Consider the following 71,589-nt stretch of genomic DNA (forward strand, 5'->3'; position numbering starts at 1 on the left):
AAAGACAATGCAGGTTCCAAATGCAGCAACAAATTGACACACGCACATTCACTACCTGGAGGAATCTCCAAGGGAGGTAACACTCCAGGAGAAATAGCCTCCCAGAAGTGTCAAACGAAATGTGCTCACAGCCAGCCCAGAAGTTTGCAGTTAAAAACATCCAAGAAAACTTCCAACTGCATTATTTTAATGAGAGGCTCCGGGGAAGGGGTTTCTGACAGCAAGATGATTTTCCCTCAAGACGCGATACAATATTAGTTCATCAAAGTCGTAAGAAAGACCAGCTCAGATTGGGAAAGACTTGTTTTCAAATCTAAATGCAATCAAATCATTCACAATAGTAAACTGGAGTCTCAACCTTGCCCTCTTCACCAACAAAGAAAATGCACCACACTATAGCTTGAACAGTTTCCAATCTCTGGTCTCAGTATAAACTGTTCTTCTTGGCTTCATGCCAGAAAAAGGGGGCTAAACCAATCCAAGTGAAAAATCAAGGTGTTAGGTATCTGTTATCATATTCTGTTTTCGGATTTTTCCATGGTTTTGTCCAGGCCAGACAAGTCTCTGTTCCAAGTTCATTTGCACAGATTGAGAGCCCCTCGATGGCTTTGAACAACAAGTCAAGTCTTTTCATCGGTAATAGTTATTTAACAAGCATTTCAGGCCAGTGAGACTGAGCAAAGTCCCGTTCTAGGTAGAGTAGAGCTATCAGAGGTGGGCCCATTGTCTTTAAAGGCATTCTTTCTGGGGAAACCTACTTAAAGCACCTGGAAGGAGTGTACAGGACACTCTGGACAAGAACCCCGAGAAGATTCCCCAGTTTCCCAAGGGCTATACATCCTTGGTGCACTTTATGTCATTCAATCCTATTGATAACCTGGTGTGAGTGGGAGGGTGATGATTGCTGTCGTTTTAGGGGTGAAGAAGGTGAAGTTCAGAGGGAGGTGAGGCACCCTCAGCCACAGAGCCGGTGAGTGGCAGAGCCCCCAGGTGTGTCTGGGGTTTTGACTCGGGAGCCTTCACGGACACCGCAGATGTTTGCAGCGACACAAGCCATCCCTGGGCATCAACAGCTCTCAGTCCTCAGAATGAAACGGGTGCCTTGCGATCGCAGGCTCCAACCCTTTCCACTTAGAGGCAGGAGAACAGAGCAACAAACGGTGACCTTCCTACCCCAAGGCTGAAAATAGCAAGCAACTGAGCTTAGCTCCAAGGCGAAGGCTTCTGTCTGTAGAGTAATTACACCTATTAGCCAGGGCTGCCTCCCAGTCAACGTGGAACCTGATTTTGTAGGATGGGGGGCACTACTCTGATGCCCAGAAAAATGATGGAAGAGGGCACAGGGCACAAAATTCCACCCCTATCCGCTACGGGTCTGTGAAGGAATGGACTAGATTCTCCCCACCGCAGCCCTTCCAAAAGCCTGCTGAAAATCTCAGGCCTGTTAGGAGGCAGAAGAAAGTCAAATTTGCATGGCCTCTTCAGAGCACATCCCGGAGCAAATCATGCGTTTTTATCACCGGGGCCTGTGCTCTGCGTGTTCCCCAAACGTGCATTGGTCCAGCAGATCTGTCTGCTTCGACCATAAAAAGGCTCTGTTACTTCTCCTTGTCAAAGGTTTCAGGATGAATATCTTGTAGCATGATCTGTCGATATCAAAAGAGATCAGGTAGCCCTGGTCAGTGGCCTATGAAGAGATTTCCTTTACAAGCAGGGAAAACTAATAAAGCATTGTGGACGGCGTGCGTGTTCTGTGGCTCTCGAATTCCTAGGCTCTGTCTGAGAGAGGCTTCAAATCTCACATCCATTTGTTTCCAAGGTCCCTGTTTTCAGGGTTTTGTTAAGCCCCCCTTGGAGGAACAAAAGTCCACAACGTCTTGCTAAGCTCAGGCTTGTGATTTTTGTTCTCCCCGCGAATGTGTTTTTAAAGATTCTTTGCCCTGGTAACACAGGGGAAAAGAGAGAGGCAAGATCACGTCCATGAGAAATCAGATTGTTTAACAGACTTCAACTGTACCCGTCACGTGGGAGGCACTCTTCTGCGTTCTGTACGTTTGTGAGTTTCCGTCATCCCCCTAAAACCCAGGAAAGTGGGTGGCACCGTCATTGTCGCAGGGGGCAAGCAGCACAACCCAGAGCTCGTGGGTGTGGGAGTTCGCGGCAAACTGAGGAGTCTCGCTTCAGATCCACACTCTTCACTGCTCCACTCTGGTATTTCTCCTTGACAGAGTGCGAAAGAAGTTGTTGGAGGTGGGGGGTGGGGTGTGCATTTGCCAACAACCAGAGGGAGATGGAGGAGGAAGAACACTGACCAGACCAAGGAAACCGGAGGCCTGACTCCTGGACTCTGAGCAGCCACAACGGTGCCTGGGGCTGGTCTGCCTCGAAGCTTTCCTGTCTCATTGCACCTTCCTGACCATCCCACCCGAAGCTGCACCCCGCCCGTCTCCTGCTGTGGATTCCAGAATCCCCACACCACCTTCCTGAATGCTATTTGATGCATGTGCTTATTGTGTTTAACTTATTGTTGTCACTCTTTCCTAGACTATAAGGTGCACAAAGCAGGGGGTTGGGGGAGTTTTGTCTGTTTTGTTCACTGATGTCTCCCCAGTGTCTGGACCAGTACTGGACGCATGGTAAGTGCTAAATAGATATTCTTGTGAGAAGAGAGAGTGAAAGAGAGACAGGGAGGGAGGGAGGAAGAAAGAGAGAAGAACACTGTGGGCACACGGGATGCTCTTCCTTTCTTGTCTGGTGTCCCACCTTTGAAATGGGAGATTGAGCTAGATGGCTTTCCAGCTTCTCCCTCTGATTCTGAAGATAGCCCAAATTAAGATTCTCAAAAGATAGGCACCACAGAGATTAATGAAAGTCAAACTCAAAAGACCCAGCTCCTGAAAAGAAAGATGAAGCGGTCAGCACTCCTGAAAGACTGTGAGACTCACATGTGAAAAACCGGGCGATCTTACAGTGCTACAGAGAAGCGGGAGGCACTGTAGTCATCACCACCGTAGTACAGGTGGCCTGTGGTCGCAGACACGCCTGCGAGGCACCTCACCTTTGTGGCAGACCAGCAAACCAGCTTCCTCCAGAAGAGTTCCAAACTCGGGAACCTGAAGGCACAGAGCCTGATGCAGCCGGGAGACCCTACATAGGTTTGCTCGGCAGCCCCCTACTCTGCACCAGTCCCTCCTGTCTCCCCTCCCTGCCTTGTACTCGAGGGGCCGAACTCCATTCCAGACTGTGGGCTTCCTGAAGACAGGCCTACCTGGGCCGCCCTGAGCATCCTAGCTTCACTTCAGGCAGTCGGGCCCGGAAGCTCACTGATGCCTAACACATGTGCGTCCCGGTTTGTATTAGCCTGAGAGCTTGGAACTGAGGTTGGCAAGAGATACACCTGTAATGAAAACCTGCCCCACAGGCTCCTCACCTGGCTCCTTCCTCCACTGCTACTCAGCCACTAGCCATTCTTTTGGCATCTGCCAAGGCCCTGCCATCTGTCAGTCACCAAGCTGGGGCCAAAGGTCAGGAGCAAATGGGCCACTGTACCTGCCTTAGGGGAGTCCATGGTATAGGCTGGTGATTAGGACACCTCTTCTACCCCCAGAGGCAATGCAAGATCACTCGGGCTGGGAAGGACCCACGTGGGGGTATGAGGAGGACTTCCCTGGTGAGATGACGTGGGGTTTACCACTGCAGGTTAGGAAGGACTTTGATACACAGAAACTGGACAGTGCAAGAGGAGGGAATAGGGTGAGACAAGTCACCGGTGAGAAAGCTCAAGGTGGGCAGTGGGGGAAGGGGCTGGTGAGTCATGGTGAGTGTCTGTGCCAGGCTGAGGGATGGGACTTGATCCCCTCAGTGGTAGGGAACTGTTGAAAGTTTTCACGCCCGGGCAGTGATTTAGGATTATTATGGAAGCATGCTGCACGTGGAAGGGCAAGCCAGGAGGCGGTGGCTGCTGTGGGAGAGGTTGGAAAACCAACACTGTGGGGAGAACAGGGGCTGCTCAGGAGACCCAACTCCAGTCCCAGGCTCAGCCATTGACTTGACAGAGGACCTCACAACCCCACTCTGAAATGAAGTCATCCGGGGGGTGATCTCTGCACTCCCCCCAAGTCCTATGACTTATTGCAGGGGTGGTTTCTCATGTTGTTGAAATGAGTGGTTCAACTCTACGGCGACTACAGCAATTACTGCACAGGCAACTGCAGAGTCAAACTGGGTGACGCTGTCCCTCCACGGGGCCAGGGAGGGCAAGTGGCATTTAGTGTCAACATTCAAATCTATATTCACGATCCACCTAATGCGAAATGCTCCTCTTTAGTGTAACATGATAAAGAACATTTAAAAAGGTGCTTAAACTGAAAATCAAATACAAGAGGTCAGAGACATTTAGAAGGAAAGAGAGCATGGGCACCAGATACGCAGAACTAGAGTGTGGAATTCGATTCTGAGCTTCCCAGCAGCCAGAGCAAATATGGAGGGTGGTAGAAATTAGTTTAGGGCCTCATTACTTTCCTCCTTCACAGCTACATTTCCAGCTCATTGAACTGAAATGCCCAGGTAGGCCCTTTAATGGGACCACAAATAGAGAAGCTGGGCCCCAAGAATCTAGGGTGCCCAATTACTTTGAGGTCACTGAACTTTCTTTTGGCTCAGGGTGGTGTAAAGAAGGTGCAGAGGCCAGGCGATAAATGGTCAGGAAGTCCTGGGAATGACCACTCGAAATGGGCTTTCAAAGCAGGTTCGCTATTTTTCTAGCATGGGGATGGTCTGACCCTTGGGAATGTCCAGGGAATGGCAACGGCAATAGGCAATACCATCCTCAGAGCTCTCGGGTATGTGGCTGAAAACCGACTCCAGAGGAGCTCAAGTTCTAGTCTCCCACGGGGCTTTATAAAATGGTCCAGGCAGACAGGGAGCCGCAAGGCCCCAGGTCTCCCATCTCTGCCCTCATAAGCTGTGACCAGATGAGCAAAGTATTCTCATCCCTAGACCTGCTTTCTTCTCGGTACACCAGAAGGCCTTTTCTAGTATGAAGCTAAAAATCTGAGCTGGATGAAATCTTACAAAAATAATCCAGTACACGTCACCTGCAAAAGAAATAGATTTTTATGGGCTTTCAGCTCTGAGCAGAATGCCTCACTAGCCAGTGTCCCCTCCGATCTGGGAAACTAAACTTTCTTCCTAGCAGAATGTGCCCACCCCGCTCCCCTTCGGCCCTGGCTGTCCTCCAGAGCCTGCAGAGGTGAATTCTGCTTCCACAGAGCAGCCCAAAGACCAGCCTGCGAAATGACAGGAGCTGAAGAGGGACAGAGCTGCACTATACCCCAGCGACTCTTCTGAAGGGGCATGTCACACAGCTGTCACTTCAGGAGTTACTTCTGTGAATCAGATTGAGTTCCTGGAGGGAAGAGACCGGCCTCCTGTTTCTTCTGTCACAAAGCCCAGCCAGCACAGAACCTTCCAAGTCCCGGTGAACTTGGAGGAACGCTTTTCTCCTTGAGACAAATTGCACAGAAACATAAAGCCATCTGCCAATGGGACAAGCATTGCTGATACCAAACACAGGCGGATTGCACAACCTTGCCTTGACTACCCACTCTGAAGGACTGATGTCTGACATCCTAGTTTAATTCCATTCCATGTCCAGCCTGGGGAAGTGCTTTGTAAACTGTTGAGTACTATTGCTACCATGCTGTCACTAGTCACTTCCCTGTCCTGTGGAATGCGGAAGATGTCATAACCTCCCTAAACTCAGTTCCCTCCACCCCAAGGGGGGACAACAGCCCCTCACCCCCAGCCAGGATGGTAGTGATATACAAGGGCTGTCTGCGGAGACCAAATTCCCTCTCTGTATAATGTTATGGTCACAGTTTACAGGACTGACTCTAACGAGGGCCATCAAAGAAAAAAAAAAAGAAGTCATATCATTTAATTGCTATTTATTTTCATAAACATGAGGTATTTCAAAGTGCTATAAGATGCAGCACTAAATATATACATTTTGAAAGAAATTAAACACAGAACTTTGCATTTACCCAGTTCTATGCACCCAACATGAACAAATACATTAACAGGAAGAAACAGGCTAGGAAAAAGGCATATATATATATAGTAAATTTCTTTACAAAAGTTTTCTTAATTCAAAAAGTGATAAAGTAATATCTACTCAAAACTTTCACAACTCATTTTCATACGAAAATATAAGTATCAAATTTAGTTATGTATCAGCATCATACTAAAGTATACAGGCAGTGTAAGAATTAGTACAGTACATAACAGAGATTAACAATATATTTGTATACAAAACATGCTCCTCAAACATTGAGGTATTACAGTACTTAGGCATGAACTTCCAGTCTAACATTGGCCACCAAAGCCACCTCTCATTACCCAGGACGCATAGAAAAGGCGGGTGTGTCAGTGGTATTTACAGAAATGTTCCCCAGGGGCATTGAATGGCAAACCCCTTCCGTGGCATCTGCTGGAACTTAAGCACCATTTTAAAAAGGAATGACTTTCTGTCGTTTGGAAACTTGGAACAAACAAGGTGACTTCAACAGCCCCAAAGGCTCCCAGCTGTCACAAACTTCGACCACTGCCTTGGAGGTGACTTGGAGGAGACTCCAGGGGCCACACAGCATCCCATCTCGCAGGCCCTCTGCAGAGGTCCTGGCAGAAGCCCACACGTCCTGCTCCCCACCCAGATCCAAACTCGACGGGGGACCGATGTGAAAGGAAACCAACATTCTTAACGTCAACCCAATGTTTGTTTTTTTTAAAAAAAAAATCAAAATGTGCAAAGTGGCAGTGACTGTCCAGTTCTGAGAAAGGCTTAGCAAGTCCGAGCGTGTTCCATTTTCCTCAGCAGCTGCTGCTGTCTCGCCTGCAACTTCTCCTTCTCCAGCAAAAGCTGGTGCTCCTCGGCCTGCAGGGAGTGGACGTACTCGGTGGCCTTTTTCAAAATGACCACCTTGGCGGCCTTCTCGTTCTTCACCAGCTCTGGCACGTGGTCCCTGAGGGTGAGGAAGCTGGACCGCAGGTCGTTGCGGCGCTGGCGCTCCAGGATGTTGTGGTTCCGGCGGCGCTCGCTGTCCTCGGAGTCGGAGTTGCGGGGGCTCAGGCTCTTCGCCTTTGGGGGCATGACACTCTTGAGAGGGCGTGGGGACGCTTCACTCTTAATCTTCTTCTGGGGCGGCGCATCCTCACTCTCCATGTAGGGAGACGGGGCCGCGTAGTTGTGCTGCTGGTGGATGGGGACACAGCGCTTGAGGATCAGGTCGCCGGCCTGGGCTCTCCCCAGGCCCAGGGCTGCGCTCTTGGGGCGCACGGTGATGGTGAAGGTGGTGACAGCCTTGCTGTTGGAGGAGGACCGCCGCTTCTCCACGGTCACCACGTCGATCTCCTCCTCTTCGTCTTCCTCTTCGTCATCTTCATCATCTTCAAGAACAAAAATGGGGGTTAGTCTCCCATGCCGGCACATGAAAACCATCTCTCTATTTACACAACCTCTTATAGGCAGGCCCTGGCACAGTTCACTGTTATGGCTCCCTCCACCCGAGAACAGAAGTGCAGTTTAGACTTCTTTAAAATTAAACATGTCTGTGAACACTTTCTCCTTCCCCCAAACCCCTGGCACTTTCAGCCAGTGGCAGATGTACAAGGAACCTGGACTGTGGTGTCAAGCAGAATCCTGGCTGCATCACACAAGTCGTGTGACCCTGGGCAAGTCACTAAACCTTTCTAAGCCTTAGTGTCCTCAGCTATTAAATGGGACTAAGATACCCCAGGGTTCCTGAGCTGGACAGGTAATATGTAGAGCACAGAGCCTGCCAGACAGACGCTCAGGAAGTGGCAGTTTTAACACCATCACCAGCCACCCCCCCCCCCCACAAGCATAGACTGATTTATTAAACATTTCCATCTCTGCTCCTAGGAATTGAGGCTCCTCGTGTTACAGTCTTCACTTAGCAATTCTACACACAGGTGCATTTGACTTTGGGTCCTTAAGCAAACTTAAGGAACGACGATTTAATTAGGCAGGTTTCCATCCAGCAAAGATCAAATCTTAACTCTCCAGTCATGATCCACAGGCGCTTGAAACCCAAATATGGGAGTCCCCCTTTCTCAAGGTCGCCGACAATAACAGCAACAACAGAAACGTGTGGCGTCCTGTGCATGTTCTCCCCTCGCCTCATCTACTCCTTGCTGGGATAGAAAATTATGGTTTAAAACGCAAGCATGAAAAAAATCAACACACATCTCTCCTGCTTGATCTGAAGGGGACCGGAAAGCTGAACAATTGTAGGATTTGTTCTAAAGCCGAAATGTGAGGCTGTTCCAGCCTGTGGGTCCCTTTAAGCCCATGTTTTGGTTTTCTGCCAAGAAGACAGCTGTTGGAAGGAAGTGCTTCCTCACCAAGAGCTGTCAAGGCATCGACATTAAAGGGACAGACCCGCCAGAAACTGGAGGCTTATCACCAAGTTTCCTTCCAGGAGCCTCAGAGGAATCCGTCCTCAGCCCCAAAGGAAATTTAGGCTTTTAATCCGCCTGCGTTCTGAAAACACTGGGGTTCAAGATTCCAGGGAACACGAGCTCCTACCTCCAAGGACCAAGGCTGTTTCAGTATTTGGGTAGAGTCTTCGTTTTAACCCCTACCCTTCAAGACGAGGCACACAATAGACATTATCGATGCGTGCTTCTGCGGTGTATGCATTTCTGGAGGGCAGGGTAAGTGCCTGCCCTCCTCACCTTGAAGGACACTGGGTCACAAAACACCACTCAGATCTGAAATTGGCCCTGGAATTCTGGCTAAAGACAAAACTGGACCCAGCTGCACTGCACGCTGTAAAGAGGCGGCCCCTTGGGAATGGACACAACTTCTGGGGACTAGCCGCCAGCTGCTGAGTGGAGACAGGGGTGGCCCCACCACCCGGGAGCCATTGAGATCCTTGACCTGCCTGGAATATCGCCGCCTGCTGGTGACATACCAGGAACAAATAACCCACCACCCACGGAGGGAGGGGGAGAGGAACACCCAGGTTGGAAAAATAAAAATCGCCACCAACCATCTGTGCAATTTCCCTCTAACTTCTTGTGCCCTACGCAGGATCGCGCCCAGTGGCCGCGCCCTCTCAGGGTGTCTCCCTACCCATGACCTGGGCCACTGTCCCTCTCTAACTGGGGGCTAACAGGTTTCTCTGCCCAGGTGAAGTAGTCAGCGGGCCCCTAGACTCCCACCCGGCTTTAGCCCCTAAACTTATCCTAATTTTGTGCCTCGGAATGGCCCCAGAGATGAGGATAACCCGGCCGATGAGGCTGGAAGTAACTTCCGAAGAAGGTGACACATGGGATAGCGCCCCCTTGGCAGCTTCCACTCACCCGCTCTCTTCACCTTGGAGACTAATTTGGGGGGAAAAAACACCTCAGCCTCCGGCCCTACTTCCCCCAAGTGGTTCCCTACAAAGCCGAAACCCACGGACAGTAACAAAGGGAGAGCAGCCCCGCACAGGGTCCAGGAAGGAGGCGGACCCCAGCTTGGTCTTTACCTGAGTCGCTCAAAGTGTCCTCGCCGGAGGTGCTGAGAGCCTTGTGGTCACCACCGCTGGGCAGGCGTCCCCCGGCGCGTGAAAGGGAGGCCACCAGGGCGCCAGCTGGACCTGTGGCACTCGCCAGCGAGGCGACCACAGTGCCCACCACTGGAGCACCGGCCTGGGCGGTGGGCAGGAGAGCAGGCTCGCGCTTGTTCACCGGGAAGGGAAAGACCACCGCGGGATCCACGCACTCGGAGGCCGGGTGGGCGAGCTCGGACGGCAGTACGGCCCCGGCGCGGCCGGTCCCCGCAGCGTGCCCGTGGCCCGCAGGGCTGGCGGCGCCTGCTCTGGTGGCCAGGGAGGCGGGCCCGGCTGGCGGACGGCCGTGATGTAGCTTCTCGCTCACGGCGCGCTCCAGCTTCTCCCGGGCAGAAAAGCCGCTCCACATGCAATCCTGGAGGATGACCGGGTTGGGGGTGAGACTGCCCAGGCCTCCCAGGCCGAACGCGTCCTCTTCGGCCGGGTTGCCCCACAGGTCGGCCTCGGGCAGCAGCATCTCGGTGGCCCAGTTCGGGGGCTCCGGGCTGTGCTCCGGGAAGGCACGGCTGGGCGACAGTGGGGGCGTAGGCAGCAGCTCGAACTTCTTCCAGATGTCCTCCCCGGGGGGCGTCGAGTCAGGGCCACTGAAGTAGAAATCATCTTCGTCCGGGTAGAAGCAAGGCTGCAGCGAGTCAAACTCGAGATCTGGGTTCTTGCAGATCATCCCCGGCATGTTCGACGCGGTGCCGCTCAGCATTGGCTCGCCTCGCTGCCGGCGAAGAGAAGCTGCTTTCCGTTCCTCTGTTTTTAGTTCGGGGTGCTTCCTTCCCGTGGGGGCGCGGAAGGCGGGGACCCGCACCGACCTCCGACACTGCAAGCGACAGGCACACCAGGAGGGTTGGCAAGCGGAGCAGAACTGGGGGTCAGGCGGTGGCGGCCCTCGAACTCCGTCCCTTGGTCTCCGCTGCGAGCCCTCCAGTTCTCCCTGCGCTCCCGAAGGTGGAGGAAGTTATGCCTCTGCTCTCTCTCTCCCTCCCTCCTTTTGTGTACAAGCCTGTCTACGACAGAGGGTGGGAGGGGGCATGCAGATGCGGGGGGTGGCGGCAGTGGCTCCGCAACTTTGGAAACTGCCATTTCATTCACACAACGAACTGCCTGGGGGAGGGGGCTGTGGCAGGCGAGGCAGCCGGATTCTAGCTCACCAGCTCGCGGGCAAGCCCGGTGGCACCAATGTCCGCCAGCTGCTAAAAGGGAGCGGGGGCCCCAACCCAGCTGCCGGGCGCTGGATCTTCCCCGATCTTCCCTACCCCCGCGGTAAAACGGCAACCTTGGGCGAGCGAGTGATAGAGGGGGCTTTACGAAACTTTGCAAACGGAAAGATCCTTTCTCTAGACCCAGGTCAACAACAGGCACCCAAATCTACCCCCCCCACCCCCCAGTGTGAGCAGACGCCCCTCAACACTCACCCGCTGGACGGAGTCCTACCACTGCCTTATTTTGTGCCTTCCTAACCCTATCGCCTCCTTCCAAACCACCAACAACGTCCTCTCCCAGGGCGAAAACACAACCTGAACCCCGGCTCCCGGGAATGGTGCAGGGGCCAACGTGGGGAAGGTCGCCGGAAAGCAGCGTCTCCTCCGAGATGGAGCAGCCGTGACCCAGATTACCACCTCGGCTGCCTCGCCTAGCCTAGCCCTCTTCTTCCCCTGGGGGCACCCTTTGAAGAACCCCAGGTTCGGGGTGGGAACGCACCGGGTCCCCGTCGGCTCCGACCCAGACAACTGTTCTAAAGAAGGGCGAATTTATTTCCGATGAAGCCATTAAGGCAAGGGCACTAAAAGGATTAGGGCGGGTCTCTTCCAGATGGGGTGCCTTGGGGGTTGGGATTGGCTTTTCAGAGGAAAGCCAGAAGAGGTTTTGTTTCGGAAACGGCCACAGTCCCCCGAGTATGCGGGAGCGCCTGGAGCGCGAGCCGCGATCCGGTCCCAGGCTGGTCTTCCCACCGCCGCGCTCGCGCTTCCCCGGCGCCAAGAGGTTTGCACCCCTCAACCGGCCCCCCGCCCGCTCCTTACCTCCCGCAGATTACTGGGGATCTAGAGACGAATGTGTGCGGGGTCCCCGGGTGGCCTGGGGCGGGGTGGTCCTCGGGTGGCTGCAGTCTATGCGCGCTTGCGCCTGGCTAGCGGTAGCTCGGCTCCAACCCAGTTCCCAGGAGTCCCCCGCATTCACCCAGTACGTCCAGACAGATGACTGTCACTGGCTGCGCTTTGAAGCTCGGGAGATATTATTAACTGAAAAATCTGACACACCCGGGGGGCGGGGAGAGAAGGGGGCTGCGGCACAGACAAGGGGGAGGGAGAAAGGCAGAGGAAAGGGGCTTTACCCCGCCCTCTTGATTTCCATAAAAATCAGGGGAGGCGCCAAGGCTTTCGCGCCAAAAGCCGCTTGCTTTTCTTCTTTGCAGAGAGGGGGGCTGCAAAGCTGGGAAGCCGGGGGCGTGCTCCCCCACCCTCTCAGACCCCCGGGCTTGCACCCGCTGCACTCTGCATACCAGCTGCGTGCGGAGCGGTGCGATGTAGCACGCGCCCCACGGGCCTGGCAATTGCTTGGTGTCAAAAACAAAAAATGTCCAAGGGACTCCGGGGGAGTATGTTGGGTGTAGTTATGGGGGGCGGGTGTGGGGCGGGGAACAGAGGCTTCTAACGCAGCCCCCACCTTGCCTGCGTCTGTGTGCGGCCAGGCGTGAGACCCTCGTCCTGCAAGGCCCTGCGGAGGGGCTGCCCGTGTACGATTCCCAAGGGAGGTTCACGCAGGGTGCAACATGAAAGAGTACGCGCGCACTTAGGAACGAGACCGCAGGGTGTTTCTAGTTGTACATTGAACGGAGAGGGGCGCCCCCCTTGTTTGAAAATAAATAATTGCGGGCGACGAGGGTGGTGCCGCCGCGGTTTCTTCGGCCGAAGGCGACACCTTGCGGACACCGAGCAGAAAAGCAGAGCTGCCGGGCCTCGTGCTGGGGACGGAAGCGGGGCCCCGGTGGCCTTGTCAACCGGCCCTCCCCACCGTGCAGGAGGTGGGGGCCCGGCTTCCGAAGTAAATGGGCGCGAGACCCTCCCACGGCCCCAGTTCTCACGTTAACCTTTCAAAACCAGCATTGGGCCGAATTACGGGAGGCGGATCAGGTTCACACGAGAGTTAACGGCCCACGCCTCTCGAAGACCAAACCTCAGAAAACCTCGGAAACCTGAACTCCAAACTGTCCTCCTGCTAGCACTACCGAGCTTCTTCGTGCCTTAGTTTCCTCAGTTGCAAAATGGAATTAGTAATGGTGGTTACCCCCATAGGCTGTTTCGAGAAATAAGTTTGAAAGCGCTTAGAACAGTGCCCAACACGCAAGTGCGAATGTCGGTTATTATCGTTATCAGAACACGATGGATTCTTCCGGGGAAGTTAACACCCCCATCCGGCAGCATCCACCCTCAGCCCTTCCTCCACCCCTATCACAGCCCCGCTTCACCGCCCTCAGCTTTCTCACCGGTGTGTTTGGGGGAAGGGGTGGGGAGGTCAGAGATGATCGCCCTTACCCCCAATCTCCCTAGGAACAACGCGGTCTCCTGGACAGCCCCCTGACAGCCAAATACACAGCAAGGTGGCATTTTGCTTCGAAAAACCATTCTCGGATGGTTTGGGATAAGAGAAACCTGGTCGCTGGCTTGGGCTGGGGTCGCTTCTTTATAACCCTTTTTCCAAAGTGGAAATTCCACTCAACCCTGCCATTTGCTTCCACATTCAAACTACTTACAGCTGAGGTTGCAGAGGGTGGGGGGTTGGGGGGGGGCGGGGGCAGCCTGTAAAATGCTCACGGATTAGCATTTGTGAAGGCTTTTCCAGCCCTTACCCAGGATGCCTACACAATTCTGGGGAGAGAAAGAGATTCCCCAAGTTCTAGGAAGTGGCCCATGAATGAGGATGCGCTGCCCTTCTGAGCACCTTTATCATTATTATTACTCCCCTCACATATGCAAAACACTTCACTTTTGCAAACGCCCTTAACACCCCACGTCTGCTCTTCCCTAACCCCCTAATCTAAATCCAGCCTTCCTGCTGTATTCTCTCCAAACATCCTCTACCTCCATTTGTAGTGATATATTCCTGGGAGTGTTTGTTTAATGCCGGCTTCCCGCCTGAGCCCGTGAGGAAACAGGCTCCGTCTCCCTTCCTCGACCCGGGAGCCCCTGCCGAAGAGGACTGGCTTTGCTCAGAGTGGCACCCCGGAACAAAGCGGGGTCCCTGTGCACAGCAAGTACTGAGCTCTATTGTTCAAGGCAGAAATCCCCCAAGGAGTCCTTCTAAGGAGGCAAGCTCTTCATTCCCAGAGAGTTTCTGCTCTTCAGCAAAGGAGGAGTGAATGTCAGGGCGGGACCTCCTTCAGGCCCTCAGCAGGCCTGCCCTACTTTTTTTTTTTTTTTTTTAACCAAAATGGCAGGATTTTAAAATAGGCAAGGATGACCCCCTTGCCATGTTTGAAAGTCCAACCCTTGTCCTCTGTCGCCAGATCTGTGCCCTTCATGGACTCCAGTTGTCCTTTGTCAAGGGGCAGAACGTAGCAGAAAAAGAAAGGACAGGAAGACAAGAGACCTGGTGACTCTACATGCCTCCCAGCAAATTGTGTGTCCTTCCTGGGCCCCAATCTCTCATTTCCATCTTTTAACGGCAAGCCAGTAATTACGGACAAGTCTGAATTTGAAAGTTAACCGAATGATAAAATTCAACAAGTATTTATTGGGACTTTCATTTGCAAACGGAAAGATAAAAGATTCTGTGGGGAAACCTTGTCACTGCTGGTTCCTGGAACAGCTTGTAGAGATGCCCGCACAGACTCTTCTCGAAAACGCTGAAACCCCCTCAGTCTGTGTGGAGGCACACCAAATAAATCAGATGGCTCCAAAGACAAGGTTTGGTTCAGCACACACGTACTGTCCCCATTCAGAACAGAAGTGAGTTAACACAGCCCCCGGGAGTTTATCAGGGATGGAAGGAGACACTCCAAAGATGGACCAGATAGGAGAGTCGTGGACAAAAAAAGGAGTTCCATGGAAAGTAACTTCACAGGGCAATCTGGTCCTAAATTCCTAATCGGGCCCATTATGGTGGGTAGTCATGCCCTGGGCATACAACTTTTTAGTAAAAGTTTTATCTTTGCCTTAAGCAAACCCTGTCCACGGTTTTTGTGAATCTAGGTTAACACACCTTTGAAATAAACTGCAACCACCCTTGAAAAAGTCCACAATCTTGTAGTGATCCAATCGCTGCCTTTCTTCTCCCGTCTCCATGTAACCTCCTTATGTGCATCCCCTCCTGCATTTTAAATGGATAAAAGAAGCTGCAAAACTGCTATTCTCAGGAGCATTTGAGGTCTTGCTCCCCAGCATACGTCGTCAGTCTGGGTCAAATGAACTTATAAAAAGTATCTACAGGTCTGGACATTTTTTATATCGACAGAGTTACACACAAGATTTGGTTCAAGAATAAGGATATTTTCTTGATAGAAGAGGATGTTTCCTCCCTTCTGAAAAGAAAAGCAATACACACACACATTCAGACCGGTCCTACCTGTGACTGGCCAGGAGATCAGCAGTCTCTAGGTGTTTTCTTAAATCGTGGGTTGAAGACCTGCTGGGTGCAGCTTTGGGGGCCATGGTTTTCCTTACACATGTCTCCGGATCCTCCTGACAAAAAAAAAAAAATTAGAAACAAAAAAGAGTAAATTTATACTGCCTAAATAATTTTTAAGTCCCTGGCTTTTTGTTGGGAGTAAAGTTGCCTCCCTGACTCACCCAGTTACAAATTAATTAATGAATTAATTTTTAAAAGCTTAGATTAAAGATTTTAATAGAAAATGTAAAAGCCCTGGCTGGTGTAGCTCAGTGGATAGAGCACAGGCCTGCGAACCAGAGGATCGAGGTTTGATTCCCCGTCAGGGCACATGCCTGGGTTGTAGTCCAGTTCCCTGCAGGCCAACTCCCAGCAGGGGACGCACAAAAGGCAACCATACATTGATGTTTCTCTCCCTCTCTCCTTCCCCTCTAAAGATAAATAAATGAATAAAATCTTTAAAAAAAAAGGAAATGTAAGACTACAAAAGTATAAGAAGAAAATACACACTAGAGTTCTTTCTAAGACAGCTCTGAAACGAGGAAGGAAAATTTTAACATATTTGACTATAACAACAATGAAAGTTAAAATTTACAGTTCGCACACACCATGTAAACAAAAATCAAAAGATGAGAGCATGATGGAAAACCCCCGCTTCATTTATGAGATGAAGCGTGTACCTGTGGTCACAGAGAGGCACCGCACACTGAGTAGGAAAAAGAGCCTCGTAGAAACTGGGTCCAGGATAAGAGTAGGGAATTGACTGAGCAGAAAACGTGAATTGTCGTAAACATATGAGAAGATGCTCAGCTTCACCAGCAGTCAGGGAAATGCAAATTAAACTTCAGGGAGATTAGCATTTGTGGGTTTAGCAGATTGGACTGGACATAGTGTTGGCAAGGCTGGGGAGGGGGCTGGGGACCCTTTCCCACACTGTTGGCGCTCTAGCCCCATGAGTAAAAGCATTCCCACTCTTTCAAATCCATGCTAGTAGTCAAAAGACAACAAATACACAAAAATATTGGAATATGTGTTGCAGCATTGTCCATAATAACAAAAAATATTGTAAGCAACCTATGTGCCTATCAGTAGGGGGAGGGTTGGATGTATTACAATATATCCATGCAGTGAAGACTGTGCAGCCGCTAAAAAGAATGTGTTAGAGCCGTAGGTGTTGTCTTGGAAAACATCCATGAGTGTGAAAGAATATAAACAAGGTGTGGGTCCGTGTGGCTGGCATTTTGGGTACGTGTGTACTTCAATACGTCTGCAGAGACCCGGTAACAAATTGGGTGAAATGGGCAACAACTTGTTAAAAGTGGTTTACTTTGAAGAAGGGGATCAGGTTGAGGGAGAAATATTTTCTCTTGCTTTATGAAAAAAAAATTATTGATTTGAGAGAGAGAGAGAGACGGTGATTTGTTGTTCCACTTATTTAAGCTTTCACTGGTTGATTCTTGTATGTGCCCTGACGGGAGATCGAACCTGCAACCTTGGCACCTATGGAGACAATGCTCCACCCAACTGAGCTATCTGGCCAGGGCTTTATGAAATTTTTTTTTGTTTTTTGTCTTTGTTTTTTTTAATATGTTACTTATTTTTATTTTTTAAATAATTTTTTATTTAATTCTTGTTCAAGTTTATGAAATTTTTTGAACCAGTGGGATTATGAGAAATTTTGAATCGTTTGATTCCGTTATTTTTGAAAACAGTATTTTCGTTACTCCTCAGGAAAGCTAACCATGAAGCTGATTATTTGGGGAAAGTAAAGGATGCTTTTGTGAAGCCTAAAGTCACCCCAAAGGTCCCTGTTTCCCGGGTTGGTTGGCATGCCTTCAGACCTTGCTGGCACTGAACTGAGTCAGCTGAGGATTCCAAGAGACTGAGATGGGCTAGTATGAGCCCTGGTTTCATTAAGAGTAGAATCAAGCCAGGCAAAGCTATTTAAAGTATATGATGTTGTGTGTGCCTAAGACAAGACATCTACTTTTTGACCTCTGAGGTCGGAGGAAAATTTGAGAGCCAGCATTGAATTCTGGGGATGGGAAATCTTTTGGTAAAGGTGCAATTATGTTTAAGACAAAAATTATTTTCATGTAATGCCAGGAATTTAATGACCAACTTAGAAAATAAAACATAACCTAATACATTCCTCTCAATGATGAATTTTGTACCACTTGAGGCAGCTCAGCTACCCCTTCCACTGGGAAGCCTCCTCTTGGGCTTGGTGCCTTACAGACCCGAGGAAAGTACTAACTGCAAAGACCCACATGGTCAGAAAGTGCTACTGTTGCCGTAGAATCAGAATGTCCTTTTATCTTATTTTCTTTACTCTGAACAGCACATGGGAAAGCTGACCTGGGAGGCAGGCAGGTTGCTCAGGGCCAGGCTCCATGGCGGTGGCAGAGGGCAATAGGCTTCCACTCCTTAGAGCTCAGCCTCGGGTTATCAGTGTGCCAGAAGGCTTTGCAAGGAGGGAACCCCAGCCCTAGCAGGAGCCTGTAAGGGCTGCATGGAATGCTGCCTNATGAGCCCTGGTTTCATTAAGAGTAGAATCAAGCCAGCCCTGGCTGGTGTGGCTCAGTGGATTGAGCGTGGGCCTGCGAACCAGATTATCGCGGTTCGATTCCCAGTCGGGGCACATGCCTGGGTTGCAGGCCAGTTCCCGGCAGGCCAACTCCTAGCACGGGATGCACGAGAGGCAACCATACATTGATGTTTCTCTCCCTCTCTCCTTCCCCTCTAAAGATAAATAAATAAATATTTGAAAAAAAAAAAAAAAGAGTAGAATCAAGCCAGGCAAAGCTATTTAAAGTATATGATGTTGTGTGTGCCTAAGACAAGACATCTACTTTTTGACCTCCGAGGTCGGAGGAAAATTTGAGAGCCAGCATTGAATTCTGGGGATGGGAAATCTTTTGGTAAAGGTGCAATTATGTTTAAGACAAAGATTATTTTCATGTAATGCCAGTAATTTAATGACCAACTTAGAAAATAAAACATAACCTACTACATTCCTCTCAATGATGAATTTTGTACCACTTGAGGCAGCTCAGCTACCCCTTCCACTGGGAAGCCTCCTCTTGGGCTTGGTGCCTTACAGACCCGAGGAAAGTACTAACTGCAAAGACCCACATGGTCAGAAAGTGCTACTGTTGCCGTAGAATCAGAATGTCCTTTTATCTTATTTTCTTTACTCTGAACAGCACATGGGAAAGCTGACCTGGGAGGCAGGCAGGTTGCTCAGGGCCAGGCTCCATGGCGGTGGCAGAGGGCAATAGGCTTCCACTCCTTAGAGCTCAGCCTCGGGTTATCAGTGTGCCAGAAGGCTTTGCAAGGAGGGAACCCCAGCCCTAGCAGGAGCCTGTAAGGGCTGCATGGAATGCTGCCTCCAGCTCCCGCTCCCCAGTCCGGCTTCCAGATCCATCTGCTCTGCCCGTTGGGAAAAGCAGCACTTTCTCCATTACATCTCTTTCTCTGGGACTAGTTTCCAGGCTCAGTGATTTAGTTTGGGTTTGTCCAGATCTCCTCCATTGAGGTTTTCAGATCTTCTCTTTAGCTGGTTGCCTAACAGATGGCTGATTCTTGCTGATTTTGATTTCCTTCCATTCGGGAGACAAGCCCTGTCAGCTTCAAGGACTGCCCACACTCACCCTAATATCTGCCTGGAAGCCTTTTGGTTCCCTTGTGTTTAAACAGTGGTGCTAATCTGTCCATTTCCAGCAGTGACTGCTTCTAGACCAAAAAGTCGTTGCTTGTTCAAGTTCTGTCCTCCAGGATCAGCTGGAGGCCCCGCAGAAAGAAATGCTGATCCTTTCCCCAACCCCCCCTCTCCTGCCGCCAAATCTTCGCCCGTTGTGCATCCCCTGCCCTGACCCCAGCTCACATCACCCAGCTGCATTCTCGGTCAGGCTCCTGCGTGTGCTCCTCTAACCAGGTTAGCAGTGCCTTGGTGGAAGGACCTTCCCCCACCTCATCTTTGCATCTTCCACAGCATTTGCTTCAGCAAATGGAAAGAGCCCAGCTCTGAAGTCAGATGGCCCGGGAAGTTCGGCCAGATTGAACCATGCAGAGAGCCATTCTGAGCCTTCATCTCTCCATTTTTAAATTAGTATTTCGTCAGGGTGGGTGGTGTGGCATTCATCAACCTGGCTTACAATGGGCACTCAGTGAGGGTCAGTCCTACCCTTTCACTCCAGCCCCAGCCTGCCTCCAGGGGCCCAGCGGATCCTAGAGCAAGCGGCCACAGCATTTGCGTTCTGAGCTGAGCCTGCTGGCGGTGGTTCTGTTTCAGTGAGATTAATTCATAACCTTTGCTTCAACCTAACCTCCCATGGTACACTCCCCTCCCCTCTTCTTAGCTTGTCCAAGGCCCAGGTAACTTTGGAATTGGAAGCCGATATTGCAAAATCAAGGTAGTGTAAGGTAGTCCTAGTGAGAGCTCAAGATCTGAGAGGAACGGACTAAAGGTGGTTTTTTGTTTTTGTTTTTTTTTAATGATTTTTATTTATTTATCTTTAGAGGGGAAGGGAAAGAGAGACGGAGAGAAATATCAATGTAGGGTTGCCTCTCGTGTGTTCCCTGCTGGGAACCGGCCTGCAACCCAGGCATGTGCCCTGACTGGGAATCAAACCGCGGTTGTTTGGTTTGCAGGCCCATGCTCAGTCCACTGAGCTACACCAGCCAGGGCTGGACCACCGTTTTTGTATTAGATGTTGCAGAATCTCTCATTGGTCATTTAACTACTCCTGGCCTCGGGTTTCTGGCTTCATAAAATGGGAGCAATGAGTCCCCAAGGGGGAGATGGTAGCCATAGAGCAGTAGGTTTAGATTCGGAAATGAGGTTTAATGTCCTGGTACTATATCATTTCTGGGTGTCTCAGTCAAGCCCACTTTCATCAACCTCAATTTTCTCATCTACAAATACAGATAATAGTATTCTTCTCACTGCAACAGTGGAGATATGAGACCCGGAATCAAAATAAGACCATGTATGTCACCTCACGCTGTGTTGTAACCTCCTAGAAACTGTGGAGGGGAAGGGCATTATTCTGAGGTAACAGGTACTTGGAAAATGGTCACACCTGTCCCCTGGCACAGTGCAGGGGCCTGTGTGAAGGTATGGAAACAGGGCTGTTTGGGATGGACACTTTAGCATCAGCTAACAGTACCAATGATGGTTATATTTCCTGGTAAGTGGTATCAAATCCAAAAACCTGTCAAAGGGACAGATGGCATTCTTAGCACAAAAGAGGAAACCAATTAGAAGTTAACATACAGAAAATGGGAACTCGTAAATGCTAACAAATTATTTCAGCGCGGAGGCCTGTGCTGTCTTCCCCGACACTAGGCAAAGAAGGCTCCCTTCTGGTGCTTCAGTGCTTGCCGGGCCCTGGCTATCAGCTCTCAAGGAAACCTTGCAGACCCTCCCGTCGAACCACCTAGACTTTAAATTCCCACACCTAACCAGGGTGGTGTGGCAGATGCTGACAATTGCACCACGTCCCCTCTGCAGGGACAGATGGTTTAAAGAAACAGCTTAGAAATGAGCACTGAACTCTGGGCTTTAAGACACAATTTCTAAATCCCATATTTGCATTCAGGCAGTCTATCAACACACACTTATATAAGACATATATGTTCGGTTCTCAAAGTACATACAAGCCAGTGGGGTTAATAAGCAAAGACATTAAAAAATTCAGTTAAACGTATTGTGTCCTATAATATACTGTGTGCATAGAGGAAAGAACTTTCCCCTCTACCTGGGGGAGTGGAACAAGGCTTACAGACTGGGAGATAATTAAACTATGGGACAAGAGACAGGAATTTGACCAGTAATAGATAAGTATGGATAATTTGTATTAGTCAGGACAGGCGAGGTTATGGTGCTGTGATAAACAACTCCTAAATCTCAGTGGCCTAGTGTAACAAAAGCTTAGTTTTCGCCCTCACTGTGCACTGCAGCCGCCTCACGGAAGGCCCGGCCCCTCATGAAAACGGGAACAAGGGAAGAACAAATCAAGAGCACAGCTCCTCACCCCTTTGTCAGAGCCTCCATTTGGATTAAAGTGGCCTCCAGTGGGACCCAATGGTATGGGAAAAAGAGACTAAAAGCATGACGTTCCTAAAGTAGCCTCCTAAGCTGAAGACCCTGAAAATCCATCTAGAGAAAAAGAGAGGTATCTTGAAGGGCATTGTGCCTGTGGCTTCCGCTGGTAGGAACTGGATGATGGGGGAGGGGGGGCGCGGGGAGTGCTGGCCTCTCCCCAAGCCCACACTCATACAATTCCTCTGAATTGCCTGCCCTGACTGCAGCCTGTGCCATCTCTGTAAAGGGTGGCATTTATTAGACCTTTTTATTTATCATGATGCATCATTGTGCCCGGCACAAAAGAAGTGCTCAATAAAGACTATGGAAGCAGTGAATGAATTTCTCTCTAGTCTCCCAAAGCAACACTGATCTTCTTTATACATGCACGGAATGTCAGGACCAACATCCTATAGAAAAGGGAGGTAACAGAGCTGTAGTTGTCCAACTTGGTGGTAGTAGCAAAACCCTTTGGTAAAAAAATTTTAATAAATAAATGTGTGTGTGTGTGTGTGTGTGTGTGTGTATAATTTAAATATAATTTACATTAAGCCCAAGTGTTTTTTTTTAATGAGATGAAAGTGGAATGCCTCTGGTAAATGTGGGGATGGGGGACCCTGACCTTCACTTTCTCAGTCGTGTTCTGTCTCCCTCTCAAGAAACTTCTGGACACATTTGGGAATTTCAAACCCAGACTGAACACCACACATTTAGATAAATCAAATCACACCACCAACAAAGCCCAGCAGTTTCTCAGGAAACCAGTTTCTGGCTTTGATCTCTTTCCCCTGCTGAAATTGCCAGTTGTCTCCAGTCCCCTGTGAGGGTTTGGGGTGCATTTTATTTCCCCAAAAAGGAATGACTCCAGACAAGGAGGCTGACAGCAGCCACTGGCCCTGGTATGTCCCCGGGCTGGGCTCCTCCTTCATAGGCACAGATTTGCTAAGCAAGGTGCCCCCAACGCCCGCCCCAGTGCCTCCTGAGGGTGGGGACCCTGGCATGTGGCTCCTCTCCTGCAGTATCTTCTTCAGGCCCGAGGAAGACCATCTTTATCTCCATCGAATACTCAATTTTCATAGCCCAGGCTTTGGGGGGAGTCTGGGGAGAAGGAAGAAGATACCTTGCCAGTCAGCTGCTCCCCTCTGGCTCACTAAACACCCCTGACCCCAGACAAGAGTTGTAATCCAGAGAGAACTGGGCACGGGCCTCCAACATCCTATAGTCTCTGTTCCCAACGTCTCTGTTCCCGGCATGGCCACGCGGAACCAAGGAGGTCCAGAGCCTCCAGCGCCACGGATCCTGTCAGAGGGGCGAAGTGTGTTTTCCTACCTGCACCACCTTTCCTGACTTCCACTGAGATGACAGGGCTGGGCAGTCTGATGTACTTTCGAAGCATCGCCATCCAGAGCCAGATGGGGTCTCTTGTCCCCTTGTCTTCACTCTGCTCCTTTACAACCCAAGGTCAGCCTTCAATGACACCAGGCTCTCCGCTCACCTCTGCAACCACACACATGAATGTGGGAAACTTTCACTGTTTCAACTCAGGAGTATGGGAGGTCCCCCTCTCCCTCTCTGCATTCAGGGAGGCCCCAGCAGCCTCAGTTCCAAGCCAAGATCAGCCCTTCTGGCCCAAGCCACATTTCAGGTAACTAGGGTGACGGTGTCTCAGAGAGGGGTGGACGCGTCCAGGTTGGAGCAGAAACCTGGTCACCACCCCAGTGCGGGCTCCACTGTCGCACATTCGGTGATGTCTAACCCGGGGACGGCACATCACAGATGCTCAGGAAACACGGTGGACAACTGACAACTGCTTGTGGATAAAGAGGAGCCCAGTCCTTTAGGGGACATCCTAGAGAGCGGTCCTCCCAAACTGAGCTCAGTGCAAGCCATGAGCTCCGATGCCAAGGGGCCCCTTTGCTCCTTCTTATGGCCCGTGGGCTGACTGAGGGCCTCGAGGAGTCGGGTCAGGGGAAAGGCCCTTTTCCTCCCCCTCACTCCCAACTCCTGGCCTGCGGCTGCAGGAGCCCCTCTGAAGCCCCTTTGAAGCTCAGGGTCCTCGGATTTAAACAGGGACAATAGGCCCCTGTGTCCTTGGAACTGTCAGTGCCAACCATGACATACATGATAGAGCACGCCATGTCATTGTAGGGGCGACTGTCATTAGTGCAAAAACAATCCCCTCTCACCTGGCATCCCTTGTCATTTTTTAAAAAGATTTTATATATTTAGTTATTTTTAGAAGGAGGGGAAGGGGAGGAGAAAGAGAGGGAGAGAAACATCGTGTGTGGTTGCCTCCCACAAGCTCCCCACTGGGGACCTGGCGCACAGCCCTGGCATGTGCCCTGACTGGGAATCGAACTGGTGACCCTTTGGTTCCCAGGCCAGCACTCAATCCACCGAGCCACACCAGCCAGCCCTAACTGTCTTGTCTGGATTATTCCCCCACCTGCTCTCTGGATGTTTGTCACATTTTAGAGATGGAACAGTCAGATGTTAACTCAGATTTTTCTTTTCTAATCCCACTCTTTAGAATCATGGACTCAAGGAAATACCCCGTTTCACTGGCACTATTTTTGCTATCTTTAAAAACCCATCCAAATAATACATGGCTGTGAAGAGGACTGAGATAGAGGTCAAGTCCAGCATGAAACAGCTCCATCCTATCATGGTAGATGAAAAAGGAAGCTGAAGAACAGTGTGGAGCATGAGCTCACTTGTGAAGGAAAAACAGCCTACATGCATATATGTGCATACCTAGAAGGTTACGTGCCTGTCTGTTTGGTGGAAATTTCGGGGGCGGGCTACGATCAAGGATTATGTGGAGAGATGATAAGGGAATTGGCGTTCCTTCTTCTATTGTTTAAATTTTTTTAAACCATGACTGGGTATTATTTAAATATTTTTAAAATTTAAAGGATCTTAGAATTGCTTTTTTATATATGAAAATTGTCCATTTAGTAAGCGACCATGGTTCCAAGCACAATACGAAACACTGAAGCACATGTTCAAATTCTTCCAGAGCGTAAGTGCCTAACCTGTTGCACTCATGTTTGTATGGCATTGACGTCTGAGTGTCACTGTGATATAATAAGTGGGCGGGGCTTCTAGAATTGCTCAAGAAATACATTTCTGATCCGTGCAAGGAGACCATGCAGGTTAATGCAGAAAGCCACCAGGGAAGCTCCTCTGTCACTGCGACACTTCGTGTCCTCTCTCTCTGAGACCACCACTTTCTCCCCGAAGCCCCCGTCCCTCCCTCCTTGTCCACGTCTAAAACTGCCACCTCCACCCCGTGCACCCCCTCCTCCTCCCCGCCTCCTCCGCAGCCCCTGCCACCACCTCTTGGCGGTCCCTTCTTACCTGGAGTCTGGGGTAGAAACCTCTGCAGCAGTTTTTAAAAGGACGATGCTTCATGTTTTCTGACAACATAACTGAAAAAATAAAAATGTCTAAGTTGTCCAAATATTTCATCCACTTTTCCAACTTGTTCTTTGTTTTCTAAATAAACTGAGGCATTAACCTAAGGCACCTTGTTTTCATCTGTGGTACGTTTGCAAACTATGCCATCTTCACGGAGATGCGGGGACTCCTAATCAACTCACGTGTGCCAGAGGCCCTTGCTCTTGGCCTTCATTACGGCCTGTGCAGCCACCCCCATGTCCAAGTCCTCTTCTGCCCCCACTGCCACCGCTGCCTCTGCAGTTCCCGCTACCTCCACCTCGGAAGCAGTTGCTGCTGCTGTGCCCAGCGTGGAAGCCGCCACCTCCACTACCTTGTTGACAGCTTCCACAGCCACCACCTCGAAAAGACATGCTCTCTCCTACCAGCCCCACGGGCACCTCTGGCCCAGGGGCGCACACCCACTCACCTTGATGTTACTTTTTAAATTAACAAAATTTTAAACATCAAATGCTTTAAATCTCTGACCTTGAATATATTTTAATAGATTATATATGCATGTCATTATTTAATTCTATAAAGACATTAACTGAGCATTTTCTCTCACGTCTGAAGTTGGAGTCTAGAATCCTCATCACTCCGTATACGGAGCACCTGCTGTGCCTCAGGCTGAAGCCAGGCCCTTGGTAGAGCTTTTCTCACTCAACCCTTCTCTAACCCTGCAAGGTTAATTATTTTCACACCCACTTCCCGTCTGAGGAAGCCAAGGCCTGAGGTCACACCATTAATAAGTGATGGGGCTGGAATTCTTACCCAGCACGTTTGACTCAATCTGACCAAAGTGCCCCGTTGTTTATAAAGGTACTCTCTGCAGGCTTCTTGATGTCTTCTTAAAGATCGAACTGAACCTCAAAGGTATAATTTTAAAAATTTTAATCACTACATATTAGTTCACAGGAACTGATTTTAAAATAAATATTCAATATAGCATATTACCTTTCCTCCTCACCCACTGAAACCCCCCATCTTCCCAAAGAGCAAGGGCATAGGTAGATCTTAGGGAGGGCTGTTCTGTGTTCAAATTACATTTAAGTAAAGCTGCAGCCACCAGCTAACTGTTCAGAGCACCTTCTCAAAAATTTCTCAAACCGTGAAAGTCTGTAGACTTCCAACACCACAATGTGAAATGAAGTCTGCTACATAACTTCCCAGTGCCCTACCCTCAGGTAACCCCTGGGGAGCAGAGTAAAGGATCTAGTGGGTTTCTCTATCTGAGGAAACTCAGTTCTCAAAGTAGTCTTCAGATCGGAAATGAGATTTTTCGTAACTTCCGGCCAAGATGGAGGCGTCGGTAGATATACTTCCTCCTCACACAACCAAAAGAAGAATAAGTTTAAAAACAAAAAACAACCAGAACTGCCAGAAAATTGGACAGTATGGAAGTCCAACAACCAAGAATTTAAAGGAGAAACACTCACCCAGACTGGTAGGAGGGGTGGAGTTGGACAACCAGGCGGAGAGGATGCAAGGTAAGGTGGAGGCTGGAGAACCCAGAGGGCAAGGCAGCAGCTCACGGAGTGGGAGAAGCAGCAGCTGGTGGAGCAGGTGGTCCCACATTTGTGGGCAGATAAACCTGGATGAACAACTGGGGAGTGAGACAGACCACACAACCCAGGGTTCCAGTGCAGGGAAATAAAGCCTCAAAACCTCTGACTGAAAAAACCTGTGTTGGTTTCAGCAGCGGGGAGAAACTCCCAGCCTCACAGAGGAATCTGCTGGAGAGACCCACAGGATCCTAGAACGTACACAAAACCACCCACCCAAGAGTCAGCGCCAGAAGGACCCAATTTGATTGTGAGTAATGGGGAGAGTGACTGAAACCTGGCCCAGAACTGAGCAAGCAGCATTATTCCCTCTCAGACCCCTCCCCCACATACAGCACCACAATGCATTGACCTAGGTTGCCCCAACCTAGTGATACTTAAAGCTCTGCCCCTTACAACATAACAGGTGCTCAGAGACACAAAAATATGGCCCAAATGAAAGAATAGATCAAAGCTCCAGAAAAAATGCAACTAAATAATGAAGAGATAGCCAACTTATCATATGCACAGTTCAAAATACTGGTAATCAGGATGCGCACAGAAGTGGTTGAGTATGGTCAAAAAAGAGGAAAAAGTGAAGGCTGTGAGAAATGAAATAAAGGAAAATATACTGGGAACCAACAGTGATGGGAAAGAAACCGGGACTCAAATCAATAATATGGAGCAGAAGGAAGAAATAAACATTCAACCAGAACAGAAAGAAAAAACAAGAATTCAAAAAAATGAGAGGCTTAGGAACCTCCAGGACAACTTTAAGCGTTCCAACATCCGAATCATAGAGATGCCATAAGGAGAAGAAGTAGTGCAAGAAATTGAAAATCTATTTGAAAATATAATAATGAAGAACTTCCCTAATCTGGCAAAGGAAATAGACTTCCAGGAAGTCCAGGAAGCTCAGAGTCCCAAAGAAGTTGAACCCAAGGAAGCACACACCAAGGCACGTCATAATTACATTACTCAAAGATTAAAGATAAGGAGAGAATCTTAAAAGCAGCAAGAGAAAAGGAGACAGTTACCTACAAAGGAGGTAACTGTCCCCATAAGACTATCAGCTGATTTCTCAAAAGAAACCTTACAGGAAAGAAGGGGCTGGAAAGAAGTATTCCAAGTCATGAAAGACAAAGACCTACATCCAAGATCACTCAATCCAGCAAAGCTATCATTTAGAATGGAAGGGCAGATAAAGTGCTTCCCAGATAAGGTCAAGTTAAAGGAGTTCATCATCACCAAGTCCTTATTATATGAAATGTTAAAGGGACTTATCTAAGAAAAAGATGATCAAAAATATGAAAAGCAAAACGGTAACAAGCTCACAACTATCAACAACGGAACCTAAAAAAAAAAACACAAACAAACTTGGCAAACAACTAGAACAGGAACAGATTCACAGAAATAGAGATCACTTGGAGGGTTATCAGTGGGGAGAGGAAGGGGGAGAATGGGGGGAAATGGACAGGGAATAAGAAGCATAAGTGGTAGGTACAAAATAGACAGGAGGAGGTTAAGAATAGTATAGAAAATGTAGAAGCTAAAGAACTTATATGTATGACCAATGGACAGGAACTAAAGTTGGGGAAGGACGGTAGGAGGGCAGTATAGGATGCAGGGGAATAAAGGGGAGAAAAGAATGAAACAGCTGTAACAGAAGAATTAATAAAATAAATAAATAAAAGAAATGGAATTTTTCTGGGTTGTTTCAGAAAGTAAAATTTACAAATGACAACGCATAGTGACTGGAACGCTATTCCAGTGTGACATAAAGAAGTTGGTAGCAATCAGAACAAGCCAACAATAGATGGGTCTGTCTTTTGGGCTTCTGAGGTGCTTGTCACTCACGGGATTCAAAGAGAGATGACTGAAGAATCAGAACTGCTCTAGAAGAGATTTTTTTTTTCAGAATGGCTATTTTTTACTTTAGGTTTTAAGAAGAGGAGATGTTTTGCATAAAAATAAATTCTGTGATTCTCAACTGCATGTTTTGCATTTTCATCTTTTACTCACAGGATGAACATGCGGCTTAGGGGAGGACAGCCTTGAGGTGATAGGTCTATGGTCCAATTCACTTTGGGGTTGTGATGTTGGGTTATGAAACTGGTTAGTTTCTGAAGGGTTGGATGTTAAAGATCATCAATCAATTGTTTCATCCTAATTAGTCTTGCTTGAGAATGTCTGACTTGTGAACAGAAGTGGCAATTAAAATTGAAAGGTGGTGTAATCACCATCTCAAATATTTAAACAATGTGATTATATAATATCTATCAACAGAGTTTTAGGGAAATAAACTCAAAGGGAAAAGAAGTATGGCTCCAGGGTCCAGAAAGTGCATTCTCTTATGCTGATGCCTCCCAGATCTCCAAGCTACAAGACAAGCTCTTGCTAGTCCCTACACTGACTCCTCACAGCGCTAAGCCCCCACACCCCCACATCTTGGGTACTTCGAGCTGAAATATGCCCTCCAGTTGTCTGCTTCGATCCTAATCACACAGAGGGTGTTCTGCGTGTCCCCCTGAAGGCAGCCTGTGTGGGGTCCTCCCAAACAACCCCTGAGCCTGAACTGAAGTGCTGGCCCTAGAGGCTCTCATTCAGCCCAGAAGACATTTATCAAAGGCCTACTATGTGCCAACTGAACCTTCTAGACCTCTGTTTGCATCCTCACTTTATTTCCTAAAAAACTCCACCCACCCCTTCAACATTCACAGGCATGACCTCCTGGAACCCAAAGATCCTTCACCATGTCCCAGAGTAAGCTCGCTGCTTTCCCCTTGAGCACGCTCCTCCTGCAGAATTCTCTCACCACCATGGCACTCCCCTGTGACCCAGAGCAGAAGCCTGGCAGTCAAGCCTGTTCCTCCTCTTTTTCATCTTGTATCTTTGCAGTGACCATCTTTTGTTTCTACTTCTGTCCAGGGTTTATGGATGGCACCAGGCTGTCCGGGCCCATTTTTCAAATCTTGATATCCTTCCAAACTGGTCGGCAAAGAGTCATAGGTCTCACTCCTCACCTCCCTCCAGAGCCTCTGGCCCTTCCCAAGATCCAGCAATCCAAGGGCTAATGTCAGGCACAGCAGCGAGCATTCAGGAACTGGAATCTACGAAGGATGGGTTCTGATCTGCTGGTGCCTTGGTGGGACCACTCATTGCTATTCGTCCATCGTGTTCAAGGCTCATGAATGAGGGCTCAGTAAGTGCAATGCCTGAGGTCCATGGAAATGTCTTCAGTTTAATTACCTTTAAAAAGAAGAAAAAATTGAATATAATTGTGATAATGAATATAGAACAATGAATCATGCCTGGTTTACATTTGTCACTGTACCAATACAGCCATAAAATACAATTTTAAAGTAGTCTGAATGGATGGGGCCTACAAGAACAAAAGCAAATTCACATGTCGCCCTGTTCAGGCTCTCTAATCTCTGTGAATACATGATTTTATTCCATCATGCGTGGGGTTTTTTTTTGTGGTTTTTTTGGTTCACTTCCTTCCTCTTTTCCTCACTGTTCTATGGTCCACAATCGCTGACCACCCCCTGTATGCCCAGCCTGAGGATCCTAAATGAGGAAGCCATGCTCCCTGCCCTGCGGTGGTTCACACTGTAGAAGGGTAAAGGCCCAGAGGCCACCAGCTGTAATACCTTTCTCTAGATGTTGCAACAGGAGACCACAGCACGTGGGAGACTGAGCCCTCTCCACCCAGGGCAGTTGGGAAGGCCCCCACACAGGTGATGTCTGAGTGCCAGGAGAGGAGCATGTCAGCATCCCAGCAGAATGGCACACTCGCCTGGGACAAGAAGGTACGAAACTGAGGGCCATTCTGGAGTTTGAATGTCTCCCCCAACCACTGCTGGTTCCCACACCCTGGCTTCAACGTCTCTCCAAGACGAGCCTCTCTAGCAGGCCGCGCTTCAAGAGAGGGCTGGTGAGGATTTGCTTGTGGCTTCATCAGCCTGGGTTGTGGGTTTGGACGGAGGCCAGCTCTGTGGTGAGTCATCACTCTAGAGAACCGGCGTGGCCCACAACGGGGGAGGGATGCCAGGCAGCTACTGAAAGGCTGGCCGGCCTCCCAAGGCGGGCGGGAGAAGAGGGTGTAGCTGATGACAAGGCTACCCGGAGGTGGTGCTGTGAGCTTTGGCTGTGGGCCTTCCAGGATCCACCTCGCTCCCCACAGCTCTCACCTCTGCCCCGGGTGGTCACCGCACTTGCATTTAGACCTTGGCCAGAGGGAAGGCAAGTTTGTGGATGACTGTCCATGCATGACGGTGGTCTGCTATCCCAGCAGCTCCTAGTTGTTGCCTTCTGAGGCATCTCCCTGACCTGTCCCTGCTTCTCCTTCCTCTCCACCGCAAGATAGCCGCAAGCCTGTTCTTATCTCACTTGTTTGCTGTGTGTTCACACCTCTGGACCACCCCTCTCCAACTCTGACATTTGACTGAACCATCAAGGCTCTCAAAGGTCTTCAGTGAAAGCCAACCATGCTTCTCTGGTTGGAATTACATGCAGCTTTCCCTGTGTTTTCAAAATATATGGTAAACTTACAAAGGTGTGTAACTGTCTTTAGATATTTGGTCATCACTTACAGTTCATTGCATGCATGCATTATATCTCGCTCACTAGAATGACCTCTTTGAGAGCAGTGACAATGAGTGATGGTTACCTCCCCAGAGACCAGCATGGACCCACCAATGAAGCTCGTTCTCAGTGAATTCTTGTCTATCACTTAATTCCACGGGGGCCTGGAAACGTGAAGGATCCTGGACCAGGCCGCTGATGCCTTATTTGCCAAATTTGGCCTGTATGTTGGCTGCTCTTCCTTAGAACAAATCAGAAGGTCAGAAGTAGGAATCAACTGCTATTATCCAGACAGGTGCATCCTTCTCATGGTAATTTAGGGTTAGAGCGGCCCAAAGGAGGCCAGCAACCGATGAGATCTCATAAGGCCTTATGAAAAATAGCATGAGTCTTCATAATATTGTATGTCAACTGTAACTAAAAAGAAACGACAAAAAATATGGCAACAGGTGAGCCTGCTCTCTCCTCTACCTTGAGATGTGACAAAGATGTTCTTTCCTGAGATGCCCCACCCCTGTCCTGAGAGGGGAAACTTCTACTCGCCTGTAAGGACCCCTTTCAAATACCAGGCCCTATGTGAATCCTATCCCCATTTTCACAGAAAGAGTTCACTGTATCTCCCCCTGGGTTCCCCAGGTACCATCCTTATGCCTCTGTGACAGTGTTTGGCAAATTTATTGAAATGACCTTTTTACCCGTTCATTTTTTTCCAGCATGCAAGACCCATATAGCAGTTCCTTCCGGGAACAGTGACGTAAGAGGAGACAGACTAGAGAACAACCAGAAGAGAACAGCTTGGGTGAGGAAGGGCCTGGAGACCGTGCCCCATGATGTGACCATATGTTGCAGTCAGCAAGGGACACTGCTGGTGCGCACCTGTGGTCTCAGTGTACTTCCCCATAGCATGCACAGTCACTCTCAACCATGCCTGGTCTGGACCATACAGTGTCTATCACCACCCTATTGTGCAGAGTAAGTAAAGAAACCAAAGGCGCTCATCCACAGGAGCCCTGGGGAGCCCAACACTGTCTTTGGAAGGGCCACATTCAGGGTGTGGCCAGGGTGTGGCCAGGCCATTGTGTGTGGCGTCGAGGGAACCTAGGAATCGTGGGCGAGGGTGATGTAATGACAGCCTTGCCCTCCATCTCTTTTGTTTACTGTTGGGCACCCAGAGCTTGGCCCTGTTCCTGGAATGTGTTAATTCCTTGATAAATATTTCTGGGAGAGAGGGAGGACTGGAGGAGGGAGACAGGGTGATGAGGGAAGAAAGCTCCGGCCACAGACTTGGCTGCATCTAGGGCCACATGCTCCCTTCAGTGGGAGTGCCCATCAGAAGCCCAGAGGCCCCTTGCTGGGGTGGCAGGGAAGGGGTTATGGGCTGAATTGTGTTCCCTCACCAGAAAAAAAAAAAAAGATAAATTGAAGTTCTACCACCCATATTCTACCTCAGAATGTGACTTTATTTGGAAATAGGGTTGTTGCAGATGCAGTTAGTTAGGACGAGGTCACACTGGTGGAGGGTGGACCCCTAATCCGATGTGACTGGTAGGCTTATAAAACGACAGCCATGTGAAGACAGTCGCACGGGGAGATGCCAGGTGACCACGAAGGCAGAGATTAGAACTGTGGAGCTGCGAATCCAGGGATCCCAAAGGTGCTGGAAAAGCACCAGATGCTTTCAGATGGAGCACAGCCCTGCCAATAAATACCTTGACTTCAGACTTCTCATGCCCCACACTGGGAGGGCACACAATGCTTTGCTTTACGCCACCTGGTTTATGTCGTACCTGGTCATGGCAGGCCTGGGGACCAATACAGAGGAGTTGTGCCCTGAGTGGGAAGATGAGTGTGATGACCCCCCGGGGTCTCTCTCAGAGTGGATTAGCTAGACTCCCACCTCTGAGTCAGGCTGACAGTGACAGGTGTGCCTGACATACTGCGCAGTCCCACATGTGTCCATCTGGCCCTGGACAGGTGGCCTGTACAGGAGAGCAGAGCACAGACCCACCTGGGCAGACTGCAGCACCTGGTCCTAAACGCTTCCTTCTCCATTTAGCTAACCACGGGCTCGGGGGTCTTAGAGGGTCAGAGATGGAGGAAGTTCACAAAGACGGTCCAGTCCCCCCTCGATGGCCACTCAGATTCTGGGCCCAGCAAGGGCAGGAGGCACCTTGGCCCTATTCCCTTTTCTCTGCACACATTCCAAGTTTGTTTCTACTCAGTATTGCATTTGACTCCCCCGCACCTTGATGCCCACCCCGCCCATCCCTCACCTCTGTCTGGACTTCACTCTGAACACATGTCCCTTAAGCAGCATGTCCAAAGTGGCACCGCCACCCTCCACACCTCTGCCCGGTCTCTGTTCTCCATCACTCTTGTCAGGGGCAGAAATCATACGTACAGTAGTGCCCCCTATCCTTAGTCTCGATTTCCACGGTTTCCATTTCCTGGGGTCGACCACAGTCCAATAATATTAAATGGAAAATTCCAGAAATAAGCAATTCGTACATTTTAAACTGTGCTCCATTCAGAATATCGTGATAGAATCGCACACTGTCCCTCACTCCATAGCTGTCTCAGTCATCAGAATGACTGTTGTGTTATCTCAGTACTTGTGTTCAAGTCACCCTAATTATACTTAATAATGTCCCCAAATTGCAAGAGTCATGCTGCCAGCAATTCAAATACGTCAAAGAGAAGTTGTGAAGTGTTTCCTGTAAGTGAAAAGGTGCGTGCAGTACAATAAGATATTTTGAGAGAAATGCACAGTATACCGTTGTGATTGTCATATTTTATTCTTTGTTGTTGTTTTTACCCTTATACTCTGCCCAATTTATACATTAAACTTTACTGTGGGTATGTATAGGAAAACAATATAGTATATATAGGGTTTGGTGCCATCCTGGATTTCTGGCATCCACTGGGGGTCTTGGAATGCCTCCCCCACGGATATGGGGGGACGACTGCATATCACATGTTCATGTGTACTTGTTTCTTAACTATCTGCCCACTAGAATATAACAGCACACTGTACTGAATGAATGAATGAATGAATGAATGAATGAAGTGATATTCTAGCTAAGTTAGTCAGATGGAGAGTGTCCCTTGCAAAGAGAAGAGAATTGAAAATGCTCAGCAGTAAGTTCAGCACAGTCCAGCAAGAAGTTCAACACAGAGTGAGGAAGAATCCTGGGGAGAAGCAGACCACAAGCTTTCTCCTCAGCCTGACACAGTGACTGTTAAACAAATGCCTTGTGCTTCCTTCTATTTCCTGCATCTCCAGGAGGATGTACCCACCTGCCCTGACGCTTGGAGAGCAAAGGTTGAAGGGACAAAGATCCTTCCACTTTGGGCTTGTCATTACATCAGCTTCCTCAACTTATTTTTAGAGTAAGACCGGTAAAAATAAATTATATAATAGTCATCCCACATCTGTGTAGGAATAATTGCACTTCTCAGAGAATGGAGAAAGAGAGGTAAGATTTATTTCAAACAGCATGGGCCAGCTTCTTTACAGCTATGATACCTTTTTATTCTCAGAACGGTCTCTGGGATAGAGGATCACTTGCTCCATTTTGCAGATGGGAAAATGGAGGCTAGCAGGAGCTAGGTCACTTACGCAAGATCACTCAGCTTGTGATCCAGGATTCAAGCCCAGCTCTTCTGAGTTCAAAGCCCGTCTTCTCTCTGTTAGATTACACTGTCCCCTCCCAGGGTTCTGGCTCAGATCCCATGGGGGTGAGAGGCAAAAAGAACAGTAGACTTGGAGGAGACCCTGGCCTTGGTGCTTCAAGGTGGTCCTGGCAAGTCAGGCAGCTCTTCTGAGTCTCAATCCCTTTATCTAAAATGGGACTGGGAATCTCAGCCCTGCCAATCTCACTGAGCAGAAAAATGCCTCTGAAAAAGTGATTTTACAGCCAGGATTTGACATCGACCCATGCCAAAGCTTAAGATTTAAGCATGAAGTGCTTATTCTCAGCACTTCACTGCAAGCTTTGAGATTCTGTAATGAAGGTGGGTTCTACAACCTCCTTGCTTCTTTCTCCCATCCTGGGCTATCCATGGCTCTATCTTAGCCCTCAAGGCAAGCTCCCAAGGGTGGGGCTGAAGGAACCAAGCCCATGAGCCCTCCTGCTTCTGTGTACTACATCAGCCCCCGCCACAGCTTTCCTGGGGCAGAGAACTGACCACGCAAGACCAAGACGTAGCCCCATTTCTGAGCATGAGCCTCCTGTTCTGACAGTAGAGATTACTGCCCAGGGCTGGGCTGCTGATGTCAGCTCTAGAGAGCTCTAGAGTTTCTGGAGTTCTCCAGGAATGCCAGAATATTCCCGAGAAGCCAACCTGCAGGCCGTGGAAGCAAACACAGGGCCGGCAAAGAACTGCCACCCCCACTCCTACCCCTGCTGTCCCCCAAGTGCCTCAACCACTCCTTCAATACACATTTACCGAGTTCCTTCACTTTGACAGACTCCATGATAGACAGAAAGCCCTGGAATTTTGACCCCAGAGGCCTATATCACAGACAAGGCTCCACCACTGACTCGGTCAGGTTGCTCAATCTAACCTTGCCTCCTTGGCTCCTTCTAGACAACTGGGACAATTTCCACACCCATCTGCCTCCTGCGGTCCTTACACGTGTGCAAAGCGATATCTGCACAGCACCTGGCCCGTAACAGGACAATGGTCACTATTATCAATAACGACCACCACACCGATCACAAAGGAGGGGCTCAAAAAACATCTAAGGAATGAAAATTAGGTTCAAAGTGCTCCCTTTAATTACCACTTGATTTCCACTCAGAGCAGGGGTGGTGGGGGGGGGAAAAATCCAACATATCTGGTATTTGGAAACATGACATCCAAAAATGTCTGTTTTCAAGTCACATTCCTTTCCTTTCCTACAGCCGTCAGAGGCCAGATTTACTTAGTAACTGAGGCCAGCTTTTGGGGGAGATGGGTCTGTGGGGAGAGATCTACTCAGATGGAAAAGATAACACGCCCAACCAGAGGCCCCATCCAGCTATGACGTCATCTGGCACAGTGGCCTAAGTGAGGAGGAATTTCCCTTGTACCTGACAATAACATTTTTTTTCAAAATAAAATATGTTGAGGTTGAGAAGTTTATCTTGGCAGGCCATTGTACCATTAACTCAAGATTAAATGCATCCTGTCCAAATTTTTTTTGCTACTTGTAATGGGCCTCGGGCTCCCAGCCTCCAGATGTTGATTTTATGGATGCCTCGGGAAAGGAAGCTAATTGTTCTTTGCATTAGAAGTGTCCAAAGAGGGGCTGTGGTGGCTGTCCCTGTGCACTCCCCAGGACCCCCTTCAGGACCAAAGCACTCATGCCTGCTGACGGCTTCCAGCTGAGCCCCTCCCTGGATACTACCATTGGCTGAAGTCAAGTTACTCAAAGTCATGGGCCCCTCCCTAAGGCAGCCCAATCCAGTGATTGGTTGATAAGGGGGTACAAATGACCAGCCCCCCTGCTTCAGTTTGGAATAGCTCTGAAGAGCCACCACAACTGCAGATCTCTCTGTGAGATACGCTGAGGCCCTTGTTGCAAAGGCATTAGAATGTAGCTCCTTCTGGCCCATCTTACCTCCTTTACTGCCCCCCCCAAAGGTTGATCCCAAAGGCATTCCCCAGTAAATTTACTGCACCTCCCACCTCCCACTCAGAGATTGTGGTTCCAGAAATGGTCTGGGGGACAGACTCTACCCTAGAGTCTGGGGTTCCATCACTCACCAGCCAGCTAGCCATGAGGGCCCATCATTTGCTGTCAGTGGTCCCCTACTTGCCTCAAGCAATTGTTAAAAACTCCAGGATGAACTTGGGGGGAATATGTATGGAGAGGAATCCATCGGGGGTGGGGGCCAAGATCTTAGGTGCTTGAGAGGCAGGCAGGAAGGAGGACAGTGGAGTAGGGTGGCTGTTGTTGAGAATGATTCAGGCAATGAAGGGCTGAGAGTGATTGATCAATAAGGTCAAGTGTGAAAGGCAGAAGACCTCTTCGGTAGCACATCACATCACAAGACAATCATCTCCTGCCAACTGAAGGCAGTAAAGGCTGAGTATCAGGTCCAGGAATTTAAATTACAAGGGCAGCAAAGCTCCAGAAATGGTTGAATTCTCAAGTTCAGCAAGTCTGCTATGCCAAGGTCAGGGTCCTTGTGCAAAGTATCTACAGCCGAGTTCCACTCCTCCCTCTAGCCAGCCCTGCTGCCTTCACTCCCCCTGGGTGCAGTTCCCAAGAGCTCTCCCCGGTAATCTCCCTGCACTGTAATCTCAGTTTCAAAGTCGGCTTTCCAGGGAACCCCATACCAGACAGGGCGGACAGTCATATCAATAACATATCAGTGTTCGGATCCCTGCCAATGGGTTCAGCGTGGGATGGAAGAAAGAACATGGGTTTGGAATCGGATAACTTGTTTTCACGTTTATCTCATGGTCTTTGCTCTCACTATTCTCTATCCCTGAAACGCTTTGCTCCTAGATCAATCTCTCCACAGCTTGTCATTCAGGGTTCAGTTCCAACACTGCTCCCTCCTGGCCACGTGCTCTAACGCGCCCCACCCCCACCTTGGCCTATCACTATGGCAGCTCCCTGTTTTATCTGCTCCACAGTCTGAACAAGTATTTGAGACTGTTATGTTTATTTATTTTTTTGTTTATTTTACTTTCCAGATCTCCCACCAGAGTGTAAGTTCTATGAAGACCCAGAGCAGGGTTTAGTGTCCTGCCTGGGTGCCATATAAATACCTTTGGAAGGAAAAAAAATTAACAAAGGAAGCCTAGAACGAAGAAAGGAGCTGAGGAAGGCGGGGAGGGTCTTGGGTTCAAATTCTGACTTTGATGAACCTGAAAATATTCTTTGACCCCTCATGGCATTTGATTCTTTTTCTTTCAAAAGAGGATTGTGACTTATTTTTGGAATCCAATGAGACAACATGTGCAAAGAACCCATTTTCTAACTTTCCCCCCTGGATACTTTTAGGAAGTTATCTTTAGAATAGACCTCAACTCTTTCTCAATTTCCTTCGTACTCACCTTGCCCCCTTTCACCTCTCACTTCCCTCCTAAATGAGAGATCCATGGAACATGGAAGTTACCAAATTGGAGGTGTTTTGATATTAAGTTGTAAGCATGGGAAGGCATCTGTTAGCAATGGCAGGAATCTTAGATCAACCTTCGAAAGTGTGTTGTTGTTTTTGTTGTGTGTGAGTAGGTGCTTTAGAGGTCTCCCCCTTGTATAGTCAGCAAGCATGTGGCTCTCAGGAAGCTTGAGGTCTACCCTGGAGTGATCCCTGGTGGTTTCCCAGGTAGAGCTGCCCCGGGCCCAGTAGACCAGAACCACTGCCAGCTGCCCTGGCTCTGGGATTTTCCATCTCGATTTCTACTTTTTTTTTCAAGGTCTTTTCCTCTACCTTATTGCAAATTGTAAACAGGATGGGTTTTGTGCACTTATGTTTATTGACTCATTTAATATTTTTTACGAAAGTAATAAATAGCCTTAGAAAAAACTCTGGACAACTACAAATAGATGGAAAAAACAAAGAGTCAAAACCATTGTTTTCATTGTTATTGATGTTCTCCCAGGATTCTTTCCATACATTTTCTTGTGTTTGTTGGGTCACAGGGTTATTTGTATATAGTTTAAAAAGTTGGAGACTATTGACTTTCGATCATAACCAGTAGTCTGCCACCTGGCTTTTTTCCTACCCTTGTTCCTACTCCCCAGAGGCAACCACTTCTTCCTTTCAGCCAGGTCTCTGGTATTTACCCCCATCTGCCTAAACAATACGCTTATGTTACTATTGTTCCAAGCTTTACTGAGATAAAATCACCGTATAACATAATGTAAGCTTAAAGTATACAATGTGATGATGACAACAAATGTGTATATTGTGAAATGATTACCGCAGCCAGGTTGATTAGCACATCCATCACCTCACATAAGACTAAGATTTTTGTCTGTAGACTTCTTGATAAAGAAGTTGAATCCTGTTCTACACTCTACACAAGCGCTCAGCTGCACACCAATTTCCACTCGTCACCCTCCCTTTCTCCCAATTGTATGTGCCTTTTTGGCTAGATAAAGAATCTTAGGACTTCTGGTCAAGATGGCAGCATAAGCAGACATGGCTCGCCTCTTCTCTCAATCACACTGAAATTAAAACTAAAATATAGAACAACCATCACTCGGAACCATCAGAAATTGAGTTGGTGGAAGAAAGACAATTATGGAATTAAAGAAACCATATCCATCCCGACTGGTAGGAGGGGCACAGACACAGAATGAGGTGGCCCCACACTCACATGTGATGGATAAAAATTTGAGAGGGATATCTCGGGAGAAAGGAGCCCCAGCTCCATACCTAGCCCCCAAGCCCTGGGTTCCAGTGCCAGGGAGATAAGTCCCCACAATTTCTGACTGCAAAAATCAGCAGGGATTAAGTCAGTATAAGAAACTTTTAGAGCCCCAAGCAGCTCCTCTTAAAGAACCTACACATGGTCTCACCTAAACAGACTCACTCTCTCTGAGCTCCAGCCCTAGGGTAGCAGCTTAAAGGGTATAAACCAGTGGTATACAATGAAAAACTAAAGTGTCTGGCATCAAGGTGAGCAGAGGCCATTGTTCCTTTTCTGAACCCTCTCCCCAAAGAGCTATAAAGCTGGAAGCTGGTTCCATCTCTGAGACTCCATCAACCTGGCTTACACTGCTTGACCCACCTTGGAGGTCCCCAGAGACATCACCCCACCAAATTCACAGGCCCACCCAAGAGCTAAACAAGCAATCTATTAGATACAGATAACAATGTGTTCAAAACGCTGGTTATAAGGATGATCAAGGAACTTAGTGAGGACCTCAGCAACACAAAAAAGATCCAGTCAGAAATGAAGGATACACTAATTGAAATAAACAACAATTTATAAGGAAACAACAATAGAGTGGATGAACTGAGAATCAGATCAATGATTTGGAACATAAGAAAGCAAAAAACAACCAATCAGAGCAACAAGAATGAAAAAAATCCAGAAATTGAGGATAGCATAAGTAACCTCTGGGAAAACTTCAAGAGGTCCAACATTTGTATCCTCAGTGTGCCAGATGGAGAAGAGAAAGGGCAAGAAATTAGAAATATATGAAAGAAAAATAATGAAAGAAAAAATAATAATAATGAAAGAAAATTTCCCTAATTTGGTGAAGGAAATAGATATGCAAATCCAGGAAACACAGAGAGTACCAAACAAGATGGATGCAAAGAGGCCCACACCATAATTAAAATGCCAAAGGTTAAAGATAAAGAGAGAATCTCAAAAGCAGCAAGAGAAAAGAAGTTAGTTACTTACAAAGGAGTTTCCCTAAGACTATCAACTGATTTCTGAAAAGAAACTTTGCAGGCTTAAAGAGATTGGCAAGAAATATTCAAAGTCATGAAAAGTAAGGACCTACGGCCAAAATTGCTCTACCCAGCAAAGCTATCCTTTCAAATTGAAGGGCAGATAAAGAGCTTCCCAGACAAGAAAAAAACTGAAGGAGTTCACTATCATCAAACAATTATTCTATGAAATGTTATAGGGATTTACTTAAGAAAAAGAAGAACATTAAAACTATGAACAATACAATGGCAAAAATACATATCCATCAATAGCTGAATCTAAAAAACAAACTAAACAAACAAGAAGAACAGAGACAGAATCACGGATGTGGAGAGTATTTTGATGGATGTCAGGCAGGAGGGGGCTGTGAAGGAATGGGTGAAGAGGTGAGGGGACCGAGAAGTACAAACTGGTAGTCACAGAATAGCCAAGGGGATATGAAGTACAGTGTAGGAAATGAAGAGCTCACACTCATGACCCATGGACACAGACAGTGGTGGAGGGATTGCCTGAGGGAATGGGGTGGGCTGGGTGGAGGGAACCAAAGGGGTAAAAATCAGGACAAGTGTAATAGCATGATCATTAAATCATAATTTAAAATGAAGAATCTTAGCCTATGCATTATAGAACTGTACATTTAAAGCTTACATAATGTTATTAACAGATGTCATCTCAATTAACTTGATAAAACACTTGTAAGACAAAATAAATAAATAGTCTTTACTTACATTTTTATGCCTATGTAAATATGTTTGGGACGAAGCCCCTTTTTGTACGCCCATTACATTTCCTGTCTTGTACAGCTTTTCGGCATGCTTTAGGATTCGTAATTGCCTCATTTTGTTTACTTAGCTTCCTAGGCATCTATCTTTAATTCATCCTCAAACTCTCCACCACAGCTGCATTTCCTTCGTATTTTAATTAGTGCACTTGCACACACAAAGTAAACTGTGTCTTTCACTTATTCCCCGGGAAGGATTTCGCTTATCCTTCCTCCCCCCTCCTCGTCTGTTCTGGAGTACGGGTTCTCTCGTGACCAGCTGTGCTTTCAGCCTTCTCTCGACTGTCTTCCTGGACATTTTCATCTCCTATTTCTTGTATTGGATTCCCCAAGTCCAATATACCAGGCCTTTTTTCTTTGGTAAAGGACTTTTAGCTCTTTTCATTTTTAACAGCTTTATGGTGTGATTAACAAACAGTAAGCTTAGCATGTTAATATTTTTGTGCTGTTGTAAACAGTATTGATTTTTAAATCTCAATTTCTGATTTTTTGTTGCTAGTCTATAGAAATACAAACTGATTTTTAGATGTTGATCTTGTATACTGCCAAGTCCGCTAAACTCAGTCATTCTAGCAGCACATTTGTCAAATTCAATTTTTTTTTCTTCGTAGATGGTCATGTCATCTGTAAATAAGGACAGTGTTCTTTCTTTCTGATCTAGATGTCCTCTGATTCTTTTTCTTGCCTTTGTGCAGTGGTTACCATAATGTTCTTTACCTTGAACCTGACCTTGGGAAGAAATCGTTCAGTCTTTGTACGACATTAATGTTAGGGGTTTTGTAGATGCCCTTAGCTGATTAAAGAAGTTCTCCTCTATTCATAGTTTTCTGAGAGACTATGTCACCAGTTTCCGAAGGTCAGAAATTCTGAAGCGGCTTTGAGCACTTCGGGCTCAGAGTCCTTTATGAAGTCTAAAAACCACGTGACAATAAACTGCCGTATCATCCCTCTAGGCCTCTGTAATACTATTCTCACACATTGTACTTCTACATACGTTGTCAACTTCACAATACATTGTTAATATTTTTACTGTAACTAGTGTTGTCTTTTAAAGAAATGTCAGATACAGTCGTCTATATATTTATCTAAGCATTTTATTTATTCTCTTTTTCATACATTTTACTTATGTGGAGTTCTGGATACTTTTGTATTTCTGAAACTATTCTTGAATTATTTTCTAAGTTAAGGTTAAATTACATGGGAACAACCCTCTCGGTTTTTGCTTTTAATCTTTGTGAGGCTGAATCAAAACAATGGTTAATCTGGAGTTAATTTTCCCCCAAGACTGGGGCAAAACTCTTCCTAGCACATTAGCTAAAGCCTCATGAATCACGAGACTTTGCGGCCTGACTGGGAAACAGGCAGTAGTATCGGCCCTGCTCCAGCTAATCCCTTTAACGGTTTTCCCCTGGACCTTGGTAGTTCACGCACACATAGACAGTAAGTACAGTAGTCTCTCCTTAGTTTCACTTTCTGAGGCTTCGGTTCCCCACAGTCATCCATGGTCAAAAATATTAAATGAGACATTCCAGAAATAAACAACTTGGAATTTTAAAATTGCACATTGTTCTGAGGAGTGTGATCAAATCTCCTGCTGTCCTGCTCCATCCTTCCCTGAACGTGCGTGAATCATCCCTTTGTCCTGCGTCTCGCACTGAGTCTGCTCCCCACCTGTCCGTTCCTCCCTGAGTAACTGCCTGGGTCATCAGAACGCTTCTCATGGTATCACAGTGTTTGTGTTCAAGTCGCCTTTATTTCACTCAATAGTGGCCCCAAACTACAAGAGCAGGGATGGTGACAATTTGGATATCCCAAAAAGAAACTGTAAAATGCTTCTGTAAAAGGGAAAAGGTGGAAGTTCTCACCTTAATAAGGGAAGGAAAAAAATGGTATGCTGAGGTTGCTAAGATCTACAGCGAGAATGACTCTTCTACCCGTGAAATTGTGAAGACAGAAAAAGAAATTTGTGCTAGTTTTGCCGCTGCACCTCAGACTGCAAAAGTTACCACCACAGTGCGTGCTAAGTGCTTAGTCGAGATGGAAAAGGCATTACATTTTTGGGTGGAAGGCATGGACAGAAAATGTGTTTGGATTGATGGCAAAGTGCTATGCCAGAAAGCTCTGAGCCTGCGTGAAGTCTTCGGCAAGGGATCCCCTGAGATGAATGACACCATTTACTGCAAGTGAGGGATGGTTTCCACAGACTCAGAAATAGGTTTGGACTGAAAAACAGAAAAATTACTAGAAAGCTCGAGAAACCACATTTGCCATGTCTTTTATTGCAGTACATTGTTATAAGCATTCCAGTTTGTTATTAGTTATTGCTGTTGATCTCTTACTGTGCTTAATTTATAAATTAAACTTTATCATAGATATGTATGTGTTGAATAAAGCATAGTATTTATAGGGTTTGGTACTGTCTGCAGTTTCAGATACCCACTGAGGCTTTGAAATGTATCAGGGGATTCTTTTCGGGTCTCTCATTTTCTTTCCATGCAGCTCCCTGTCCTCAAGCAGTCTATTCTATAAATGCCAGCTGTCTTGATTTCCCAGACCTCCAGCTCCACCTCTGAGCTCTGCCTGGAGGTGGTCCCTCTGTGCTGCAGGACTGGCTTTGTCTCTCATCTCTCAGGGACCACTCGCCTTTGTCACCTGGTATCTGATATCTGGAGAGCCATGGTTTCATAGGCTTTGTCTGGTTCTTCGTTTGTTTCAGGTGGGAGTGTAAATCTGGTCTCTACTGGCTCTATGGAAAATAACTTCACAGGGTGATCTGATCATAAATTCCTAATGGGGCAGGTGGTGGGGGTCAATCGTGCCCCAGGCCTGTAACTTCTAGAGTGAAAGGTATGAAGCCGGCTCTGCCCATTGTTCTTGCGCATCTAGGTTAACACACCTTTGAAACAATACCCCTTGAAGTGGGTATTAACCCTCCAGAGAGCACACAATCTTAACAATCCTATAATACAATTCCTGCCTCGCTTTCTCCGACCTTTCTCACATTCCTTCTCTGAGACCTTGCTCCCCACCCTATGTCAACAGTGTGGCTCAAATAAATGCTTATACATTTTTTTTTTGTTTTTTAGTTCTGGCCCTATTGCTCCATCTTTGCTATACTCCATACCTTTTACTTTCTTAAATCTCTCATTTTGGTGGAATACATTCTGCAGTAACTTCCTACGGAAGCGTTTATGGGACATAAGTTTTCGAGTGCTTTCTCCCCCTCCCCGAAAAAGCCTGTGGCCTCCGTTAGTTTCAGATGGTCTCCCGTCCAAACACTAATCAGGCCCATCCCTGCTTAGCTTCCAGAATCAGACGAGACTAGGCATGCACCAGGTGGTCTGCCCATAGACGAGGTCTTTCGAGTCTGGGCTTTTCTTCTCAACTGACATCTGACAGATAATTTAGATGAGTATAATAGTCTCTATTTGAAAAACGGTTTCCCTCAGAATTCTCAAGACACTGCTTTAATGTGTTTTTAGTTCTAGTTTTTCAATGTTTTTTCCCTTTGAAAACTTTTAGGATATCCTCTCTATATTACTATTAAATTTCATAACAATGTACCCTTTTCATACATTGTATTAAATTCTTGGAAGACAATTTCCACTAAAAAACCTTATATCCTTACATGTTCTGGGAAATTTTCTTGCGTGCTTTCTCTGGAAATGCACCCTCGGTTTCCTAACACTCAGATAAGGGTCTTCTGATTGGTGTAAGTTCCTGTTCTCAGATTTTTGGCACCCTATGGGAGGCTTTCTACAGAAATGGGATGATCTTTGGCTGTGTACCTGTATTTGAGAGTGAGGCCCTAGTAGCTTTGTGCGCATGTGTGGGCTTTGCTAACTGGCGGTAGGCTTTTATATAACATGACGGTGCAGGGGAGAGAGGGACCTGACTGGGTATTGGGGTGAACTTTCAAATGTCAGTATTCACAGATCCTTTTTGCTTGTTTGCAGCAATGCCTGCTTTGGGAACTGTTCCATTCTCTTGCCAAAATGGAAGACCACGGGGAGATGTGGTCTGAGCTGGGAGCCACCTGTTGGGAGGGGCAGGCACACCCGAGGACCTGGGGGTGGGGCCGTATCACTCTATAGCTGGATGCACTTTGACTTTGTCCCCAGGCTTCTAAGACCCAACATTGTCCTCTCTTCACCCAGGTCTGGTATTTCCAAGACGACAGATACCCTCTGCAATTCAATGCCTTCAGGGAGTCAACTTTCGGGCTCCTGTCAAAATGGACACATGGGGTATGTGTGTACACCTCTGGAGGTCTAGCGGCTCCTACTGACGACATTTAGCCAGAACTCCAGTTTTTAGCCCCATTCTGAATCCTCAACTCCAGCGAAAACTGGGGCCTTGCATTCAGAGCCTGGCCATAGTTCTCGGGCTCATAACCATGTTCCTGGTTGGTCCAATGAAGGAATTTAGGTGAGCTTTTCTTCTTAGTACAATACCATCTGTTGTGTTTTAGAACTCGCTGACATCCCTTGTTTGCTGTTTTCTCCTCTTTAGTTTACTCAGCCTACTGAAGAAAGATCATTCTTCTCTCTGCTAAATCAGTTAGCACTCATCCATTTGTTTTCCGGCTTCTAAATTTCTGTGGGTATCTCTGGGTTTTGGTAGTCTCTTGTTCTCTCTGTCCTTGGGGTTAGTGCCTTCTGCATTCCTTCACGTCATTTTCGTGGGATTCTGGGAGAGGGTGGAGATGACGGGTGTGTCTGTCTGCCGGGCGTTACTAAAAAAGAGGAGCGGGGGCCCAGGCAACCCAAGTGAGAAGCGTGGAAACCTACAGAGATGGGCAGGATCACTGTGCCCTCCCGCCAGAGCTTGCAGGCCACCGCTGACCAGTCAGGACTAGTCAGAGAGGAAGGCAGAGATGGCAAATGTGCCACGGAAGTCGTTGGAGTTTATGCCCCTTAGACACGGCTGGCTGCAGGAAGTTATTCGGTTTATTGCTGATGCCAATGTTAGCACCTCCTCCGCGCAACTCCAGGCCAGCCAACTCCAGAGTCCCCTCTTTGATTCACTCTGTATCAAGAGAGATTAGAGAGACAACGTCCCCCGATACCTCAGCCCACCTCTAAGGTGTTACAATAGCTTCTTTTCTTGAACTGCTTGGAGCCCAGTGGCCAGAGACCCCGAGTCCTACCCAGGTTGAGAGGTTTGATATTAAAGCTTGATGGGGACGGAAGCACTCCCTAATCTAGGTGTTCTGGTGGTGACTTTAGACGAACAATGCCTCTTTGATCTTGGGAAGCCAGCCACGGAGGCCTGCTCACTCCCTGTGGCGTGGAGCAGGCTGCGGAGCAGGCTGGGAGTCCGGTTTTCCCCAACTGCAGATAGGAGTGATTTGCATTTCAAAGGCACCAGATAAACTGCAAAGGAGCACATTGGGCAAAGATTACTTCTAATTTCTAATGACTCAAAGAGGCCAAGGGCATCCTTAGCCACCCAGCTGAAGCCTGTCCCAGAGTTTTAGAGTGAAATGAGAGAAGATGAAATGCAGCCAAGCACAGGGAAGATGTAAGGGACATGGGGAGGTTGAGCTGAGGGGAACGAAAGCGTGGGGAGCTTGTGGATGAAAGGAAAAAGGGGCTCCATGAACAGTATCCTCACAAGGCGGCCTGATCACTAATTCCTAACTGGGCAGGCCCGGTGGGTAGTCATGCCCCAGACACACAACTTTTGAGTAAGAGGTTGACCTTGGCCTTAAGCGAGCCCTGTCTATTGTTTCCGTGCATCTAGGTTAACACACCTTCGAAATAAACCGTAAACCACCTTTAACAAAGCACACAATTTTGACCACCCTGTAATCTGATCCCTGCCTTGCTGCCTCCCACCTTCATGTGCTCTTCCTTCTTAATTCCTAATGCATACACACTGAGAAACTGTTATTTTCTAAAGTACTTGAGGTCTTATTCCCCAGCATCTGTTGTTGGTTTGGCTCAAATAAACTCTTACAAAAATTCTCCCCATTTGAACGTTTCTTATATCAACAAGCTAAAATCAGAAGTACCGAGTTAATATTTTACCTGCATTTCCATCCATTTCCTTTCATCTCCAACAGAAGGGCAGAAAGGGCCTTTCATAATTACCTGGCTGATCCCCTGGTTTCACAAATGGAGGAACTGAGGTCCCGAAGTTCTCATCCCGGAGCCAGGATGAGAAGCCAGGTGTCCAGGCTCCTGGTCCTGTGTCTTTCCCCTACGGCCACCAGCTCGGGACACCGCAGATGTCAGGGGCGTAGGTCAGTGGTGGTTTGGAACATAGGATGAGACACACAGGGAGTGGATTTGGGGGCACAGGTCTGGAGCTATAAGATTGGCCCTTCAGTTTCTCTTGCTTTGTGTTGCTTCTGGAAGCTTTGGAAATTATCCGCAACTATGATATTAACAATATGTCAAGAGCTTTAGAACTGTGCATCCTTTAATCTAGCAAATGCATTTCTAGAAATTCAGTCTCCCAAAATAATTTAGACATTCACAAAATCTTAGACAAATGAATGGTTACCTCAGTCATCATGGTTTTTAAAGTAAAAAATTGGAGAAAATAGCATCTAACGTAGGGGTCCAGTTAAGTAAATTTTGATATATTCATAGCTATTAAAGTGACTTTATAGAATGGATTAAATAAAATAGAAAAAGTGTTTGATATTATTAGGGGAAAAGTACGTTAGAGAAGAGAAATAGCATGTGCTTTATTTCTGGATAAAGAACATATACATGTGAATACAAGAATAACTAGATGTATATACCAAAATTCAATAACAGGCATCTTAAGTAATGGAATTATTGTCTTTTTGTATTTTTCTATATTTTTCACATTGTCTAGACAGAATATAAATTACTTTTAGGGGAAATAAAAAATTGAAAGACTTCTCAAAGTAATAATAAATTACCAAAGAACATAACAGGATAATTTGTGACTCACTCCATTAGTATAGACATGCGGTCCTTCCAGGTATCAATTCATAAACACCCCATAATATTACTCTTCTTACCTCTGCTGCTAGGTCAGTCATTTTGCATGTACTGGGCTTGCACTTACATTTTTAAAAAATCATTGCACTGAATTATTATATTTTAAAGATCACAGAATAACCCCTATCAGACAGTAGCTAAAAGAAAGTTTTGAAGCCTTGAAGCAGAAACAAACAAATCATTGGGGATCTTGGTTTGCAATTCAAACAAAAATGCATGTAACTGTCCCCATTGAGTGACCTCAGGAAAAAGTCTGCAACACCGGTCTCAGCAACCTTTGGATGGTTTTATGTTAAGGCTGCAAACCAAATAGTGGTAGGAATTGCTAAGAGGTGGCTCTGGCTCTGAGGTCCAAAGTCACTTATTGCCAGAACAAAACCTGGTTGGTGAGTTTGTAGGTGTGCATGCCGTCCAAACCGAGACAATTTTGAAAGCCAACAAGCAGAAACCGGGACTGCCTGGAACAAAAGGGAACTCCAAGTCAGCCTAAGAATTTGGCTTTTTGAAAAAGACAGTTCTGTTTGAAAAGCTATGCAATGTTAGAGGGTGTTGAAATGTGGGACTTGGACCCGTACTTGGAGGCCAGCCACCAGTTTGCCTGACGGGCAAACGGAGGGACAAGGTGGGAGGAGGGACTAACCCCAGGTCACGCTGAATTTGTGCCAGGGGCAGCTTCTAACGAATAACCCAAGGCTAAAGGCTTTTTGCTGCTAGTTTTCTCTAAAAGAAACAAACATCTTCTATCTAAGGCCATGCAGAGGATGCTAAGGGATTCAGGGGAGAGGGGCTGACCTGTCAGAAAGACCTGGCTTTAAATCCCAGCTTTATTTCTGGCTTTAAAAATAGGGGGACAATCATGGCACCATGTGGAACCTCAGTTTCTTCATCTTGAAAGTGGAAGAGTAATAACTACTTCACAAGGTTGTATTGAGAACTGAATAGGCACTCAATAATTGGTAACCGTCATTATTATGGTTGGACATTGACTTTGTTTTTTAATGGTGGAAACATATACATAATGTGAAACATGAATTACCATTTTAACCGGGTACAGTTTACAGGCATTAAGTGTTCGCATGGTGTCTGATCATCACCACCACCCAGCTCCCAAGCTTTCTCACTAGCACGAACAGAAACTCTATACCCACTAAAGACCGACTCCCCATTTCCTCTCCCCCAGCCCCTGGGAACCAGCATTCCACTTCCTGTCACTACATGTGCTCTAGGTACCTCATATAAATGGAATCATGTAATATTTGTTCTTTTGTGACTGGCTTATTCCACTTACCATGATGTCTTCAAGGTTTCTTTGTCAGGCTGCGTCATATTCCTTCGTGTGTGTGTGACCACATTTTGCTTATCCATCCACCGATGGATATTTGTGTTGCTTCCCTCTTTGCTCTTGTGCGTAAGGCTGCTATAAACAGTGGTGCACAGGTGTTTGTTCAAGTCCCTGCTTTCGGTGTTTTGTGGATATGCCCAGAAATGGAGTTGCTGGACCACATGGTTGTGCATTACTATTAGGTGATGCTTGTGTATATAACCTTGGACAGGTTACTAAAGCTTGCTGAGCCTCATTTGAAAGAATAACTCTTCAGACTCTGCCATAACCATGAGTTACTACATCTATAGTGATGATCAATAATTATGTAGGTGAGAAAACGTTGCTTTCTCTAAGGCTGTGAACAGGTTGAAGTGACCAGAAGCATTTGGCTCAGCTAAGCGCCTCTCGCAAAATCCTCCAGTTCCAGAGATTTCTCTCCCCAGCTCGATGTGTCCCTCACTTTTTCCACGCAGCAGCTTGTGTTCCTGGAGAGTTGTCTTCAGTCCTTTTTTTTTAAAAAAGAACCCTCATTATTTAAGGAACCCGTGGTGGTTCCTTCTGCAAAAGCCAGGCTCCACTGGTGGAGGAAATCATAAGCTCTAAATTACTTGTAACGAATTAGAGCTTTGATGTACAAAGTGCTGACTTCTAGTAGGCCTTCACAACTTGCAGGAGACTCTCACCTCTGCTGGTCCGAGTCGTCTGCGGTGCACCGGTGGGGCGGGCCAAGGGGTCCTCTGCATGGAGAAAGCTGGGCTGAGTCCCACAGCAGAAAGGATGGCTTTGGGGGCCCAGCGTTCTGCCCTCACGTTCCTTTCCTGCTACCAACCGTGCGGCCTGAGTTAAGTTACCGCACTTCTCTCTGGGCCTCAGTTTCCTCGCCTGGGAAACGGAGATGGTGGTTACCTCCTGGGACTGGGAAGGACTGAGTAAGACGGAAGGGTCTGGCACGTGGAGGGGACCCCGCACAGGTGGTCTTGCTTAAAGCATGAGCATTATATTCCCATGGAATCTCAGAAATCACGCCCTAAAGTGAACCATTGTTATGAGAGACTCAGGTCAGCAAAAATACTTATTTTTCCTGCAAGAACATGAGAAACAGAGGTCTTTTCATTACCATACATTTATAATTTTCAAGCCACATCCCTAAAATAATGCCACAGTTTATTAAAAAGGGAACTTCACTTTCCTCTCACCCCTGAGTAGCCTTACCCCTATTTATCACCTGTTCTTCACAACAAGGATGTAGGAAGTTCTACAAGAAACAAGATTTTTGTAAAAATGGAAGTTGTAACCAGTATAATGCCTGCTATGTTCCCTAAGCCGTGGTTTAACAGCTAATCTCCGAAAGGAAACCCGAACGTGGTTTTCTGCTCGAGGGGCTGCCCCTGCTCCAGGCCAGGGAGGCACAGCTGCCCTGCTGTCTCTTTAGAGATTCACGGACCCTTCACACCGTTCAGAACCCCCCAGCCCTCTAGACAGACCACTGTCCCCATCACCAGCTCCCAAAACTGAGTTCCAGGCAAGTGAGGTCAGCTGCCCCAGGAGACCCAGCTGACAGCTGGATGAGATGGCGTCCCTTCTCTCCACTCAGACCCCGGAGCTGGGCATGTTCCAGGTGGCCCCTCTTTCCTGCCCTCTGTCCAAGGGGACCAGCTTCAGGTGGTGACAGGCTGAGGGCTGGAGAACCCCTGCAGGGTGGGGGGAAACTGGAGACTGAGAGTCGGAAGAGACACCCCATTTGCAGAGCCAAGCAGATCCTGAGTTCATTAATAAATAATCACTGTCATTCTTGTTGTTTCGGAGCTAATCCTGTAGTACCCAAGGAGGTGGCCAGCCCGCCCACAGGCCCGGGTGGAATTTGGTGGAGAACAAAGCCCCCTTATCTGTGTCAGGCAACTGAGCTTTCTTGGCTTCCCCACCCTCTGAGAGCCACCATCAGGGTGCAGACCACTGGGGGGGCAGGGCTCACAGAGCAGCTGGTGCCCCACCTGGCACATACTCGGTGTCCTCTCCCAGGGGGGTGCAAACTTTTGGCATCTCTGGGCCACCCTGGAAGAAGAGGAGTTGTCTTGAACTACACATTAAGTACACAAGCACTAACAAAAACTGATGAGCAAAAGAAGGGTTTTAAATAAACGCATGATTTTGTGTTGGGCTGCATTTGTAGCCATCCTGGGCACTATGCAGTCTATGGGTCATGGGTTGGACAGCCCTGCAAACACTTGTTGGACAGAGGATAGGCCAGCTCTCTAAGCCTCGATGTTCCCATCTGTGAAATGGGAATAATAACAGTACCTAATTCGGTTCTGCTGTGTGTATTGAGTGAAAGTATCAAAAGAGCCTGGGAGTGTGGAACGTGTCATTGGGGGATAAGAAGGGAGGGGAGTGGAGAGCTCCATCTTCAGGGGGTACCCCAAAGCCTCCTGCCTCCGTGAGCCTCTCAGCTTGGGCCTCAAAGCCAGCAGGGCGCAGGACCACCTGTGAGAGGGCTGACGGAGGAACCAGGGACGGGGGCAAGTGCAGAGGAGAGGCGGCCAAGGCTGGCGTGGTGCGCGCTGCCGGGTCTCCCTGTTCTGCACAGTGAGCATGTGTGCACTCCGAACTTCATCTCCAAACCCACTGCAGCTGAGAGGCGAGCACAGCTCCTCAGCGCTCCATGAGTGGGTGTCTCCAAGAGCTCTGGTGACATGCGCATTTTGACGCTGTAGGTCTGGGCTGGGCCTGGGACTTGGAGGGTCTCACAGCTCCCAGGGAACTGAGGCTCCTGTCCTGGGTCTCGGTTGAGGATCACACTGTGAGCCGCTAGGCTGGTGATGCCCCTGGTAACAACCTGGGGCTTCTGGCTCCTGGGAGCCACAGTCGGTGGAACGTGATTCTTTGCTGCCTTGGCCCCGTCGGCCGGTGTGTGTATGCACACGCACGCACGCACCTGCTTTCTTATTCTCTGATTGCATCTCTCTGACCCCATTCCTGTTTGTCTGAGCGTCTGTCCGTCCCTCTGAGTCCACCTCGGTGGGTCTGTCGCCGGGCTCTCCTGACTGCAGGGCGCTCGAGCCTCAAGCGCCTCTGTCTGTGAGTCTGCCGGGCTGAGGATGGAGTTGTCACGTGGCAGGGAGAGGAGCAAAGTGCTAACAACTGGCTGACAGCTGGTCACAGCTGGTGACAGCTTGGGCAGGCTTGGGCGTGGGAAAACACAATTCAGGCAGCAACAGCTGGAAAGGGAACCACGCTTAGAAGATGAGCCGATACACTGCCTCGCAGCCTGCCAAGGGCAGAACCCAACCCCCACTTCCACCAGCTCAGGCCACTGTCCTGCAAAAGGAGGCAGACACACAGGACAGCCCTGAGTGTCCTCCACTCCACACATTCCCAGGAGCCCCTGGGCAGAGGGGCTGGTCTGACTTGGGCCTCAAGCAGCTCCTCCCACTTTCGGCAAAACACGGATTTTACTTGGTGGGTTCCTGAAGGGTAAGAAGGAAACATCTGTGTTCATCCATGAGGGCGCCCCCTTGGAAGTTGTGTGTGTGCCCATCTGAGCTCTGGGGGATGGGTGATTGTGTCCGACAGCTGACATCTCTAGAAAGCTAAGGGTGAAGGCAAAACGGGTGAATCCAGTAGCACACAGTGCAAATGCTGGTTATCACCATCACTGCCACTTTAAACACTAACATTTTATTCCACTTCGAATAGATATGATTCTTAAGTATGTTTTCGTAATCCAGAGATTCTGCTGCACTAATTGTTTCGAGTGTGTCTTTCGCCACCAGAAGAGGCCAAGCACTGAGGGGTTTGTGCTGCCTGCCCCCGCCGCCCGCCCCAAGTTCTTCCGGGTCTCGCTGTGCCATGACCTCCCCCTTCCTCCAGGCCAGCAGCTGAGACGCCCGTGGCTACCCCCAGTCCTCGCTCCCAGCCCACGGACCGCTCAGCAAGCAGAGATGCAGGGTGGCCAGACCCGGTGCTTGGCGAGAGCTGGCAGGCACTCTGTGAGGCCCACAGGCTTTCAAACGAGAAAGGACAGGGCAACTGGTGTGGACCTGGTGGCCATGACTTCAGTCGTTCAGAAGCTCCTTGTTTTTTACTCACATACTTTTGTCCAACATTGTGTGTGTGTGTGTGTGTGTGTGTGTGTGTGTGTGTGTGTGTGACGGAGAGAGAGAGAGTGAGCAAGAGAGAGGTGCCCAGGACCCCGGAACATGATGACATCTGTCTTCTCAACCCAGCCCGGTGCTGCGACCTGAAGGGAGGACAGCTGCCACCAATTTGCTGAGTCCTCTGCTCAGTGTGCTGGGTAGGGGAGGGGAAGTATTCTCTGCCCTCCAGAGGGGCACTGGGAGGATGTCCCAGTTACTAAGGCTGTGCCAAACACCACCCACAGCTTATGGGTACAGCAATCGCTTGCTATGCTCACTGAGTCTGTGGGCAGGGAATTCAGACAGGACAGTGGGGTCAGCTTATTGCTGCTCCATGGTGTCTCCCCTGGGAGACTCCAAGTCTGGGGTCTTCTGAGCCTGTGGGTGCTGCTGGCTATGGGCCAGGGCCTCATCTCCCTTCCACAGGGTCATCCGTGCATGTGGACTCTCCTGATTGGCCGATTCAAGGGAAAATATCCCAAGAGATCCAGGTACACACAATCTTGCCTTTCAGGAGCTCACCTCAGATGTGACACATCATGTCTGTCACATTCTAGCCAACAAGGCCATCAGTGTTCCTTCCCCTACAAAAGCAAAGTCAACTGTGCCACAGAGTCCCATTTTTCTGCCGCCAGAGTTTCCCCCCTCGCAGCTCAGTGCCCGGGACAGCTCCTGGTACAACGTTGCAGTGAGCTGAGCACCTGTGTGGTCAGAACAAAACATACCCACACGCACAGGTCCTCCTGGTATCAGGGAGACCAGAAAACGCTTCTTGGGGAAACAAGACTGTTCGCCTTCTCTGGTTGCACATCCTTCGTGGTGAATTATCCCTCATCCAAGGGCCATGGAATCGCATTAATAACCACCTGACAGTCCCGGTGGAAGGACTGCAAAGCATCACACAACTCTGAGGTTGCAAAGTCTTCTCACATCTCTTCTCTCCCTCACACTGCTGCCACAACCCCGTGGGGCGCTGGTGTGCAGTCCTTGTCCTGATGGGGAGCAGACCCCGGCAGCAAGGTGCCCTGCCCCCAGGTGGCTCGCTTCTCCACTCAGTCACTACGTGCCTACGCTTTGTGGTGGGTGCTTGACACCTGCCTTTGGATTACGTCCTTACAACATTCTGAGAGGTAGAAACGACCCTCACTTTAAGTACTTGATTTTTAAATGTCTGTACAAAAGCATAGGCCAAAGATATCCCAGGCAGTTTGGAAAACGTGAGGGGCTTGGCAGATCTTTTCAGCTATCAGGAATTATGGTAAAGCCGTGCTCATGGAGGCAAGGTAGTGTTGGTTCAGAGAGTCAGATTAACTATAGAGCAGGGAAGTGAAGGCAGACTGGGGAGCCAAGGCCAGACCCACCCCCACACACACTCAGAACTGGGTTGGTGAGAGAGCAGGCATTGCAGACCTGAAGGGGAGGGAATGAGGTATTAGTAAATGGTGTTGGGGCAATTGGTTGTCTATGCGGGAAGTCTGATATTAAAGCCCCTACCTCACACCACACACAAATGAATTCCAAGTGAATTAGATGCATAAATTTGCTAAAACTGTGAAACATTTAAAATGAGGTACAAGAGAACATAGTTTGACTTCAGGAAAGGAAAGGATTTCATGAACAAGTCACAAGATACACAAGGAACAAAATGCAAAATGCACAAATTATAAAGAAAAAAATAAATTGACTACATTAAAATGTAAAACCCCTGTTCAAAGAGCACCATAAAGAGAATGCAAACACTTTCTCAGACTTAGGGAGTGCCCGTCAATGTGGAGATTCATTTCTATTACATGTAATGAGCCAAGTGTGAATTATTGTCCCCAATAAAATAAGCCCCATAGAATATTTCACAAAAGGGTTGAGGAGTCACTTAACCTACAAAAAATCTTTCATAATCAATAAACATATGAAAATGTTCTATTTAATTGCCAATTAGAAAAATGTAATCTAAAATCATAATGAGATGTATTTCACATCCATTGGGAGTGGCAACAATAAAAAAGTCTGACGATAATCGTTGGTGAAGTAAGAGGACCCAGAATATCTGGACACTGATGGTGGGGTAGGAATGGGCGTCACCACCCTGGAAAATCATCTGGCCTCATGTTGATAGCTGCGTGGACTCCTATGACCCCAATTCCTCAGTGACTACCCTCGAATAACTCCCACTGGGGCGCAAGGAGCACTTCACAGAGTGCTCAAGGCTGTGCTGTTTGGAACAGCCAAGCTGGACGCCATCCCGAATCCACCAGGGATGGGTAATTACATTTTTGATATGTTAGTACCACAGAAGAGCACACAGCAGTGAACATGAGTGGATTGCAGTGGCTCGAGGCATCATGGGTAAATCTGAAGAACTTAGTATTGAAGAAGTGACGTAAACCACAGACGGATGCCTAGAGTGTGGTCCTGTTCACATGAAGTTCCAAATCATCCAGGTCTGAGCAAGGCAATGGGTGAGGATGCGAACGTAGGTGGCAACGCTCTAAAGCAAAGCGAGAGAACCACGCGGCTGAAATCTATGGCGGTGGGTGACTCTGAGGTGGGAGGAAGGGGGATGGGACAGTGGAGAGGTGCACAGGGGACCTCAGAAGTAATGACACGGGTGTGATATGGGCCGTGCTAGACACTAGACTCTGCAGTGTCTCTTCTAATAGCAAGAAAGGGGAAGTGGCCTACCTTAAAGGAACCGTTACATAAAATATATGCCTACAATCAAATAGTATACAGTCGTTAAAAAAGAATAAAGGGCCTCTTTATGAACAAATACAAAAAACCCTCTAATGTGTTATTTAGTTGTGGGGGAAGCTTCAAAACAGTCTTTATAATATAATGCCATTTGCATAAAAAGTAGGAAAATGCATACAATATCCTGGGTGGGATATACAAGTGCCAGGTAACATTGGTTGCCTTCTGGGAGGGGAGCTAGGTAGGTGAAACACTTGAGCTTTAAGTATCCCATCGTAGAGCTAAAAAATGTGTTACCTAACGTCTATAAAATTATTTAGTGCTTAGAAATGACTTCAGAACACTCCGGCTGTCACTGCTCCAATTTCCCAGGGCGTAAACCCCGAGGTCCCATGAAGTGACTTGCCCTCACTCCTCCCTCTCCGCCCCAGAGCGCAGCCGGGGGGAGGCACTGACTCCAGCGCATCCACTGAGCCCAGAGACCCGTGCCTACCTTTTGGAACCCACACTTTGTGAGAAAGCAAGGCTGGCTCTTCAGGCCGGAGGGAGGACTTCATCACCTTGGACTTGAGGACTGGCCGGGAAGGGCTGCAAGCATCCCCAGGCACAGGAAAAGCCACTTGGAGGATGGCGGGGTGCCGGGGGAGGAAGCTGTAGAAACCTCCCACGGCAGAATGTCTGTTTTCACACCAGCTGCAAAGTGCAAAATGATATTAGGTTGTCAACACCTTCCCCCTGGTCTAAAGGACCTGAAATCCTAGCCGTGTCTGTCCGTCATCAGGCCTGCCGTGGGGCTGGGGGGCCGAAGCGCAGATCCTCACCAGCCAGGGGCAGACCCCGTTGTTTGCAGGCTTTGGGCACCAGGGCAGAGCCCAGCTTGCTTGCTCAGAACCTCCGTTTCCTTAGGGTAAAGCTGCGACTTTGGGGCCAGGAGATTTGTAATGACAATTCAATAATATCCTAAGTGAAACTGCTTTGTAAGCTGTGAAAGGCTGCACTAGTGTTTGCTCATGAAGTGAGATGATACAGTAAAGTGTCCACCCAGGCAGGCAGGCAGACAAAAGCCGCTCTCACGGGCTCCCTGTGCTATTTCCGCTGTGATTAGTGTTTTGTCCCAAGCCCACCCCATGATGCGAAGTCTCGGAGGACACTATGTCACTATGGTCCTATGTCACTATTACCTCCGGGTGGCCAGTTGGCCAGTCTAAGAATGGCACAGCCATAGTTCCATTCCCACATGGGCTTCCAGAATCTCTTCCTCCTTGTCAGGAGGTAGACTGTATTTGTCCTCGAATACGGGTGGGGCACTGTGACTCTTATGTCCTATGGGTCTAAGAATTCAATGGACGTAGGACAGGCTCATGGGAGAAAAGCATACAAATTTGATTTAATATTTGTACCATTACATGGCAGTCTTCCAAAGGAAAATGAAGACCTGAAAAAGCTGTTAGGTGCAAAAGTTTAGACAGTGTTTTACACACAGGACAATACATTGTGGGGAGGTGACAAGACCAAGAGGCTTGGGCTAGGGGCAGTAAACTGTGTGCCCATGACCAGGAAATAGAGGCTGGACAGTAATGGAAGATAGGGCTATTTCAGTAGGTTTGTTTGGACAGGTCCATTAGGGTGTCAGCTCTAGTCTCCAGGGATAAAAATGCTTTCTCTTCCCGGGACGAAGAGGGCACCTTTCTCACTGGAAACCATAGGCCCTGCTGGGGGGGTGGGGAGGGGGGGCGGAGAGCCTTCCCCAGCTCTGCTGCCGCTCAAGGGCCACCAGGTCAAAATAATCCTCTGCCCAAGTGGCCCATTCTGGGGTGCCCTGTTTGGGATGGTGGTCGTGGTAGGTTTGGGTTTTTCATTTAATTTTTAAAGAATTTATTTGAATCAAACTGATGACATATGCCAGGGAACAAGCTCTCAGAGCCTCCTGGGGTGGCACGTCAACTCCTTTACTCCCCAACTTGCAGCTGCCCAGAAGTTTCTCCCAAGCCTGAGCAGTGGCCCCATCGCCCATCACGAGGCACCTACCCCCTACGTGGGCTGTCTCCCACGCTGGGCAGCAGCCTGGCCATTCCTTCATGGCTGCAAAGCCCACTGGAGACGGCGCAGAGCTTCCATTTCCCACAGTATCTCAGCCAGTCCTGGGACAACCCAGGGGCAGTCAGGGGTGGGGGGGAACGCTGGGTTGGGCGTCAGAAGGATGAGGACTCAGGACTTGGCTCTAAACTTTCTGGGCTCTGTAGGAGCATATGATTTCTACCCCTGCCATTTCCCCAATAGAACATGGGCATCAAATGATTTCCCCTCTGCAGGGATGAGTGTCAAGCACCTAGCCCAGGGCCTTGTGGGCACTAAATAGTCCTTTTGGCCACACACACTCTTTTGGAGGTAATCTCTCTTTTTCCCTCTGGCTTATCTACCGCAACATGCTGCCCATGTGTGCATGCATGCACATGTGTGCGTGTGTGCGTGCGTACTTCCAAATATTCAGAAGAGTTAAAACAACAAAACAATGAACGTCATATACCTGTCCCAAGGTTCAGTCACTGTTAAGGTTGCTTCTGGCTGCTCGGAAGACCCTCTCTTTGTATTTGGTGTTCTGCAGTTTCACGATGGTATATTTTGGTATGAATTTCTTTTTGGGGAGGGATGGAGAGTTCCAGTTTTTTGGTATCATTTGTAAAGCTACTACTATGAACATTACTCACAAGTCTTTTCTGTGGACAGATGTTTTCATTCCTCTGGGATAATTCACTAAGAGGGAAATTGTTGGATAAATTTATGTTTAGTTTTGTAAGAAAAAGCCAAACTATTTTCCAAAGCATTTGTCCCATTTTACACTCTCACCAGCAATCATGAAATTTTGCTATTCCACATCCTTGCTGAGGCTCAGTATTGTAAATCTCAAAAAAGTTTCCCCATCCTGCTTGAGGTATAGTATCATCTCAGCGTAGTTTTAGTTTACATTTCCCCATAAATAAAGATGTTGAACACCCTTTTATGTGCTTAGTGGCCATTTGTGTATCTTCTTTTTGAAATGTCTGTTAAATCTTTAACCTATTTTTAAACCAGATTGTTGTCTCAATTTTCAGTTTTAAAGTTCTAGATGCGTGTTTTGTTAGTTACACTTTACGCAAATATTTTCTCCATGTCCTATTATTAGTTAAAAAGAAAACAACAACCATGCTCTTTAAATCATTCTCTCACTGTCACTTTACCCTTCTGGGTTTTTTTTAATAGACCTCCATCACCTGACCCATTAAACTACATGTGTTGGTTAATTCTGCCTTCCCTCCTAGAACCTAATTTTTATGAATGCCGGGTCTTTGTCTCTTTGGTCAGTGCCGAATCCTCAGCACCTACAACACTGGCTGGCACCTAATAAGCCCCAAATAACTATTTCTTTAAATGAATAAATTCCAATCCTGCCTTTCTCAGCAGAATAATAGGAGCTAACCTGAACGTTTATTTTTAGTATATGTACATTTCCTTTGTCAATGGATGTCCAAAATAAAATATTGAAATACCTGCTTAGTTCAAAAAGGATTTGAAAGAATCACCTGGACAAAAGCAACATTGGATTCTTACAGAGTTAAAGAAGATGCTTCTGAAAAATTATGCCCCTTTAGAAAGACCTTAAAAGCTATTGTCTTCAATAATTTTTTCTAGCCTGTTGAGCTTTTTAAAAGAGCGGTTGAGAACATTTCCTCGCTGGGAGTTACACGCTGAACGAACAGCCATTATCTGTGCAGGCACAGTCTGAAAATTGCAGCCCTGGATAATGACATTCATAGAGAAAAGTTTCTGAGAGTCAGGGACAGGCTTCCATAACAAAGTATATTTATAGAGTTCTCTTGTCTTGTCTTAGAATAATTTAGCATCAAAATAAAACAGTTAGGCATTAATCCTTTGATCATAATCTTACACTTTTTTGAACCTATCAGACAAAGTGCCAAGTATTCTAATATACAGTCTCTTCAGTTATAAATTCAGCAGTGACTATGAATTATATGGCAGGGTATCATAATCGGTTTGCAACCATTGCACAGGGTAGATTTTAGCTGACCCGAGCATGTTTTCACCAACTCAATGAGATCTGGGTTATTGACCTACCCAACCGAGAAATCTACCTGTCATGGACACATTTCTGTGTTTGACATCTGTAGCTTTTGTTCAACATGGAAGTCAAGAACTAGGGTCAGACTCCAGATCAAGTTGTATACAGATTTTCTAAACTGATGAACACATCTGTGCATTTATATACACATATAAAAATGCTAACTTATAAATAACATATGGAGAGTCCCCTACCTACGACGCGGTATGATTTATGTTTTCTGGACTTCACTGTGGTGCAAAATGAGACACAGTCAGTAGAAACTATACTTAGAGTTTCGAACTTTGACCTTTTCCCTGCCCAGAGATACGAGTATGACACTCACCTGTGATGCCGGGCAGTGGCAGTGCCCACAGCTCCCTCACCTACCGGACATCATCGGTCAGTTGCAGTTTAACACATGTCATTACATAAAGTATGTCATTTGGCCGACACATCAACACAAGTTCATCCAAGTTAATGCAAGTCAGCCACCTGATCACAAGAATAAACAACCCACAGTCTACAGTGCATCCATTGCATTAAATGAATTCTCCCAACTATAGACTAATGTGAGTGTTCTCGGCACATAAAAGGTAGGCTAGGTTGAACTATGATGTCCAGTAGGTGAGGTGCATTAAAGGCATTCTGACTTCTGATGTTTTCCACTTACAATGGGGTTATCAAGACATAACCCCATTGTAAGTTATCAAGACATAACCCCATTGTAAGTCAAGGAGCATCTGTACATGGATAATTAGGAAATAGTTCTGGTGCTGATTAAGTATCGATCCAAAAAATAGGGCCTGGCTCAAGTCCCTACCCAGATCCAGAACTGTGGCCAGGGCAAGTTGCTGTCTACATGAATGGCGCCCTCTGGAGTCTACAATGTGAACGGTGCGCAGTCAAGTTAATGCAAGTTGGCAGCTCTGGGGTTCACAACTCTCTCTTGGTTTTTGTTGTTGTTGTTTTGTTGTTTGTTTGTTTTTGTTCTCTAGTGCCAGTGCTAATAAGCTCCCTGTGGGTGCTTTCAGACTCCCCATTACAAAATGCTCAAAGATCAACCTTTAAAGAGCCGATGTGTGCTGCCCAGACAATGGAGTATAGCAACTTTTCCTCCCATTCCTTTTGGCATGTTAAGTGCCCCAAGTTGGTCTTTCCACCATTGCTCCTACTAAGCTATTATGTGATTGTCTGTGGTTCTAAGTGGGAAAAGAATCTTCCAGTCTGCATTCTACCTGGAAGATATCTCCCCAGTTCAGGGTTATTATTATTTACTGGTTGTTTCCAATACTTTACTAGGAAAATAAGACTTTTAGCCACTGGCTATAGTTTGTTAGCTAGTCAGTAGGTGATTCATATTTACAAACCAAGTTAATTTATAAATCAGAAATGCTTCTCTTACCATTGTACCCTTGGTGCCCAGCTCTATGCTTGGCACAAGTCCAGTTAATATTGTCTTAATGGAATTAAAATTGAAATTTTGTAAGTGAGGTCATTAAGTAGATTGTGGTTTATTTACGTTGGGTTTTTAATAGAAACAATAGATCTATGCATACCGAATCAAAATGCTGGTGAATTTATCTGTTGTGGGTTGATAAGGGAAAAAACACTGAACAAAGACAATCTATGCATTCTCCTTTAATAGAGATCTCCAGGAAATTGGTCGAATTTTTATCTTCAAGGTTTTTTTTTTTCTGACAAACAAGGCTGTTGGATATTGAGTTCTCTGAGTTGTGGAAATCAGCTTCTTTGGAAAAATTTTAGAACAGAAGAGGCAATTAATGTTCTTTAAACAATTGGCATATTATCTTAAGTTGTACCAGAGTGACATTTTTATTAATAACTAATAATATGAAACTGGTACTTTTCAGTTTAGCACATCATTGTATAATGTGTACCATTTGACACACACAGCAATATTGAAACTCTGTGACTTCCTTTCATTCCCATTTTGAAGACAAGTCAAACTGAGGCTCAAAAAGACGAAGTGGTTGGAGCAGATCTACTCAGTCGGCAAGTGTTCTGATTTTAAAGCGATATTCTTGCCTCTACACACCATCGTTCGTTTTGATGCCAAAATGAAAATAGAAGGATTTGTATTAACAGCCTATTGGTTAGCATTTCAGGTGTTGTACAAGGTGTTTGAGGGCCAGGGGTACAAAGTGATTAGACCTCCCCCGAGGGCTGCATCGTCCCTGGGGTAGTGATGGGGGGAGGCGTGTGGCTGTGCCATGTGCTAAGTGCCACGTGCTAAGTGCCTGCTGCAAGGAAGCGCAGCTGCTGTGTGAACAAGGACCGTGTTTAGAACACAGCGTTCAAGACACAGTGTTCAGGAGCTTCTCGAGCACAAGGTCAGGTCATATTCCTCTACTGACCTTCTTAGAGCTGTAAACACACAGCAGATGCTCTGATGATATTTATTGGATGGATTGATGGCTGTACTGCTATATGAAAGAATGAGTGAGGTGACTTCTAGATCCCAATGCAGGTAAAAATTTTCCAGGACATTCTAAGTAGAGGCAGTAGTAAGGTCCCTGTGGGGTGAGAAGTCGCCTGCTTTAACGGCAGCCACACTGGTTCAAGAGATGTCTGTGTTGGCTGAGACGCTGGAAGGTGGTTTCTTTGTCCAGCATTCTGCAGTCAGTGGAGTCCACCACTCGGGCGGCGGCCCTGTCCATGTAACTACATGGGGCTGCGCACCGGGCAGTGAAGAGTCCACCTCCATGAAAAAAGCGCTGGAGGTTGCTTTTCTCTCTTTTTCCCCATTGCCTCCAAATTGCACCACCTTTCTGCTCATCTGAAGAGCTGCTCTTGAGAGAACTGTCTCTGTTTCCGAGTGCTTCGCTCGCTGAGAACACCGAGTGCCAGACCACATGCTAATTAAGGCTTGTCACCTCCCGTAATGGCACCTTAGTAATACACCAATTAACAGTTACTTTAATTACACCACTCACATGAAGTTAATGAAGAGTCTAGCTGATGAGAAGAACCTGTACATTAGAGCAACACAGAACGCTCATCAAGTTTCTGATGAAATAGTCTTTGAGAAATCTGTTCCTCCCCATTGCCTAGTTAGAAAAATATTTTCAGGGGGTGGGGAAACAGTTTTTGTAAAACGAGCTGGCAGCAAATGGAGAAAGCATACTCGTTCTTGCTGCTGGAAGGGCTGAGCGCACAGATTTCAATGTCTGAGAGACTGGGTTCAGATCCTGTGCCCGCCCTTTCAACCTGTGCTCTCAGTAAACTAGGAATAGAAGGGAATGTCCTCCAGCTTAGAAAACACACCTAAGAACACTTACCAGCTCACGTTATGTCTAATGGTGAAAGTCTGGATGCTTCCCCCTAAAATCAGAAATAAGGATGCCCTCTCTCACCACCTCTAGTCAGCACCGACATTGTAGTTTATAGAAAGTGCAATGAGGAAATAAAAAGGCATCCAATTGGAAAAGAAGAAGCAAAATTTATTTGCAGATGGCATGATGGCCTAGGTAGAAAAGACAATGAAAAGACCACATTAGGAGGAGCAAGATCAAGATTAGGAGGACTGCTTAGGAAGTTGTTATAAAAGTCCGAGTTTGAACTAAGGAAATGGGAATGGGTGGGTGGGGGCAGGGTCTGAATGAAAGAGAGCCAGTTTGGGTAGCTTAGACCACGGGGCTGGAATTAAGGATGAGTTAATAAGCGAGTTTTGTAAGGTTGTGGATGCATGATTGTTATACAAAAGTCCATTGTATTTCTATGCACTTGGGCAATTTTTTTTTTTTGCCTCTCTGGGTCTGTTTTCTTATCTGTAACATGGTGGAAATTTGTATGCTATACTTTTATAGAAATGCTCTGACGGTTAAGAAAGTGTAGGTTCTTAGAACGAGGTTCAATATATGTTGATTGGCTCCTGTTTTGAGAGCGGACCAGAGGGAGCCCACAGCAGCCCTGGCTTGGCGCCTCACCTCTTAGATAAGCATTAATGAGTAAATGGTACAGAGGAAAGTCTCTCTGGAGAGATATCCAGGGTAGCCTCTAAAGCTGGAAATCACGTAAATGGAGCGGTTGCTAAATTCCAGCCCCGTGGTCTAAGCTACCCAAACTGGCTCTCTTTCATTCAGACCCTGCCCCCACCCACCCATTCCCATTTCCTTAGTTCAAACTCGGACTTTTATAACAACTTCCTAAACACTCCTCCTAATCTTGATCTTGCTCCTCCTAACCTGGTCTTTTCACTACAGCCAGGATGATCTCTTTAAAATGCAAATCTGATCACCTCACTGTGCTCCTCAAAGGCTCTTGTGGTTCCCTGTTGAATTCAGAGTTAAGCCCAAGCTTCTTAGATTGGCTTCTGCACAAATATACTCAGCAATTCCTAGACTGATCCACTCAAACTTTTTCCAAAACATCAAGTATTGTCTTGCTTCCCAGCCTTCCTCACTTTGTTCCTGCTTCCCCAGAGGCCACCGATTTTCTCCTCCACACTCATCAAACCCATTGTATCACTGTCAGAAAGTCCACCTCGCACCTTCCCAGCCCAACAACAAGGTCGTCTTCTGTCTGAAGGCTCTCCAGATTGCTCTAGACAGACTAAATCTCTACCTCCCCCATACACCCCTCTGACAATAGAAGGTGGCATTTATCACATTCTATCCTAATCTTCTGTTTACTGTTGAGGGCAAGGGGAACTAGCCAGAACATAGCTGTAAGGAAGCAAAAGGTGTTTTACTAACTAACGCAAAGAGGCTCCGGGACACGCCCGAAGAGCAGGGTGTGTTCCAGGATGTGGTTTAAGAGCAAAGGTTAGTCAGGCAGATAGCCATCTGGACAGTCACTAGGGAGGGAAATTTTGCCCCTGTGCATGAGCTCAACTGACCAATCAGGTAAAGGAGCACGAGCCAGTGCACGAGTTAACTCACCAATAATCAGTAACCCCATTGTGCCCCTGAGCCAACCGCTAACCGCCACATCTGCTTCTGTATGCGGCTTGCTTGCGCGCCTCCATAAAACCCTAAGCCTGTAAGCGTTGGGCGCGACTCTCATTTGCAGCCCTTGTCGGCACCGTGTCTCTGGACACTTTGGAGAGTTCGCCCCTGCACAGGTTAAACTTGGCCAATAAAGTAACATCTTTGGAACCCGGAAAGTCTCCGACGTTTGTTCTCGCGGTTGGGGAATGCAACATTTACCTGTATTTGAACTCTTGAAAGACAGGGCCGCGCCCCATGTGTACCCAGCAGAGGGCTCTCCGAAGGCTTGCTGAAGACATCTGGAATCTTCCTCTGTTTCTAAAACTTCCTGTTGCTAGACCCAAGCCTGACCCCTCTATCTGCTCCTTTAGGGCCATGATGGCTAGCTTTCCTTCCTCTTCATTCTATCTCAAGGCCTCTGGCCCAACTGGAACTCATCCCCTTTCAGGAGCCTGCCCCAGGGCTTTTCTCCACTAGGTTCTTGGTAGCCACATTTGCTAGGTGATTCAGGATGGCTTCCTGGTTTGGGTCCTTTCTCCACCTTCTCCTCTCAGCACTTTGTTTCTAGCCTTGTCTGATAAGAAGAGTCCCCCAGGACACGGATTCCCGGAGCCCTCATTCAGAGAGTCTGACTCCCCAAGTCCGTGTTGGAACCAGGATCTTGTCAGTCCAGCTTGGGAAATCCTTCAGTCCTGAGTGGTGGGGGAGTCCTGGGTGCCATCCTCCCCTTTGCTCTGGCACTTGCCCTGGCTGTGTTTTCCGATTCCCGGGAGACCCAGATTTCTCCCTTTGTGACATGAGCAGAGGCGCAGCGCTCTCCGTGTCTCCAGCTTCCTCTCCATCTGGCTGTCTCCAGGGGGGTCAGATACAGCGAGCAGAGAAGCTGACTCCGCCTCAGGAGATAGGAGTCCAGAGGGAAGCCCCTCGCATCCCAGATGCCCCCTGGAAGGTAAACAGAAGTGAGTGATTAAAGGAAAACACAACAACAAGAGAGGGAAGTGCGGAAAATCTAGCCCTGCGTCTTCTCAAAATACAATGCTGGAAGATGAAGGCTAGCAAAAGTGGGGACACGCAGACCAATAAGACGGGAGGGCTGGACCCAACTGGCTCCAGAAAACCTGGGAATTTAATGAGGGCTTCAAGGAGGCTTACCAAGGGCCAGGACCACTCGGTGGGTTGGGAAGGGGCACCCAGAAAGCTGTGTGGGAAGGTTCAGATTCTTATTTCATGTCATATGCAACAAGGAATTTCAGATGGACTGAAGAACTAAATATAAAACATAAAGCCACAAGGAATCGCGAACATATAAATACCTTTATATTCTCAAGGGGAACAAGTGCCTAAATGTAGTGGAAAAAATCACAAAGAGAAAGTTCAATAGATCTGAACACATCAAATGTGCATAAAAATGACCAATATTAAAAGGGGTGGGGGAAAGGAGGAAGAAACCTGTAACCAGTATACAAAAGTTTAGTATCTAATGTGTAAAGAGATTACACGGATGCATAAGAAAAACAATAAGACCCTGCTTTTCACAAAACTTGTAAAATGGACTTCATCCCACAGGGGGCAAACAGCTTAAAAAGCACTGTATAATAGTCAATCCCCTAGAAATCAAATGCTAATACAAGCGTGTCAGAATTTTCACTAATCAAATTCTCAAAGATTTTAAAAAGCAGTAATACTCCTGACTGGTGAGTGCGCTGTGAGAAACAGCGTGTTGGCGGAAATGCAACATTAGGAGAAGCAATTTGGTAATAAGTACCGACAGCCTGACAAAGAATTGCAAGAAACTAGCTTTAAATTGCACAGAACAACTCTGGCTGTTATGATTTAATTTTTTTACATTCATCATTTCCATTATTTTGTAAGTTATCTATAATAAGCACATGTTAACTTTATCATGAGTAAAAATTTGTGTCATTGGAAACCTTAAAAAAAGAAATATACATATTGCATATTTTTGACCCAGTAATTCCACCTTAAGAAGTCTGTTTAAAGGAAATCATCCAAAATAAGGTCACAAAATGATGATGGGGAAAAAATGTGATCAACAGAATGTTACTTACAACATTCCAAAGATGTCAAAATAGGGCAAATTCGCTAGGTCACCCTAGTAAAACACTATATTTAAGAGCTGACGATAACAAAGGAACGTGCTTTGACTGTTTATGTTTGTTGTTAGTTTGCTACAGTCGCTGTCACTAAGTTCCAGAAACTTGGTGGCTTCGTCGGCAGAAATATATTGTTTCACGGTGGTGGAGGCCAGAAGCCTGCAGCCAAGGTGTGGGCCGGGCTGGTTCCTCCTAATGGCTGGGCAGGAGTACCTGTCCCATGCCTGTCTCCCAGCTCTAAGGGCCACTGGCAATTCTTAGTGTCCATCCGTTTGTCACTACCTAATTTCAGTCTGCCCATTGTGTGCTCCCTGCATTGACTGTGTCCAAATTTCTCCTTTTCATAAGCACTCCAGCTATATTAAATTAGGGGCTCACCTGATTCCAGTATGCCTTCATCTACAAAGTCCTTATCCCCAAGTGAAGTCAAATCCACAGGTCCTAGGGGTCAGGCCTTGGACCTTGTGAACCTTGGACCTTGGCTTTGGAGTGGGGATACACAACTCAACCCATAACATACTATGATATGATGTATTAAAAAATTAGGATGTAAAATTATATGTGTATGATCATAACCACATTTTAAAACCATGCCTAGAAGAGAAACTGAAGACAAGACACCAACATGTTAACAGAAGTCACTTGAGGGAGCAGAATTATGAGTGATTTTCTTTCTTTCCCCCATATTTTTCATATTTTCTATGCCGAGACCCACTCGTGATCTTTCTTTCAACACCGGCCTCGTCTGCCCCTGCCTCCCCCAACCCCCCATCAGAGGAGGCTTGTGGACATGTGCTGAGCTATAATCCCAACAACACTATCTCCTCGCAGCTTCAAATCTACTTCCAGAATCAGCTGCAGGCACCTGGAGCCCCCGTTTCCGCATCCAGCTGGCTCCCTCTAAGGCTCCGCCAATAGCGGCGTAAAGGGGAGTCTACAAGGCCGACAGACTGCTCCTCAGGGGAGTGTCGGGCCCCACTGCTGTCCTCGGTCAACAGCAGGGACCTTCCCTTCCCACAGCAGCAGCTGAATCCGGTTTCTCCTCTCTCTACCTCTTGCAGACAAGCTCACCGTGCCCCTTCCTCCAGCCACACTCCCCAGGACCCTGCCTCCAGTTCAGAGGCCCAGCACCAGCCTGGGTCCCACCAGACATCGTGGCTTCAGCTCTGCAGACCCTTCCTCCGAATTTCAACGTTCTAGACATCCCGAACACTTCTCTTTCCTGCCCCCTCCTCCTGTCAGTGGGGTGGGCATGGGGGTGTAGCTGCTTCTTGCATTGTTACCTGCAGGATACTTCAAAGTTCTATTTTTATTCCTTGATGCACCTAGTTAACTTTATACTTCGTGAACAGCTATTTATATTAAGTCCTTTTTGTTCAAATAATTGGTGTCTATTCTGTTTCTCAATTAGCCCTGATTGAGGCGGCTCATCCCAACCCAAACGTCTACACCCAGCTGCTAGAAATGTTGTGAAAGCTGGAAGCTGAGAGACCACCCTAGCCGGTCCACTCCATCCCCGTAGCTTCAGGAGTTCGTAGCTAAACATGATTTTCTTTTAAGGGAAATAAGTGCTTTATTTTTCTGCACTGTTACATCCTCTCTCCCTCTATCCTTTTCTCTCTCTCTCCTTTCTCTCGTGGTTGTTCTACTCATCCAATCAGAGAAAGAATAAAACACCTTCTCGAAGTTTAGGGACTTCCCTCTAACTTCACAAAGAATGCCACTCTCCAGATTGTCTACTTCTAGTAGGAAATAATACAAACAAAAGGGGAGAAATTTTTCTGGCCTCAGAACATTGGGCCTCAGACACACATGCTAGAGCCTGCAGCCCTCTTCTGGGGCCACGCTCCCCCCAGTGGAGAAGGCCCCTCTGTTTCTCAGGCCCACCATTGCTTCCCTGGCAGAGGACCCACAGAGGGCCCTTCCAGGACTTAATGGGTCTGGCCTTTCAGGCTCCCCCAGGAGCTCCTCACCCACCTGGCAGTGAGTGGGAAGGCCAAGAACAGGGCCTGGTCCAACAGACATGGGTTTGACCAACAGTAGCCTTCACAGTATATTAGTCAGTGCCAGCTGTGCACAACTCTGTCTGGACTCTTAAGGAGCTTCAGCCCTCTCGGGGAGGCAGGACTCTCCAAGTGACCCAGGATGCCAGCAGCTGGGAGGGCAGTCCCTGCCTCTGGGCACAGCCAGGGTCCAGGGAAGCGGGTCCTGGTGAGGCCAGCCTCCTCCAATGTGAGATGGTGCTGAGACTTCCAGACATGCTGTTTTGTTGGAAAGTGCTTAATATCCAGAGCAGGGATCCCAAGCACTTTCTAGCAGGATCCTTGCTGGATAACTCCCGCCCGAGCTGCGCTGGACTAGCCCGATGCTTGGCGGAACTGCCCTGCTTTCCCCCAGCTGGCTGGCTGGCTGCCACCACACCATTTTCTCTCCCACTGCTGAGCTTGGGTGCAAAGCAGCAGCAAATGCTTTCTTGCCGACAGTGCCTGTTCTCTGCACTCCATCTCTCTCCCCCACATCTGTCCGAGCCTCTGCTTTCCCAGAAGAAGGACTTCTCTGGGGTGAAGTGCACATCTGCCTTAGACATTCCTCTTCACACAGGGCAACATCCTGATGGCTCTTCAAAGCCAGGCTCCTGGATATCATCCCACGCATTCATTCATTTAATCCTCCCAACAATCCAGGGAGGGATGCACTGGTGTTACTTGCCTTTTCCAGGTGAGATGACACAGCACAGAGAAGCTAAGAAACTGTTATTCAGCTGGTCAATAGCACAGTCCTGATCATGCCATGCACTAGTTAGTTTGTGCAGTAGGCATTATTATTCCATTTTACAGAAGAGGAGACTGAGACTCAGAAATACTTAGCAATGCCTTGAGAAGAGACAGGTACAGGCAGATATTTAGCATAACGCAAAATGCATTTGCATACTGGGGGGGATGGCACTCTGCACCTGCAAACAGAGGGAGCTGGGAAGAGCAGGTGTGTTAGAAGACTAGCATGCAGCATGGAGTGAAGGGCAAGGGTCCCAGGGCAAGGAAGGTCGAGAGAAAGCGTGAGAACTGGGCTAGAGGTCTTCGGCTCATCCTTGAGGAACAGGGTCCCATGAGCAGGATTGGAGAGAGAAGGCTACTTCTGAGCTGAGGGAGTGGCAGAAGCTGGGTTGGTGGGTGGGTGGGAGGGCAGGGCACAGGCAGGGGACAGCCTTCCTTGGACCCCAGCCTGCTTCCAACCCACACAGGACTCTCCCTGGGGAAAAACAGAGGCTGCTTCCTGCAGCTTTAATTCACTGTCAGTTGCAAAGCTCTATTAACTAAATTGGCCATCAACCCGCATGCCTGTTCCACATAATGGTGTTTTGTATAAAACGAGTTTTTCACTGCATTTAAACGTGCCATGTTTGAATCAAAACTTATTCCAACATTGCGTCTAATGAAAGCCTCAAGTGAGAGTTGATCAATGGGACCCTACCTGTTTCCATGGAAACTGGAGCAGGGAAGCAGGTCTGATCTGAAGCCAAGGTGATGATGTTCTAGGGTGCTCATGGGTGGAACCACAATGGGTGGGACCCATGAGAGGCAAAGACCTGCAGCCAGACCCAGTGGGAGGGAGGCGGGGGCTGGGCGCCTCAGAGCTCCCTTGGCCTGAACGTGAGCTGGCACCTCTAGGTCTGAGTTCAGCACACTGGCTGCAGCAGCCACACCTGTATTAAAGGCTGTGTTTTTGCATTTTTACTGGGCCTCCAATGCCTCCACTCCAAGGTGCCCCCACACAAACCGCTAACCATGCACTGGCCCTACTTCTTACTGCAGCCCTGGCAGCCCCTGAGCTCGTGGAGGGGTGACCAGGCCGCCAGAATTGGGATCGGGCCTCACGACGGGTGCTCCCAGTGCACCTCGGGGCGTTGCTTCTCGTCTCTGGCGCGGGAATTCCGTGTCTCTAAAAGACTGGTGAGAGCAAAGCTGCCCTATTTAGGGCTGGAGGTTGGCCTTCCAGCTCTCTGCCTTCAGCGTGGGGCCGATGACGTAGCCTCTCTGAGGGGCAGTGTCTCCACCTGCAAATCCGGGAGGAGGGTCTTGGGTCCCCCCAGAACAGTGATTTGCAAACTCTTTCATCTCAGGGCACACATAAACTAACCACTAAAATTCTGTGGTGCACCAAAACTGTATTTTTGGCCCATCTGACTAAATAAATAGGTATACTTTTAATGCACTCACACCAGACAGCTGTTATGTTGGCTGTTG

General features: G+C 47.7%; 1 protein-coding gene and 1 pseudogene across 1 annotated transcript; both read right to left on the reverse strand.

Annotated features, from left to right (window-relative positions):
- Window positions 1-6,786: 6,786 nt before the first annotated feature.
- MYCN (MYCN proto-oncogene, bHLH transcription factor) lies at window positions 6,787-11,838 on the reverse strand. Its single transcript, XM_037035472.1, has 3 exons — window positions 11,651-11,838; window positions 9,555-10,449; window positions 6,787-7,446 (listed from the first exon to the last, which is right to left on the reverse strand). The coding sequence occupies exons 2-3, from the start codon at window positions 10,333-10,335 to the stop codon at window positions 6,842-6,844; spliced, it is 1,386 nt and encodes a 461-aa protein (XP_036891367.1). The 5' UTR covers window positions 10,336-10,449; window positions 11,651-11,838; the 3' UTR covers window positions 6,787-6,841.
- Window positions 11,839-24,425: 12,587 nt separating this feature from the next.
- Window positions 24,426-25,133, reverse strand: LOC118979435 (H/ACA ribonucleoprotein complex subunit 1-like; annotated as a pseudogene).
- Between the last annotated feature and the right edge of the window lie 46,456 nt (window positions 25,134-71,589).

This window comes from Sturnira hondurensis, unplaced genomic scaffold (genome assembly GCF_014824575.4).
Source record: "Sturnira hondurensis isolate 20B ecotype Veracruz unplaced genomic scaffold, ASM1482457v3 Scaffold0022319, whole genome shotgun sequence".
Lineage (NCBI taxonomy): Eukaryota > Metazoa > Chordata > Mammalia > Chiroptera > Phyllostomidae > Sturnira > Sturnira hondurensis.

Coding starts and splice junctions, on each gene's coding strand:
- MYCN (XM_037035472.1), bottom strand. CDS start 10,335: ATGCTGAGCGGCACCGCGTCGAACATGCCGGGGATGATCTGCAAGAAC. Junction 7,447..9,554: donor GGACACTTTGAGCGACTCAG/GTAAAGACCAAG, acceptor TTGTTCTTGAAG/ATGATGAAGATGACGAAGAG.